The following is a 72,089-nucleotide window of genomic DNA, read 5'->3' as shown; positions in this document are numbered from 1 at the left end:
GCTCATTTGCTTCCACATCAACAATGCTGAATCTTTAAATCTGGAAGATTGTACTATTTTTAGCTGTATGGAGACTATATATATATATATATATATATATATATATATATATATATATATATATACACACACACATTTTTAAACTTATTCTTAATGTGTTATCATATGAGAATCAAAGGCATGTGCTAGTAAAATTGCCAGTCAAAGAAAAAAAGGGCCAGTGGACTCATATCTGACATCAGTATTTGTTTCTACCTGTAGCTCCATCCATCCATATATCCATGTACTAGTGAAGTGGCAAAGAGAAGTCCTTATAATGTGGGAGGTCTATGACTGTCAGGCTAGAAAAAAGGATCAAAACCTTCACTCTAGTACACATAACTGTAGTAGTCTCAGGGCTGAGCATGCTCTGGTGTTTCTCTATTGCATCACTCCATTTTCATGGTAAAAGAGCCACATCCTTCCAGGCGAGCAAACATCTCTGTGTGATTGTTAGTCTGCACTTAAAGATTTTACCGTGAAGTATGTGCTCTGAGCACATCCCCCATCATATCTCCGGAAAAGAGGTGATTCCTCTACATTCTCCCTCCATGCCATCTCCAACAGATGCATGAGCTACTAACTGAATTTAGGTTGCTTGGATCATAGCCAGGACTTATCCCGCTATGTCAACGGAGCTGGCTGTCTTAAACAAAATTCATTTCAGTTTAAAGTAATATTCTTCCAATAAATGATGCCCAATAAAATAGTTTAATATACTCATATCTAAGTTTGTCCCATCATTTCGTTGACTTAGGTCCCCCATAAGCGATCTGGTCTCTTAAGTCTTTTTGAATACATTCAGGCCAAAATGCATCCAGAAAGACTTAAAATGCAAAAAGTAAAATAGTCATAGATGTCCAGAAGCCCTGCAGCTGAAACAATTGATGTCCTTAAGGGGTCATTTGCATATAGCCCATGGGCCTCCATTACAGGAGTTTTAAGGTATCATACAGTGAAAACTCTAGCTTGACTGGGTTTTTCTTGGAGTTTGTACTGAATGGTTCGTCTGTCTAACACCACAGTAAGATATATTTTATGGCACAATATAATATGTTTTTTTTTTGTCCAATAATACATTGACAGTTGAATTGGCATATTTAGTGTGGGGGAATAAGCCTTCATACTAAGAGTGCAGCTGCCCTGCCTTACATGTTCCATTTGTTAAAAAGTTTGATTGCTACTGCAGTATAGTCTATATTGATTTTTTTCTGAGCATTCAACAATTTTAATTCATTTTAAGGTATTTTCTGATATTCTTTATTTCATTGGGTACCCACCATTCTATAAAACTATGGTTTTGTAAGATAATTATTATATTATTGTATTTGAGCATGTCTTCAGATGTCCAAATTAAAGACTGCATGAAAATATTGACTGGTTTCAAAATGCTATACTGAGAGATGTATAACAAATCATTGCATGCACACTTTACCATAGCACAATTAATCTAATAAACCTACCAAACTAACCATTCTTCAGCAAGAAATTTCACAGATTATTAAAACTGATTGGAAGGGCATATCTTATTCTTTTTCAGACTGGAAGCACACACACACACACACACACACACACACACACACACACACACACACACACACACACACACACACATACACACAACAATAAGAAAAAAAATGTTGAAATGTGGTACTGTTAGGGAAAGGTATTTAGTACCATAAATATGTAGTGCTGAGTTAGGGACAGGTGTAGAGTTAATACGTGAGTAAAGTGGTATTGAGGGGGTCTTTGTCACGAGCAGTTAGGGTATGTGTGTGTGTGTTTCTGTGTTTCAACACTATATTTTTCTGTGTGTGCCAGACACACCTTGTTGAGTTGGAAAAATGGGGCTAGGTGGACTGCTAGTGGCTGCTGTGACCTTTGCTGTGCAAGTGTGTAGTGGTGGGAAATGAAATAGTTAGAGAATGTGTGCTGGGATACAGCCCCAGCAGAGATTTTGCAGCATTGAGCAGGTGTCTGATGGAGAGTTTGGGGGCACCCACAGAAGATGTGTGTGTGTGTGTGTGTGTGTGTGTGTGTGTGTGTGTGTGTGTGTGTGTGTGTGTGTGTGTGTGTGTGTGTGTGTGTGTGTGTGTGTGTGTGTGTGTGCGTGTGTGCACGTGTGCGTGTGTGTGTGTGTGTGTGTGTGTGTGTGTGTGTGTGTGTGTGTGTGTGTGTGTGTGTGTGTGTGTGTCTATAGATGATGCACATCCCTACCCATGGTGGCACCTGCTCCTGGGGTGTCTATATTATCCAATCGAATGTTTAGGTTAGCGAATATCTAAACATCGACCTGATAATATCAAAAAATTAAAACAGTGAATAGCTGATTTAACATAGGGAAAAAAAAAATTAAACCAAAACAATGTGGGGGTTGTGGCACCCTCCATAACTAAATAAACCAACTCTGAGATCACTCTACACTGGGGAAAGGGGCAAAATCTGCATAACAGCCAAGGGAATTCTTTCCTTGTGTTAAATCGGCCATTAGAGTTTTTTTGATTTCGCTATTACCAGATCGACGTTTAGGTATTTGCTAACATAAATATTTGATCAGGTAACAGGAACCCCTCGTGGGACAGTAATGGACATTACCCATACACATATCAGCAAATAATAAACATGAAGCTTCATGGAGCTGACATCTGATGACCTTTCACAATATATAATACTGCTGAGGAGCACAAGTGTCACATAGGTCAATGAGAACACATGATCTCAATGCATACATCTGTCAGCCCAAATTGCTGTGTGCATGTATTGTTTGTAACCATCCAGTAAGGTACACCAAACACATATTAAGTACACTCTACAAGGCAACAATATACTCAGTGATATCACAGATGATCGAGCAATATATCAGGAGCATCTTGGTTGGTATGGTAGGAAGTTGGCTGTATATTTGAAACCTACATATGTGCTACATAAATTCCTGCTGTATATACTGTTCTTCTCATACAGTTATGTATATTACCACCACCAGCAAACACATAAGTGACTTTGACATCAACTTGCAAGAACCTATTGATTTGCTGCCAAGGGCATTTTCCAGGTGTTACACTTAATAATATCTCTGTCATGCACGCATGCACACACACACACACACACACACACACACACACACACACACACACACACACACACACACACACACTATACATGTCACTACTGTAGCATTTTTTGTTGACATTTTAAACTGTACACACACTCTCAGGCAACTGTCATATCATTTAACAATGAACAGTCCATATGTGGCCTACAGGTATCCATAGACAATATCAACTCACATAGCAGTCATAAATGCATTGCGAGTTAGTCTGCCACCTTATAGGAGCAAAGGTAGTCACAGATTGTTTTGTTCAACACAAAATCCAGCTGTCTACTTTTGTATTTTAGGGAGGGTAAAAGAAAAGGAAAGAAAAAGAAAACCTTTTGATCTCTTCCTGTGTCAGGTAAGGTGTCACACTGATTTTTTTTTGTTTCGATTTGCCCTTCCTTTACAGTACTAACTGTGGGTGTACTGAAAGTAATAATACTGCAATCCTTTGAGAGATACAAATTTTAAGCTAAAAATGAGATACAATTGATTCTATTCTGAAAAATGGACAGTATTATCAGAATAAATGCAGATCCAGTACTGTGCTCTTCTGTCAGAGTATATGGTTATCTGTAACATACTAACATACTTGAACAATATAATTTTTTTTGTGGATAAGTACCATTTTATTGCACCTTTATATAACTGTCCATAAATTTGATTTAGTTTGTGTAAGGAAAGCAAAGGAGGTGCGCAACTTCACTATAATTATTTTTATGCTGTAGATACTCTATTGAAAATGCAATGAGGTGTAAGAAAAAATAATAAGGTCTATCACTACAGCAGCATAATTTTGTACATTATTTTTAAATTTATGGCATGAAAATGAAGACAGTAATTTATCAAGGAGATGGCAAAGAACCATGTTATTACATTTGCAATATAACACGTTTTCTCAGTCTTTTAAATATATTTTGTTTATGTGACAAGAAAATGAAAGCATGACAAATCAGGGTGAGAATTAAACACAGGATGCTCTTACACTAACACAAATTTCTTTGAAATCATACCAGTGTGTTTATATATATATAAGTCATATAATAAGTTATGACTCATGTTGAAACATAAAGTTTGTCAGTAGGTAATAATCAGCTGGTCTGCTAGTCTGCCAGCTACTGTATCACCAGAGAACCTGCTTTGTTTCTTTTCCAGTAACCCACTATTATCTTTCTCCACATATTTCCATTAATCAATTTAAAGTATTCACAAATGGAAGCACAATTTTGATAGTGATGTTCTCACTGGAGGCATATGCCATGTGTCTGTTAGTCTTTTGTAAAAAAAAAAAAAAAAAAAAAAAAAAAAAAAATCTTCTAATTTCTCATGAAAGTACCCCTATATGCATCTTACATTTTAAAACCTTCTTTTGTTTTCTCAGAAAACTACCCCTGGGATTCACTAAAGCTTACTCTAAGTTTACACCATTCTGAGTTAACAGATAACACAAGCATAACTCATACCTTCTTCCTCCTAATTTTAGTTTTCCACCTCATTTTCTTGCAGCCTTAAATACTGAGGGGGATTCATAAAGGTTACCATAAAGTGTGGCTGTGGACTACATTTACACTTAGTGTAATCTTTCTGAGTGACATAAAAAAACATTAAAAATGTGGTAGGGATGTTCTTGAATATAGATCATGTACACTTAGTGTAGGCGTTAAGGAATCTAGTATGGTTACAGTATTTAGAAAATGCATAAAAATGGCTGCATTAGTTTAAAGTACTACACAGTCTTGGTATCTTAATATTATATGCACACTTTTCATAATGCTTCTGACACAGGCTTTATGTCTGGGGCTCATTTAAGAGTGAAAGTAATGAATAAAGTGCCCTGGAATGCAATGCATATAATGCAATATAATAAAGTTTAAAAAACAGCAGTTTTCTAGATTTATTATCCCTGCTAAGATTCTAGCTCAGAAATGTGAACAGGTAAACTATAAATTTCAAAATATAAATGATAAGCACTTCATGTTTGAAAAGTTAAAATACAAGTGTGTCTTCTATCACAAAAGCTGAAATATCCTGGATCCCCAAAGTCTAGATCAGGTCCTACTCAACAGCAGCATAAATGCCAGCTTGAGAAAACTGGGCATAATGGCTGTGATTCAGAAAAAGGCTCACCACTCACTCACAGTACTCGCCTATCACAGGAAGGTCAATTATTTGTTTTACAATATAATTTTTTATTATATTTTTCGATATACAGAACAAATATAGAAAGATAACTGGCTTTCGACTGAAGTACATTACATACAATCAAAAACAGGAAATTTAAAGTATCAGACATACATACATACAATCAAAAACAGGAAATTTAAAGTATCAGACATATGAATTGCAGTGCTAGTACATCAGTTAGAGATAAACATAGACTAATATAAAACAGTATTTGGTGTTCAGCAAAGAACAAAAGTAATGGCGTAGGTAAACCGTTCCTCCAGTAAACCAAGCATACAAAGGACAAAAATAATGGAGGTAACAGAGCACAGCTTCTAAAATCCAAAGTTCTTTATTTTCAGTAACAGATAGGTGAGCGCTTTCGCAGCCAAAGCCGCTTCATCAGACAAACATGATGTGAAACTGTGTTACTTTTAAAATAGGCAGCAGCCAATCATACATCAAACTCAATAAAGAATAGAAATTTAAAAATGACAGCTCATTTAATACATAAAGCATCCTAGTATTTATCAATAAAAACATTAAATGTTATTAAAAAATTACAAGTGTATAAAAAAACAACAGATAAATATATTATCTTGCTAAAGGTCTATTGACCAAAACTGGTTTAATGGAAATCTTGTCATTCAGACCACTCCCTTTATCTGCTCTCATCCTTATAATCCACTCAAGTTCTTTATTTTCCACCTTGTTCTTATTAGGACCCCCTCTGTTGCCCTTTTTTACCACTTCTATAACCATGAATCTAAAAGTATGTTGATGGTCTAGCTTAATAATATGTTTAGCTAGGGCATTAGTGTCAGCTTGTCTCAATATATCATAGGTGTGCTCTCATTCTATCGCTCAGTCTATGGGTTGTCATCCCAATGTATACATGTTATGTTTTTTATACACTTGTAATTTTTTATAACATTTAATGTTTTTATTGATAAATACTAGGATGCTTTATGTATTAAATGAGCTGTCATTTTTAAATTTATATTCTTAATTGAGTTTGATGTATGATTGGCTGCTGCCTATTTTAAAAGTAACACAGTTTCACATTATGTTTGTCTGATGAAGCGGATTTGAGTCAATAACTGATTTTGATTTTTGTTTCTGGTATGAAGAATTCTTTGTGTCTTAGGGGATTTTGTGGATAAATTATTGATTTGTTTGGATTAATAGCATAATTGAGAATAATGAGAACCTATCAATAGTGCTTAGAATCTTTTCTAAATCTATCGAGGGACACTCAAAGTAAATATTTAAATCATCCGCGAAAGCAGTATATCTCACTAGAACCTTAGAAATATATACAGGATGTTGGAATGTTTTCTGACTTAATTTCAGAAGAAGTACTTCTAAATAAAGGTTGAATAGATATGGTGAAAGCGGGCATCCCTGCCTTGTGCCGTTATTTGAAATGGGTTTGATTTCTTTTTGTTTATATTTAACATGGTAGTCACATTATTATGTAGGGTTCTGACTATATTTATGTATTCATCAGGAAAATCATAATGCTTCAGAATCTTGAAGAGAAAGTGTAAGTTGACTCTGTCAAAGGCTTTTTGGGTGTCTACAGAGAGTGCTTATTTGGGGGATTTGTAATTTTCTAATATGTTTCTTATAGCTTCTGTGGTTAATGTATTATCCCATAAGTGCCTATTATTCATGAACCCTAGTTGTTCGGGTGATATAGGAAGGTCAATTATTGTAATGGAGAGAAACTGCAATTCAGAGACAGCTATGACTGCAATGAGAAAGACCTCATTATCATCTTATTAGCATGTCTCTGGATCATATTCTAGCTAACAACAGCACTGTCAGACGTGATGGCGATAGTGTTTTCCCTAGATGCTTCATGCATTGTGTTGGCAAAGGTGTCCCCCCACAGTCTCATATACACACACACACACACACACACACACACACACACACACACACACACACACACACACACACACATACACACACTTCCAGATTGTTGATAACCTACCAACTCCCCCCAGTGCAACCACCCAGGCAGACACATACACTCACATACATATTTATGCGTGCGTCTACATATATGCACACATGTATTCTCACAACAGCACATATTAGCTCACCACCACCTCTTCACTTACCTGTAGGACTGCTTCCATAGGACTGAATGGGTGACTGTCATCTTTTGATGGTGTTCGATTTTTCCTTCAACAGTGTCATTTTACACTGAATCTGAAACATTTCATTGAATCACTTAACAATGTAAATTGGGAACCAGTGACATTTCTGAGGGAGAGCACATGGTTAATTAAGAATTAGCCTCTCTCCCAGATTCCCATGTTAGCGTGCAGCTCTAATAGTGAGACCAACCTCTGTGCTGAGGCTCCCACTAGCAGGAATCCTCACTGGTAAGGCAGTCTAAGAACTGGTAAGGTTTAGACTATGGGAGTATGGCCAAGTTAAGGCATCGCTGTTACAGTAACGCCTGTCTGAATCCAAACCAGTAATTGAATAAGTTCTAACCAATTACTTGTGAATCAGTAATAAAACCATTATTTCTGCTGGGGATACCTGTCTCTCTACCTGTAAACATTCAAATCCTACTCCATCTGTTAACATCAATGTTGTGCAGCTTGACTTCTTAATGTCCATCAGATATAATTACCCTTTTCAGACTGTTCTGTTTCACCATGGATAATACTTCATAATTAATCCTTCCAAACTTTGTGCATTCTAGATATAGAATCTGTATTGTTTAAAACGGAAATAAGAAGTTGTACCTTCATAACATCACAATTTTTCTTTAGTTTATATTCTTTCTTTGATATCAGGATATCTTATGTGAATTAAAAGCATGCATATTAGTTCTGAGATGTAGGTGTTAAAGCCCTCAGGCTACTGCTGGCAAATCAAGTCAGTCAGATACTGTATTGTACATATTTAAAATTTGAATACATTTTTGTAAAAATTAACTGAGATTATGTGATTTCTTGATATCTATGAACTATTCCAACACCACAATGTACCTCCTTGTAGAGGCAGGAATTTAGGTTTGGTGACATTAGGCCTGCATATGCCTGATGTCAACTGGAATAGTATAAGGTATCAGGGGATTCTTCTGATGGTGGGAGAGATTCTTTGATCTGATTTGGCAGCTACCATCTTCCATTAAGCTGGGCAGACCCCAGCCAAATAGGTGTTGCCTCACCACCATCCACTTTCTACATTGTGTGTCTGGGGCTTAGGAAACCCCCAATAGGTGGATTGTTAACGATACATCTGAAAAAAAAAAAAAAAAGCAACAAAATAAACCAGCCTTTAAGCTAGACACATGCAATGGAACTTAAGGACAATGACTCCAGGCCTTACAGAAGAATTACAGAACATCAGTGATGCTCAGAAGCGAGCAGTCATTAACAACAAGCTGAGAAGATTGCAGAAGGATACTGTGGCTCTCTAGAAAACAAGGCTGTCATCCACTGAATGTCTCACGGAGAAGGATTTTACTTTTTTTCTGGCATGGGAAGCTTCCAGAAGAGACCAGGGAACATGGTGTTTGTTTCACAAGCAGAAACAACCTCATTGGCTCAGTCATACCCAATTCAGCTATAAACACCAGGCACCATGGTCAACATCTTCAGTGTCTATGCTTCTACTTTAACTTCTACCCAGGAAGTCAAGGACGAGTTCTATGATGAACTTAGTGCTGCCATCAGTGAGGTCCCTTCCCATGAACCATTATTAATTCTTGGTGATTTTATCATCAGCATGTTGTATTTTATTACAAGAAACGCATATGACTAATGATCAGTGGGAGTCAGTGAAGGATAAGAAATGGGTTAGGAAGATTGTGACGGTGGAAGGAACAACAAATAGTGCAGGGGTGGCAATTTTAGTTAAGAATCACTTTCAGGGAGATATTAGGGATGTGAAAATGGATCAGGAGGGTAGATGGTGTTTGGTCCTTCTCACATCCAAATGTTATGATAAACCTATAGTACTAATATGTGTATATGCCCCTAATGTTAATCAGCATCATTTCATAGCTTCAGTCTATTCCATTTTACAGTCATACAATAATTGCTATATAGTGTTGGGAGGTGACTGGAACTCTTATCAAGATCCTAAATTAGACAAGTTGGGTGCTTCTTCAGCATTCAATAAACAGGCAATGGTAGCATTGAAAGAATTGAAAATGGATTTCAAACTCTATGACCCTTTTAAACACATACACTCACAAGGGAAAGCAGAGAATTTTACTTATTATTCAACCTGCCATAAAATGTGGTCGAGAATTGACTTTTTTTAATTTCAGAGGTGTTGATCTCAGCTGACCCTAGTGTTTCTAATCAAGTCAGACAACTCTCAGACCATTCAAAGATAACTTTAACCTTAAACAGTAGTAATATGGATACTAAGAGGCTTCGAGGGTATAATTGGTCCTTAAACCCATATTTACTAACCAAGGAAGATATATTAATGGAAGTCAAGGAGATACTTAAACAGTCATTAAATAATATTTCCCAAAATAGACACCCAATAGATATAGAATGGACTACAACTAAAACGCAGCTAAGAGGACTATTTATACAAAAAGCTACATATTATAAAAAATTACAAAAGAAGACTCAATTGGATTTAGAAACTAAAATTCAATTACTGGACCAAGATTTGATGAGGAACTATAATGAACAGACAGAAACTGAGCTATTAAGATGTCAAAAAGAACTATTTTTACTTCATAATAGAAATTTGTCACTTTATGAACAAAGAAATTTAGTTAAATATGCAAATCATATTCAAACCCACTCGAAAGGATTAGCTCGTATTATTAACCAGATGAAATCAACATGATTAATTACTGAAATATGCTATAACAATACTACATATACTGACAAGGCAAATATCATGAAGACCTTTGAAAAAAATTTTAATCAGATTTATGGTGAGAAGCAGACACTCTTGCAAGATAAAGACAGAAAAGATTTTTTACAGAGAATCACTATCCCTAATATTGACAAGGAATTTCATAGAGATTTAATCAAACCGATTACAGTTGAGGAGGTGTCCGAAACAATCAAGAAACTGAAGCCTCACAAAGCCCCAGGCCCAGATGGTTTGACCTCGGAATTCTACAAATCTTTTAGTGAGATTTTGAGCAGTGTATTGTCACAGACTTTTAATTATATCACTCTAAATAGAATTAATGATCCTCATTTTAATGCCTCAAGGACAGTTCTGATATTAAAAGAGAAAGGTGATTCCAAAAATCCTGATAATTACAGGCCTATATCACTTTTGAATATGGACATGAAAATCATGACATCCATTCTGGCGAGTAGGCTGAAAAAGGTAATAAACCCAATAATATCAGAGGAACAGGCGGGGTTTATGGGTGGGAGGCAGACCATGGATAATACCTTAACGCTCCATACCTTAATCTCTTATGCGAAATATAAAAACCTGAATTTGTATGCCCTAATTATTGATGCTCAGAAAGCATTTGATAGGGTTAATTTGGATTATTTATTTGATACATTACCTTATTTTAATATACCGCAGGAGTTTATCTCAATGTTAAGGATACTATATAGAAATGCATACACAAATTTATTTATAAATCACGAATGCTCGAATAGGATAAAAATCATAAATGGTGCCCGACAAGGCTGCCCATTATCTCCCATCTTATTTAATCTTTACTTGGAGCCTTTATTTTTACACCTTAAGCAAAATGTTTTTTATAATTCTCCTGTACTGTATGGAATAAAGGTTAGGATGGCTGCCTATGCAGATGATTTAAACATATATTGTACCACACCTGTTTCCGATACTGAAAAATATTAGCTGCAATAGATATCGTTCAGAGAATTTCCAATTACAAGCTAAATTTTAAAAAATCTAAAATATTCCCATTAAAGACACCCACACCTTTTTCAGTGCTACCATTAATAGGACAAGTATTGACGGAAGAAAAGATAAAATATCTGGGAATTGTCTTCTCAACTGAAAATAGAGATTTTTATTAACAATGTAAAGTCAACTACAGATCAAATAACATTGGATCTTGAAAGATGGAGTAGATTGAAGTTACCGATGATGGCAAGAGCAGCTATCATAAGAATGAATGTTCTTCCTAGAATGTTATATATTTTTAGAGCTGCACAACTCAGAATTACCAAAACATTCTTCAAACAGCTTCATATAAGATTGGGAAGATTTCTTTGGGAACCTAGGAAGACGAGAATTTCATATGAAAAATTGATGGCTCCAAAAAATAAGGGGGGGCTGGAATTACCGGATTTCGAAATGTACTATTTAGTGATTCAGGCCAATAGGATTTTAAAGATGTCTTACTTCGATAGTGATAATAGAAAATGGACACCCAAATGGGTGCTCTTAACGTACAAGCATATAAATGAAGTGGGAGTCAACGCTAAAGCATTACCCTTTTTAAATAATTGGACAATGAGTAAATATAAGCTAATGGAGCACATCAAAAGTTATGTAACGGCAATTCAAACTCTTTTCGCTTCCTTAAATTTACTAAAATATATGATGGTTTCCAACCATTTCATAGGAACCCAAGTTTAACAATTGGTGGTCAATTGATTGATCTAAAGAAATTCCCTTTAATCATGGAGTTAACTGTACTCGATTTATATCCTTTTCTAGGAGTACCAGTACATGATATTTTAAAAGAAATAGAACTCCCTATTTCCTATTTAATTATAGTAAGACAGCTAAAAGACTTGGTTATAAACTATTTTAACAACTTTGAAATGAAAGGGGAAGATTTAATCATTTCCCGTAATCTATGGGAAGCGCTGTTGCAGGATAGAAAATATATAACCGCAGCATATAAATTGATAAAAGAGAGGAAGTATAATAATTATATTCTTTTATCGAGTTACTGGAGAGAGAAATTGATATTGCCAGACGACAATAAGATATTGGAGGCATTTAAATTAACATTAAAGTCCGTATCCCTTCAGAAATTGGTATTTACACAGCTGATGATATTTAACAATGCATACTATACTGCCTCACTTTGCACAAATTTGATGCGAAGAATTCACCCATATGCCCGCATTGCTTTGATCAGACAGCAGATTTGCTTCACATGTTCTGGAGTTGTAAGTGCATTTATAAATTGTGGAATTCATTAAAATTGCAGTTACAAAAAATGGGTTACCAAAATTCAACACTCTCTTGGGAGTTTATGATTCTTCATATTCCCCGGAGAATCTAAATAAATCAAAACGATTGTAATTATGAATATTTGCCTATTAATGAAATTATATATAGCCACAAATTGGTTGAACCCAGCCCAGACATCGTGGGAAAATTTCAGATTGTTGGCAATAAAACACATCTTATTGCATAAACTGTTAATTAGTGATCACAAGAAAAATATCAACAACATAAAAATCTGGGAGCAAATTTTTAATATTATTTTGGCTTAAGAGGTTACTATCCACTTTTTCTCGGGAACCAGAATATAGTCCAAATCAACCTTAGATTAGATAGAAAATGTACAGAAAAGACAGATTGTTGGCTTGGATTTGTTAATGCTGAATTTTTTTTTTTTTTTTTATTAATTTCCTTTTGATTGTTAGTGCTGTACCTTTGATCAATACATGAGGTTGATATATATGTGAAATTAACCAATGGAAGCATTTTGTATATATTGTATATAATGTGTGAATTTGTAATATGGTTGTGAAAAATAATAAAAAATGATTATTGAAAAAAAAATTAATTCTTGGTGATTTTAATGCCAGAGTTGGCAATGGCCATCTCAGCTGGAAATCTTGTCTGGGACAGTTTAGAACAGGAAAGATGAATGAAAATGGACAGTGTCTTCTTGAACTTTCTTCCCAATATTACCTCTGCATAACCAACACTTTCTTCAATGTCAAGTCCCAGCTCAAAGTTTCATGACAACCCAAGATCAAAACATTGGCACCAACTTGACCTTGTCCTCACCAAATGTAGCAGCTTCGGTAGTGTCAGGGAAACACACAGTAACCACAGCACAGACTGTGATACCGACCACTTGTTTATGTGTAGTATAGTGAACATCCAAATGCAAAGAGTCTTTTGCTCTTAAAAGGAAGGGATGTCACACATTGACACAGGCAAGACTCGTGACCCTTCAAAAGTGTGCAAGTTTGCTCGAGCACTTGAAGAGGTCTTGCCCTGCCAGGATGACACTGACACCAGCAAGAGATGGGAAAAACTATGGGATGCTATCAATAACACTGCAATATGTATCTTTGTGAAGAAGATAGTCAAGTGTGCTGATTGATTTGAAGCCTACATTGAAGTGCTGACACCCCTATTTAAGAAGAGACAGGCATTGGCTGCATACAGGTCCACCCCCAATGAGGAGAACTTGCAGGCAGTCCAGTCTGCTCAGAGTCAAGCACAGCAGGTAGCTCAGTGGTGTGCAAATGATTATTGGCTCCAACTTTACTTCAAGGTTCAGCAGATAACAGACATTGCTAACGTGCGAGGAGTGTACAATGGGATCAAGCAAACCATCAGTCCACCACAAAGGAAGATCACTCAACTTAAGTCGGCCAAAGGACAGAACTAAGCAGATGGAATGATGGGTGGAACACTGCTTGCAGCATACATCTCAACCTGGAAGCATCAAAATCTGGACAAAGGCCCATGAAAAGTAAGTACAACTGGCCAAAAATGTGGATGCAGATTAACATAACATTTGCATGCATAATTATGCAATCCCACTCACTCCAGTAGAATTGTGGGATGCCAACATTCAGATACAAATTGAAAAAATATACAAAACTTTAAGTAACAAAATATAACCAGATATATGAAGACAAAGCTGTGTATTTGTGTTTATATACTTAAACTCACCAACTAAAAGCATTATGTAGCTTAGTGTAATGGCATATATTTTTTCTAAGAACTTGAAAATATTTTCAAAGATTTGGTTCTACATTGTCAAGTACTACCAGTAGGCCTAAATAGACCTTGAGTTGCTCTGTTCTCTTTTCAGTTTGGTTAAAAACAAAGTATACATTTCACATCTGTTGTGGCTGACAAAGCTGGTAAATATCAAAATCATATTATTAATGTGTTATTATGACATAATAACTAAATGAATATTTATCAGAAAAAAATTATATACTGAAACTCACCAACTAAGAGCATTATGTAGCTTAGTGTAGTGGCATATATGTTTTCTAAGAACTTGAAAATATTTTCAAAGATTTGGTTCTACATTGGCAAGAACTTCCAGTAGGCCTAAATAGCCATTGAGCTGCTCTGTTTTCTTTCACTTTGGTTAAATACAAGGTATACATTTCATATCTGCTGTGGCTGGCAAAATTGGTAAATATCAGAATCATATTATTAATGTGTTATTATGACATAATAACTAAATGAATATTTATCTGAAAAAATATGTTTTCTACCATTTCAAATATTAAAGCAAACAAAAAAAAGCTTTTTACAAGGACAGCCTGACAACCAAAGGTTTGAGTTGTTACTGCTTTACTTTTAGAGCTGCAAGCTTGTTGTGTATTTTGTTTTATTAGGATTAGTATCTACGTGTTTGTCCTGAAAATTTTAAAAGTAAATTTGTAAGGAATAAAAAGATATTGATATTTGTAAACTGGACCAAAATAAAATTACCATTTAGAGATGGAAGTGCTGCAATATCTGCAATACATTCAGTCTAAAATAAAGTGTAGCTATAATTTCTAGTGTAGCTATCAGTCCACCTTGAAATAACAAACATGAAAGCTATCAAAAATATAAACATACACCCCGGGATTCAGTAAGGTTCCATGCAGAAATAGCTTATTCATGCATGGAAGCATCCATTTAGTAGCAGCATGGCAGCATGCCATGCATAGTAATGAAGGCACGCTGTATGTGCTCCTAAATGGATACTGAGCATGAACAAGTGCAGGGGTGTGTCTGAGAGCAGAGCTCCCACAATACAAATGCCCTGCACTCAGGAAGTGACATTTGGAAATGACAATGAGCAAGAAAGCTCATAGGAGGTTGCATACCTCCCAACTGTACAAATCATAGCATAATGTCCACACATTTGTTGCCCATACAGTTGGCCTGTACCCCAGTTCTACCCTGAAATCAAGGAATGATACCTGAAATGAAGCCATGAAATAATAGCATACATATGACTGTCATACACCAAAACCATCAGAAAACCTATATTAAAACCAATCCTGTTACCCTAGCAACTGTCCCAAGTTCATAAGAGCAATAATTAAAATATGTCTGTAGTTGTACCTCATGTTGTCAAGCTTTGTCCAGATAATGTGCATTAAGAGGTTGAGAGGTATGGGGGGGCGTTGCTAGGATGTCTGCCAAATGTGCAGATGCATGCAAGAATCCACAGCAATAAGTGAAACCTGCCCCTTCCAAGAGAAAATAGCAGTAGAATTTTTTTTTTACCAAACAGAATAAATTTAACGGTAGGTGCGTGGGTTTGCCCATTGCTTAGCTACACATACTGTAGCTTAAATGGCACAAGAAGATAAATATCAAGATACATGCAAATGAAGCAGTACTGCAATAGTGTAGTGGTCAGAGCATTCGCCTTATGAGCAGTCATTTCTGGTTTGATTTTCATGGTAGTAAATTCCATTTTCCATGTCGAATCACTTTATGAACAATTTTTTTCTTGTATAACCTACTAAATAACATATATTTGTGAACTGGAGTACTGCATTAAATGCAGATGTGAGGTGTCATTGTAATAATGTTGTAAAATCCACAGATAAACACAAGTGCCCCATAAAGTAAATGTACACATGAATCAGGGATACTAAATGAAGTTAAAATGTGCAATGAATGCTAAATCCATAGAGTGTCCAACTCTACTACTTTCCCAAGACCCATGTTTCATTTCTTTGTAAATTAGTGTGGAAGTAAGTGGGAGTAAGCACTTGTAAGCAGTAGTAAGTGGGTATACGCCTGTTTGCACAGGTGTAAGCAATGCGCACACAGGTTAAGCAATATTGAAGCTAACTCTCTGTAAGCATATTTAACTTGAAGTTAGCAGTACATACTGTCACACAAACCCATGCAAACCTGCTTAAAATTGCTAAAAAGTGCCTTAATCACTCTGTGTCCAATAGCCACTGTTCTGCCCAACAACAAAATAAACAGCCATTGCAGGTCTTGAACCCAGGACCCTGTAAACCATAGTCATACTAGTTAACCAGTAAGCCATCACAGCAATACATAAGACTGAGGTATCACCAAACATATCCTCACTATAGGAAAATCAAGATTTACATGTGAAAGGAATCTTTATACAGTTTTATGTTGTATAACCTACTACATAACATAACTATGTAAGTCCAGATGTGAGCTGTTATTGTAATAAAATGTTGAAATCCCCCAATAAACACAAGGACCCTATACAGTGTACATACACATGAATGATGGATACCAAACACATATATAACATGTAATGAATGATAAATCAATGCCAAACAGCAAATAGTGTGCAAATTAAAAATTAAGCAACACTAAGCATTGCAAACCCCTGCTTACTAGGTGTAAGCAATGTGTAGGCCAGCTAAATCAGTTTACCCATTGGTATACCCCTTTAAACAATGCCAACCTTAGGTAAGCAGGTTTGCCCATAGCTTAGCATTTTCAAAACTGTCCAATCATGGCAAAGTGTGGGAAATCGAGCCTATTTAAACCCCACAGGTGGGAATACATCTCATAACTGGTTGCAGCTTCCTCCTGTAGGCACTATGACTGGTATGGGTGAAGGATTGTGCTTCCAGGTGCAGTGCTGGGTTATCCAGGAGTTCAAAGTCATGGCAAGACTCCTGGTTAAAGACCATGATCAGAGACTGCTGCAGGTCCAGTACCAGGGTTCCCAACATACATCTCAACCTGGAAACATCAAAAATCTGGACAAGACCCATGAAAAATAGGTACAAATCTGTACGCAGATTAACATAAAATCTGCATACATAATTACATAACCCTGCCCACTCTAATGGAATTGTGGGATACCAACCTTCAAATGCAAACTGAAGAACATACAACCAAAATGAATGCAAACTGAGGAACATACAACCAAAATATGACACCAGAGTCCCCCTGCAGCCATTCCAATGTCCCATTACCTGGCTATTTCACCCCATTTATCATAAACACTAATGTCTGCATGCATACTGCTTTACTTCTACAATGATTATTTGGATTTTATTTTTACATTTTATAGCACAATGCACACACACTAATAGATAGCTGCTAAACAAACCAATACTGTCTCACAATGAAAATAGTCTTGTCATTAAAACTTCTCTGCCCTTGAAACTCTCATTCATTGAAACCCACATCGCATCCAAAGAAAATGTATCTGGCCAGTGGTGGATAAAGATTACCTTTGGGCTGTTTTCAAACCATATGCCCCTTGCACACAAAACAAAAAACATATATGCTTTCTTTGATACACCTTGCTGACATTAATAAATTATATTCCTTGTATAATAATACAGCACACTTGTTAGACTTACGTTAGATCGTATTGTAAATTTATTGTTTGAGCATTTTTCCAGTAGGCAATGAAACAAAATGCATGAACCACTAATGACAAAACTGCCCTATTCAGAACATTTCCATCATAAAAGTCTACTTCCCATATATATATATATATATATATATATATATATATATATATATATATACATATATACATACACACATGCATTGTACACACACACACACACACACACACACACACACACACATTCTATATATATATATATATATATATATATATATATAGAATGACAGTGTAAGCCATAGGCATCTTGCACAGCTTCTCGCACTTATTTTTAATTAGTTTTTTTGGTGCTGGAGGGGGACAAAATGCCAAAAACCAGGGACACATTTTAAACATTGCTTGTATAATTTTGGAAAGTTGCTAGAATAAAATGTTGTGTTATCACCGTGCATTTCACTGCCGAGTACTGAACCCAGAACACTGTGCACTACAGTCAGAGCAACATACCACTATGCCAAATCAGCAGCTTCCTGAAAGATAGGAAGACTGAAACATAAATGGCTATCATTTACTGAATCCATTTCTCACTTCTCACCATAGCTCTCAACCTCTTAGCACAAAAAATCTGGACAAAGCCAGTAATGGTGGAATACAGCCTCAAAATAGGGACAGATTTCAAATACTGATCTAAAATCTGATTGCTAGAATAAAAGGTTTTGTGTTACTATACCAAAATAAAATAGGCTGTAAACTAATTCTGTTGTTGCGTTGTTCAAGCCCATCCATGTTCATTGATATAGTTTGACAGGGAACATAAAATATTAATATTCAATATGATTCCCCTCAATTACTGTGGACTTCTTTGCTATCATGAAAGCCCCATAGTTTGGCATTATTAGCATTAGTCTTTTTCATAATATGCATCTGTTCCTTCATTAGTATTCAGATTTTTAAATAACAGCCCAGAGCACAGATGTCTTAAAGGGCCAAACCATAAAAAAATCAAATAAAGTTGTAACTTATGTTGTACTTTCATGAACATACTGTATCATGCAATCAAAATACATTAACAAGAATTTACTTAATCATACTTCAGGTTGATAATAATATTGTTATCATGAAAAGTTAATATTGGAATTATAAAAGCTAATTCTTCATGAAAGAAGCATGACCATATGCTTATCACCAGTGGCGGCTGGTGACTTCAAATTAAAGGGGGGCTGCAAGAGATAGCTGAATGGGTGAGGCCAATGGGAGGGGGTGTGACCAACTAGAAAGGGGTGGAGCTATGCTCAAAACCACAACAACTGGAACGTTAATTAAATACGCTGCCCTGGGTGCCAAACCATCATTTCTAGAGTCCAATCAAGACAAAATGAAGTGTAGAAGAAAAAAATATTTCAATGCATTGGCTAGATGACAACTTACTTAATATCTAGATGGAAACACAAAGGTTGTGAGGCATGAAAAAATAAATTGCTTTTTAAATACATTACTGGAATGCCAGTCAAAATCAAGTATAAAAAAAAACAAGCAGCACTCAGCTCAAACCACTTCTCCTTGTACTGCAGTTATAATTATAATTTATATTCAGCTTTATAAAATTACCAAGTAACATGCTGAAAGTAGCATCTCTGTGATACCCCCCACTTGTAAAAATGTTTCTTATCCATAAAAAACCTGCTGCCTGACAACAACTATCCACTTGTTTCATGGAGAACACATGATCAAAGTAAAAAATGAACAGTGAACAAGAAACAAGCTCAAGATAAATTGCTTAAAGGATTACTGCACAAGTTATGGACCACACATGACAGATTGGCATTCTGTTTAGTTTACGGGTTAAGCCTGCAAAGATAACTGCAAGTCTCCAACAAATGTAATGAGCTTCTGAAAACACTGTAATCCTGTCCTTTATTACAAATACTGTCATATGCATTTCAATATGTAAGGCTTATTCGTTATCTAGTTATGTAAATATTCTCAGCATGGCAACAATGAAAAGGCTTTCAATGTTGGTAATTCTTTAACAGTATGCTTATTAAGGCTTACTTGCCTCTTACAATCTCTGACAAGCTTACCTGATGGTCATTAAAGCATTGCTACTTTAATACAGAGCAACAGGGCACTGCCACATCATGCATTTTCTGAATAATAAGAAGCATAAATCAACAGTATAAAAATATGACAGAAAACCAGGACATTCTGCAAAATCAAGGACAGATGAAAAGCCAAGGTCATACTTTTGGTCTACCTTGGATGGGGGAATACTCTGCACACTTATACTGCATAACTGCTCCTTGCCATGCTTGGACACATCCAGAGCCACTACAGTGGGGAGTGGAGTGCAACAAGTAGGTCACAGTTTGAAATGTCTCTGGCTGACGGTGATGGCTCTGACACTCATACCTCTCAACCTCAGAGCAAGAAATCTGGACAAAGCCATACACAGAAGTAGGACACAGGCCCAAAAATAAAGACAATTTTTAAATATTGCTCTTATAAACTTAGAAAGATAATATAACAGTAGGTCTTGCATTAGTATGAATTTTTGAAGGTATGAAATCTGAAACGCAAATGTCTGCCATTATTTTCTAACTTCAGTCTTTAATGATTTGCTACTAATTTGCCAGAAAAAACACAATTTTATGAAAAACAGACCAAATATGTTATGCAAAAATATAAAATTGCCACACAATACAGCTGGGAACCTGTCAAAGAAGGCACACCTTTTTAAATTATTACTGTTAACTTGAGCAGCTGACAAAATAAGAGCATCTAAATGCATTTCTGAAATAAAAGTAATCTATAATTCTGATCATTACAGTCATTTATAATTGTAAACCCGCCATGTTTTCTTCCAAAATTGCCATTTTGCAGAGGGATTATTAGGGGGAGAGCAACATTTTGAGCCAAAATTGGAGACAGTTGCATGGTTTGGATATTCCTAATTCTATAAAGTGATTTATTTACATGTACCTCTCAACCTCTTAATGCAGGAAATCTGGATATGGCCAAATATATTGGGGGAACATACAAACAGTGTCATATTCCTTGTACAATACAGTACAGTTCAACTGTCCAATTTAGAACATTTCCATCATAAAAGTCTACTCAAACTTTAACAGTCCACCAGTATCAGTAAATATGCACGATCTCTGAAGAAGTAAAAGCCATCTAAATAATTCCACATTAAAGAAATCTGTTAACTAATGAAGAGGTTATTGCTGGCAAACAACTTTATATCCCATTCTTTCATCTACAAATAAAGTGTCGGTTGCCCTTGAGGAATAAATTGCTTATGTTGCATTAAAAAAATTATAATGCTGGTAATATCACAATAGGGAATGGATGGCAAACTGATAACAGGTTCATAGTTACTAGGCATCTTTGCCAAAGAGGACTGCAGCATCCATCCCCTTTAAAACAGAGTACAATATCAGCAATGGCTCTACCTACTGTGGGAGTAGAACCCACAGCCTTCTGCATCAAAAAGCAAGTACACTACCTGTTGTGCTATTTACAATATAAGCAGACTCTGCATAAGCAGCACTAAACTTTTGTTCCCCTGCAGCTCTCAGCTCCTTATAAAATCTACTCGACACTCAGTTGTATCTCTGAACTTTGCAGCACAAGAAATCTGAACAAAGCCAAAATGTATTTGGGGGGGGGGGACAAAAGCCCAAAAACCAGGGACACATTTTAAACATTGCTTGTATAATATTGGAAAGTTGCTAGAATAAAATGCTGTGTTATCACCATACATTTAATTGCCAAGTATTGAACCAAGGCCCCTGTGCTAAATAGCCAGTGCAGTATACCACTATGCCAAATCATCTATTTTTATGAAAGAAAGGAAGACTGAAACTTAAATGGCTACCATTTAGTGAATTCAATTCTCAGCATAGCTCTCAATATCTTAGCACAAAACACCTGAACAGAGACAATAATGGGGGAATACAGCCCCCAAACATATTCAGTGAGTTCAGTTATCACCATAGCTCTCAACCTTGGCAGAGAAAAACCTGCATGAAGCCAATAATGGGGGAATACAGTCCAAAAAATAGGGACAAATATCCACTGAGGACACCAGAGCAAACCCACAGAGGACATGCAGACTCCACACAGAAAGCACCCCAGCCAAGAATCAAGCCAGACAACCCATAGCTGTCAGGCAACACTGCTACCACTACACCACTGCACTATTGTCTGTTTTAAGTAACAAAAATACAGAAACCACAGATTTTATGAGGAACAGAACAAATATGAGGCAAAAATCTGCAAATGTTTTAGAAATGTTGGTGGGTAGGGAATTCAGGCTCTTGTCACTTGGGCCCAAGGTACAGCGTTCAAGCCTTATTCTCTACCCGCCACCATGAAGCAACTGGGGCATTTTACACACACATACATACCCCTCCTACCTGTCTTATTACCAGGCGATCCTGTACTCTGTCTTCCATGCTGGTGTCATTGGTCATCCTGCAGCTCTTCGGTCAGTCTTCTGTACTGACAAAATCCATCCTGCAGCTCCCCGATCTCAGTCCTCTATGTGGGTTGGAAGGGAGGAGTTTACTCCCTTCCCTATCTGGACTGCCTAACCGAACAGTCTGGAGTACAGGAATGCCTGAGCATGCGTGCTTGGTGTTCTGGTCTGCCTAACACAGCAGCCAGGAACTAAGCACGCGTGCAGTCCAAGATTTTATTTTTTACATGTTCTACAGTTTTTATATGTTCTACGTGGACTGGGGCCTTTATTTCATGCACAGGTGGGAGGGCTGTAGTCCTATAGCACGAGCCACCCCTGCTTATCACTGAGTAGACATTTCATAATTTGAGTTTACTTCAAGAAAGAAATATGCAACAACCTGCTATCAGTCTGTATATGTGTAAATGTCACATTTAGTACATGCCCTGTCCTGTACTAATAGTGATCAACTGAAACACATTAACAACCTTATTTTATAACTGCATGTTACCAATTCTATACTTCCAAATCTGAGTTAATAGACACAGGTCAGACTAACATCTTTGCATCATGGGCTTTAACTGTAAATTAAATATTATGTCTATTTAACCAACTAGCTATTTACATTTAAAGCCTCACTTAATAGTTATTAAGGCTGTTAAACTCAAGAGAACACTTAATTAAAATAATTCTGCCACTAACATCAAGTAATTTTCTCTAAGTTATAACTTGCATCTTGGGTCAATAAATAAATACATACATACACACAAGCACTCACACACACACACACACACACACACACACACACACACACACACACACACACACACACACACACACACACACACACCTTTGTTCATGACCAGTTCAGACAATATAAGCAGTTCAGATACCTGAAAATGTGAATGTCACTCTCTGTATATAAATACGAGTGCCTGTTCATGCCAGCAGCAGAAATAAGTTCAGATACCTAAAAATACGATGAGTGCTGCAGCAGAAATCAAAAATATAAATAGTAGCAATTCAGGAAAATGCGAGCATCACTCTCATTCATGCCAGCAGCAGAAATAAGTTCGGATATCTGAAAATACGATGAGCGCTGCAGCAGAAATCAAAAATGTAAATAGAAGCAGCTCAGGAAAATGCGAGCGTCACTCTCATTCATGCCAGCAGCAGAAATAAGTTCAGATACCTGAAAATGCGATGAGCACAGCAGCAGAAACCAAAAATATACAAGCAGTTCAGATACCTGAAAATATAAGTGTCTTCATGTCCGTTCATGGCTAGCAGAAACCAGTGTTCAGATACCTGAAACTCTGTCTCCCATGAAAGAAATATAAATACAAGTATCCATTCACCAGGAGCATTGCAGATCCTTAAACTAGTTTCCTTCCCACTCGTGGATCCATTTAAATCAAACAGTGATGCATGCCCTTGAGCTCAATTCTGACAGGGTGATGGAGCTGATGTCATCACGCATGTAATGACGTCAGCTCAAAAACAAATGCCAAAAATTTTTAAAAATAAGCTGGGAAATAATGGAAAATAATCGGGAATGAAGGGATGCACTCGGGAATCTTGGCACCCCATTATTTGGACCCCAAAACTTGGTAAAAACTGAGTAATTCAGGACAATTGAGAGGTCTGTCAAATCACTTACCATTCTCCCCGACAACCTAAGTAATCATATCCCAAACTACTCTATGAGGCACTAAAAACTGTCAAACCTCCATCTGTCTACAAGTCAATTCATAACCTTACAGAGTCCACAGAAGTTATTTTAACTGGGTTCATATTATATATATTATATGATCGAATGCTAGAAATAACAAACGATCTATTATCGAACCCAAATGCACAGAACCACAAAAGTTCAAAGGAATGGATCAGTGAATTTTTTCATTTTTTCCCCAGGGAAAACATTTGCTGATCCAAAAAAAAAAAAAAAAAAGAATGTGCAGGCAACATTAAGTGGGGGGCTGTGCCCTCCTCACCCCCCCCCAACCTTAAATATACCAACTCTGAGATCACACCACAGCGAACAAAACAAAACAGCAAAGTCGGGAGAACGTCCCAGCAAATTTTTTCCCTGGGAAAAAAATTTGCTGATCCGTCCCTTTGATATTCTGTGGTTTCGTGCATTTAAGTTCGACAAATCAGTGTTTGTTATTTCTAGCATTCACTCATGTAACAGGAACCCATTTTAACTATATAATTAACTGCTGGAGACTGATTGCCTATACCCAATGCCAGTGGTGCTACTTGGGGTCTAGAAGGTTCTAGAAGGATTGTATGACTGACTTGCTACTATACAAGAAAAAAATATTTGCATTACAGACCAGAAGACTCAGAGGTAAAATAGCATCATGCCTAACTTCAGACTTGGTTGAACAATTATAAAGAAGAGACACAGCCAAGAAGAGAAGAAAAAAGAACTCAATACAGCTTAAGTACAATTTCCATTACTTAAAAAGTCTCACAGCAATCACTATCAAAAAAATCAAAGGTTATCAACTGTAAGGCAACAGAAGTGCTTCTTAGTTTGCCAATCATATTTCTACCAGAAAGCTATCAAATAACTAGGATTACTGGACATTTTCTAGGTTCAAAGGTCCATAGGATGTTGCTAGCCTAATGGCCCTAGGACCTTTACAAAACTAGCCATGTTATACATGTGTTCCCTAATTGACTTTGGATAGATTATTGTTATTCACATAGCGAGTTTATAATCAGCACTGATACCCCTGTACACGAGGGACATAGATGCCATCCCTGTAGTTAATTTGCAGTCTCCCATCCAATTGTCTACGTTTTACAGAATCAAAGAGTACAACCAGATTTTCACTGACGCACTTAAGGAATAATATGCAGCAAATTAAACACCGTAACAAATCAAACTAGATATTTATTAATAACTACGTACTCCACCTGACAAATTCTTAAATTAAATAAATTGATTGCCCACCCTTTAAAAAAAGAAAAAAAAAACAAGTAAAAAAAAGTTCTTGAAAAAACTACAAACAATAATCCTAGCCTTTAGTTTTACCCTTAAACGATTAAGCTAAGTGGTGACATATTATGCAAACCCCTCATCCAAAATTTTACTCCCTCACTTCATAAACTTCACCACAGACATCTAAACATAGTAATAGATCCATACATCCATCTATCATCCCTTTTTCCCATTTTACTTATGAGGTCAGGGTGTCACTTCAGTAGTGATAATCATCTAGAACCAATGTTCAATTTACTTCCAAAAATCTTTTTACCAAGAACAGATCTGAACAGACATAATAAAGGTGGTAGGGGAATCTGGTGCCTAAATGACAGCATGACTTTCAAATTCCTAATCAATGAAAGAATCAACTAGTCCACCCCCTGACAATATGCTCAATGTTCTTTCACTATGGTTCTTTGGTTCTTAGTGTTGCTGAACACAAACTTTCTGTGTATCAAATACATACCACTACTCATTCATTATCTACAAATGTGTTATCTTTGGGATGCTAAAAAAGTGAAAGGCTATGAAAGAATAAACTGTAGCATGGCTTGCACTATTTTAATAACTTCAAAGCTCAGTTACACACTTAGTTACTCACCCTGGGAAGTCTGAGTCCTTGAGTTATTCGCTTTCACTTTCTGTCAACAGCTGTTTTTGTCAAAAATTACAATTTGTTAACATTTTTTCTGCATTTAGTCTGAAAGTGCGATTACTGAATTCTCTACTCTACAAGTTCCACTACTTTTTTGTTTTACAATTGTAGGGAATGAATTGCCAGGGACTAACAGGAAGCTGGATACGTGGGTCACATACACACTGATATTTCATGTCTCAAGGAAGGAGTACATTGCATGCACAACCGTACTACAGTTACCAGCTGGCGGCTTCCTCTTTTTTAGTGTATTTCTGCTGGAATGACTCCTGCTCTTATGTGTCCCTCCCCTAGGGAGAGACTCTGTACCCACAACCAGCAGACAATGACCAAATGGATTGGAATGTTAAAAATCAAAATGGGAAAAATGCATGTAGCAATAGTTGTTTGTGTGGTGTTGGAAAAACTTGCAATACTACTTCAAGTCATAGCCTAGTATCATCCTATGAACCTATTTGTCAAAAAAAGTTTAGTGAAGTACAGTAAAAATCATAAATCTGGACAGTTTGCAAAATTCTGAACTTAATAAGTATGCTGGCAGGACATGAGAGTAAATGGATTACTTGTAGTAATCATCCAGATTTGCAGTCATTAAATAATAAAAAGCATGTGAGTTTTAGTTCAGGGTTGCATGATGTCAGCATTAAATAAAAGTGTAAATAACACTAAAAAAAAAAAAAAAAAATTCGGAATTTGAAGGGGCCACTTGAGAATTTGTGGCACCTGTTTTTTTGCTCCTGAAAATGTGAAATACCACAGAATTCAATACGGTTGAGAGGTATGACTTGCAGTTGTATGCCAGAGACCATAATTACAGAGAGAGCCCTGAAGGCCATTGAGCCTCTGCCAACTATGACTGAGCTCGATGCTGAGCCCACCTTGGAGGAGCTCATTGATGCACTAAAAGCACTATCTTCTGGAAATGCCCCCAGGAAAAATGATATTCCCTTAGAAATCCTTAAATGTGCCAATGGTGCCCTAATCTCAGAGCTGCATGCAATACTTTACCAATGCTAGAGAGAATGTAGTGTATTGCAAGATATGAGGGATGCTAACATAGATACTATCTATATGAATAATGATGACAAAAGTGATTATAACAACTATCATGGCATCTCCCTCTGTACCGTGGGGGAAGCTATTTGCATATGGGAAAAGATTCCATGTTCTTCCAGAGAGAATTTACCCCAAGTCTCTGTGTGGGCTCAGAGCTGGATGGTCTACTATGGACATGGTTTTCTCTGCCAGAGAACAACAAGAAAAGTGCAGGCAGCAGAGCTAACCTCTGTATATTGCCTTTATAGATATGATCAAGGAAAAGTTTGTTTGTGATTCTGGCAACGACTGGCTGCCCACGAATACTGCTTAGCATTATCAGGGCCTTCCATGAAAGCATGAAAGGGACCATCATGTATGACAGATCCATATCTGGACCTTTCGAGATTCTCAGTGGAGTAAAGTAGGGGAGTGTACTGACTCCAACATTGTTTGGCATCTTCTTTTTAGTTCTGTTGAAATTTGCTTTTGGAGCTACTACAGAGGGTATCTTTTTCTGAAACAGAATGGACAGCAGCTTCTTCAAACTGTTGAGGCTTACAACAAAGACCAGGGTGCTCAGGAAGCATCTAAGGGAGTTCCCGTTCACTGACGATGCAGCTATTGTGGCTCACACTCAGCACAAACTTCAATAACTCATGACTCACTTTGTGGATGTATGTATGGAATTTAAGCTGGCAATCAGTTTAAAGAAGACCCAGTTTACAGGCCAAAATATGGGTAATGAGCCATCAATCAGGGTGAGTGACTATCAGCAGGAGGTTGTCCATGAGTTTGTATACCTAGGCTCTACAATTTCTGGCAACATGTTGCTTAATAGCAAGATCAACAAACATATTGGAAAAGCTGCCACAATGTTTACCAGGCTAACAAAGAGAGTATGGGACAATATTAAGCCCACTATGCACATCACAGTGCAGGTTTACACAGCCTGTGTTTTGAGCACATTACTGTATGCCAGTGAACATGGACTCTGTATACAAAACAGGAGCAGCAGCTCAGTGTATTCCATATGCACTTTCTTAGGCACATACTTGGCATCTCATGGCAGCAGAAGATCCCCAACAGCACAGTGCTTTTGAGGAAGGGTGCCATCTCCATGTCCACCCTCCTGAAACAGAGATGTGTGCACTGGATGGACTATATCACATGTATGACAGATAGCTGAATACTGAAAGGCCTCCCTTTTGGAGACCTGGAGTCTGGAAAAAAAGCGAAAGGGTGACCCAAGCTGGACTACAAGAACATATGCAAGTGTGACCTCAGCACCTTCTTCATCAACGTGAACACCTGGTATTCTCTTGCCTCAGACAAGATTGTCTGGAAACAGGAAGTGAAGAAAGCTCTCACTGTGTATAAAAACATCTTGGCAAGGAGATCAAAGGATAAGAAGGCCCTCAAGAAGATCTGTACCCATGATACCAGACCAACATTCGCTTACTGTTGTTCAGAATGTGGAAAGGACTGCCTCTCCCAGATTGGATTGCACAGCCACAGAAGACGCTGCTCAAATCAGTCCATTAGAGGTGCAAACTCATGATCCTTTGTGATCGATGGATGCCTACACTGTGTGTTTGTATTTTTGTCTCTCTCATACATTGTTTAGATTATTCCTTAGTATCTGATTGCAGGGTGAGCCCTTGCTTTGCACAATAATCAGCAGTGCTCTGGGAAATTACAGTTCTTAGTTCAACAGTATCAATGCAAAATTGCCAAAAAAAATCCCTAGACTTTTTTGCTACTGTGCTTTGTGCATAGAGAAACATCTCCGCAACAGTCTTGTACTCTTATAATCACTTAAGCCATGGTTCGGCACTTTCCTTCTGTCTCTGCATACAGCTTGGAGGATACAGGCATCCAGAGATAATGCTGCATTTACCTCACATTCTCAGGCAACTACCAAATTCTTAAACAATTAGATACGGTGTGCAAGAGATATAGCTATAGATTGACACTGGAGGCAACGTTCCTTCAAACAGCTACTACATCTACCAATCAGACTGTCAAAAACACACACCATTTTCCACCCATCATTTATATAGTATATTAAGCACATAGAATCATGTATGCTGAGGCCCTAAAATGTAATCTGTCCAAACCAAAAATGCATCCTAGATACAGCTATAACAATAGGATTTCTCAGCAACCTCTCATCTATCAAAGCAACACCCACCATGATGCACACAGCTTCAGTGCATGATGTATGAACTTGTAAGCCAATAAGGCAAGCCTCCACACAAGCTAATGTTCAAGTCATAGGTGATGCCATTGTGAGACACAAATGTTCTACTCACCATACTGAGCAAAGAGATGGTTATGGTCAGCTGTCAGGATCTGCCAGATCATGCACACACTCTGGTCATTGAACCACAAGTACTAGTACAACTCTGTCACTCTATGTGTGACCACAAATGAGCTAAGGCATACCTCTACAAAGCATATGAAGAGCTGTAATGGAGATCTTGGGCTATGTGTAGGCTGGTATAAGCCTAGCACTGAGCAGCATTCAACCTTTCTCAAGGATAATGTCACAATTTTTACAGAAGATAATTGACTTTGAAAACTGGTATAGTTTTTGGTGTAAATCAAAGTGGGATACAATATCAGTCATCATGGAAGGTTATGGTTGACAGTCCATGCTGCTTCTCCAAGGATGGACTACACCTGTCCCAGTTAACGCTTCAATACTGGGTAAAACTTTGACTACCCACAAAGTGCCTTTTTTAGGCAATACCATCCTGATAAACCTTCCAACATGGCACAATAAACCCAAAGCAATCTGAAGGTCTTACTGCTTAATGCCAGGAGTTCAAATAGAAAACTCCACTCCATTCCCTCCAAGCCCTACTTACCCTGGAGAAAGTAGACATCTATGTAGTTATGAAAACATCTTTAAAGCCATGGAGAGTACCCTGAAAGTGCAATGCTACAATGCCTTTCACACATTTAGATTAGCTACTTCATGGGAGGGGACAAAAGGCAAAGGTGTCTCAGTATTCATAAAAAAAAATCATACCTCAATACTGGTCAAGCAGTATCACCCAAGTGAACTATAACACATACAACTCATTATAAGCAAAGCCCATACCATATCATTGTAAGCTATAGGTCTCTCGTTATGACCTATAAAAGCAATACCACATACTTAAATGTACTGGAGTTGCTGTGCATTGAATCCAATACTACAGTCCTGGATGACTTCAACTATCCCATTATAAACTGGGAAACTTAGAAAGAATCCAGTCTACAAGACCACAGATTCCTTAAATTTGTCAACACAAATGTTGTGGACCAGTAAGTCAATGCACCCAGTAGGAGCACCAACATACCTGAGCTGATCCTCAAAAACATGGTGGAATTTTGCACTCACCCAAGTGTTATGGTCTCATGTGTCAGGTCCACTCATAAAGCTGTCTCTTTTGAAATCAAACTAAAACCTGTCCACACATCAAACCTTAATGTATTTAGAAATTATTAACTACTACTGGGTGACACCCTGGCAAAATTTCAAGCCCGAACAAACCACATGACCACCATTGCATATGTAGAATTGTTCAGAGAAACCCTATACCATCAGGAAAGCAACTGCATTGAGACATCTGTATCCACCCAAATTATGCATAGGACTTACTCAAAGAATAAACCACCCTGGTGGAATCCTAGTATCAATACGTTATATAAAAATTAAAGAAACCCATGTCCATAACTAGGAAGTGCATTGCCCAGCAAGACAAAAAAATCTTCCATTAAACTAAATAAGCAATTCAGGAGTTTTATCAAATCCACCAGGGCCAAAGCCTTCTTCAGCTATGTACACAACCTCATAGGTAACACTCAACAGTCTGCTGAACTAATTATAAATGAAATTACCTATATGGAGTGGGGTATACAGCAAACCTATTAGATGGCAAATTTAGCTACAGTTTTACCCCACTGTCTCTCCCAACATCTCTCAAGAGATACCCTCAATGATAATTCCCTCAGTTATCACTAGTGAGTGGGTCTCTCAGTGTAAAAAATACTTCATCAATGGGCCTTGTTAATATCCCAAGCTACCTCATGACCTTTCTGGCCATTTTGGATCATTGTTCAACTTTTGCCTCCAAACTAGTTTCATGCATACTGAATGGAGAGCTGCAACAATTATTTCTCTACACAATGGAAAGCCAACTACTGACTCTAGTAATTACAGACCTAAAAGTCTGACTAGTCTCATAAGTGAGGTCATGGAAGGAGTTATCATGAACATTATAAATAAAGACAGGAAATCACCATGCACTGTATCCAACACAGTTTGTATTTGTCAAGGGCAGATCTTGACTGCTAAGCCTGGTGGACTTCTTTGAGAAAATCACCAAAATTATGTCCAAAGGCAAAATGGCACACACTGTCTATCTTCACCTGGCCAAGGCAATCAGTGCTATTTCTTATTTGGGTAATGTTGACAAACTCATAAAAATAGGAGGAAGCCCCTATGTCATCCACTGGATAGCAAACTAGCTCACAGATAGGACACAAGAAGTCAGGATATGGTCTCTACCTCCACATGCAGGACAGTCACCAGTGGAGTCCATCAGAGTTCAGTGCTGGGGTTGCTCCTTTTCGGCATATACATTTTAGAAGTTACAATAAAGGCCTCTGGTTGATCAAGTTTGCAGATGACTGTAAGCTCAATGCAATTATGGAGTCCCCCTAAGACAGTAATATCCTTCCTCTAAGAGGGTGTGTTGCATACTAGTAATTAGTACCACAGCCACAACCTAAAACTGAATGCCAAAAAATACATAATAATAATAATAATAATCATAATATATTTGGAAAGTCACCTCCATGGAAATTACCACATAGACAATATACCCCTAAGAGTAGACAGTGACCTCTCATTTGACCACCATATATCTACTGTTGTAAAGAAATCATTCTAAATTGCATAATCCATTGGCAAGGTTTGGCATCAATAATGCTACTTTCGGTATGCACTTTGCCAGGTATATGCAACAGCTGGAATGCCCACATTGTTTCATTACAAAAAGAATACAAGACATAAACCACATGGAATAATCAGACTGTCTCAAAGCCTTATCTTTATTAAACTCAGCTTCCTACAGACTACCGAAAGGTGATCTGCACCTGGCTTACACAGTATCATCTGATCCACTACTGATGGAGTAGCTGCACATCAACCAGTCTAACAACCTTAGAACCCTCTTTATATTTAATACTGCCATGTCAGTTGTGGAATCCTTCAAGTTTTTGGGATCTATAATCTCCCTGGACCTGAAGTGGAAGACCAGTGTAGGGTCCATCATAAAAAAGGCAAAACAGCAAATGTACTTTCTATGACAGCTGAGGAAGTTCAACCTCCCACAGGAACTGTTGATTCAGTTCTATACACAGTCATTGAGTCTGTTTTCAGCTCATCCATAACAGTGTGGTTTGGATCTCTGTCTAATCATGACAAAAATAAGTTACATTCAATAGTCTGGTCTGCTGAAAATATCATTGGTGCTAGTTTGCCCTCCTTACAGGACCTGTACTATTCCAGAGTCATGGAAAGGGCAGGGAAAATTATCACTGACCCTTCAAATCCAGGCCACCACCTTTTTGAACTATTACAATTAGCCAGGCATTATAAATTAATACGCACCAAAACAAGTAGATATAAGAATAGTTTTTTTTCCCCATAGGCCATCAAGTTCATAAACGGTTAAGTCAGCTTATTAGTGTGGGGTGTTCTTTTTCCCAAGCCTCTGAGGATTTTGCTGTATTGTTTGCATAATGTTAATATTTGTTTCTTTTAGCGTTTATTTCAGTATTTCTTGCACTGAGTTGAACTTTGCACCTTGTATGTATATATATATATGTATATATACTTTTTTGTCTTGTTCTTAATAGTTGCATGTATGTCATTTGTCTTGTTCTTAATAGCTGTATGTATGTCATTCATGTAACTCATACTTGGAGAGTCACTGAAACCAGGATCAAATTCCTTGTATGCATACATACTTGGCCAATAAATGTGATTCTGATTCTGAAATGCCTGATCCAAGGACCTAAACCTCATTTGTAGCATAACCAGAACATGTTGAAGGGAAAAATGTGTTTCAAAGACTATCCTACTTTGAAACAAGCTTCTTATCCATGTGAAGCAGAGTTTGTCCCTTACCATATTCAAACATAACCTGGACCATGGGAAATGGATGAAAAATCAATAATTTACCCATGGGCTTGCACCTATAACCCTACTGGACAGAGGCAACTTATAGATGTATCTATATGCCTCTGGGTAATTTATGGTGCCAATTATATGTGAGAATACAGTACATGACTAAGCTTAAAAAGGCCTTTTGGGGTTGTTAACCTAGTAATCACTTAGGAACCTATTAGAGAGGAGAGGCTATGGAAGGTATAGCATTCTGCATCGCAGTTGTAGGGAAAATGACCCATGAAGAAACTTTTTAAACTACACCCTATCCTGTCATGTTTCAGTCAACATGTTGTGAAGCCTTGTAAAGTGTCCTGACACGCTTTTGTATTTCTATTCTGAGTATTTTTATCATGTATTGTGAAGGGGAGGTTGGGATAATGGTTAAGGTGTTTACCTTACAGACACAAGGTATAGAGTTTGATTCTTACATGGGGTAATTAGCTAGGCCTAAAATGGCTGAAAAGAGCAGTTAGCCTAGGACTAATCTATGAAATAAATTGTATATGAAATAGTTAGCATAAGTTTGTGTTGTCACATACACAAGAAATTGGTGATTCAGTCAAGTAAAATGTGTAAATGTTATTTCAAGGAGGCAAAATTAAAAAAAAAATGATTAAACAGAGAAGCAGAGTAGATAGAAAGGAAACCTTATACACAAACTGGTGGTGGAATGTGTAAAATATCAACATTAAGTGGTTGTGCCAAACAAAATCATGCTCAGAACACTAATATTTAAAAATTCCAAAAAACAAAATATAGAAACCTCCCTAAAGGTCAAACTGGTCTGCACAATGATCCACGATTAAAAGAAGAAATTGCAGCAGACCACCACTAAAAAGCATCTGTTTTAATGACACAATAAAACAATAATAATAAAATATCAGCAAAATTGTCAGTAAGAGTGGTGAGCGCTTTCGGGCTTTTGCCCTTCATCAGATAAAGTTCCAAATTCAATACATTCAATTTAAAATAAAATGGCAGCCAATCACTTTTTAGTATTTAACCTGCCGTTTTTTGAAGGCGGGATTCAATGGGATGAAATCATTGAATCCAGGATACCTGTGTGCCATAAGCTCCACAATCCACCTGGTTTCTTCATCCTCAGTGTTATTCCTTATGTCACCTCCCCTAAAGCCTTTTTCAACATTCCATATGACTCTAAATTTAAAATGATGTCCTTCTTGATTGGATATATGTCTGTATAGAGCACTATGTTCATTCTTCATCCTGATGGCCAAGAGATAATGCAGAATCCTAATTTTAAACATACAGTTTGTCTTGCCTACATAATACCAAGCACAGGCTTGACGATTAGCCAAATAAATAACATTAGTGGTCCTACAATTAGCCTTAGCACCAAATTGATAAACCCTACCTGTAATCGGATGTATAAATTCTACCTCTTTATTGATATGCCTACAGGCTTTGCAGGACCCACAGGGTCTAGTCCATTGCTTATTTACAACCTGCTATTGCTCTCCCTTTGCTTCATAGCTCAAAATATCCTTCAGATTTTTATTTCTTCTGAAGCCAAAATTTGGCCAATCCCCCACTATCATTCTGATCCTTTCATCGGTCATCAGAATTCCCCAATTGTGCCTAATAATGTCAAATATCCCATGGATATTGCTACTGTACGTGAACATTAATCTTACTTTATTATTGCTTCCCTTTACTTTATTACTAGTGTCCACATTACCATCACAATTCTGCTTCAACCATGGACACATTTTATCCTTTCTGAAATCTTTCCAAGACCGCTTAACATTATATACATTGTCAATATTGTATCCCCTATCTAAGAAAAATTTTTCTAAATTTTGCACTTCATTCTCAAAGTCACTCTTGTCCATACAGAGCCTGGATACCCTACCCAGTTGTCCCGTGATGATATTCTTAAATGTAAATTGTGAATGCATACTATCAAATGTCAGTATGCTATTCTTCCAATATTCCTTCCTATATAAAGTGGTTTTAAAACCTCTTTCATCTTGAATTATTCTAACATCCAAAAATTCTGTCATGGTCTCTGAAAAATTAACTGAAAACCTAAGAAAGGTAGTAGTTGATTCCAAATAAACAATGAAATCCTTCAAATCATCTGCCTCCCCCACCCATAACAAAAAAATATCATTCACAAAGTGCCTATAACGTGCTATAAAGCACTATAAAGCGATATAACAAATCAGGGAAGCAGAAATCAATTAAGAAGGAACTATAAGACATATTCACAGATATCAATCTGAAAAAACTTGAACTTAGAAAATGTGAAACTGTGACAGATCTGGTGGGACACAGAAAAGTAACAGGATGTGTTTATCTACACTAGTTCTGACATCATGAGTGTTTTATTAGTGTGCCTGTACTACAATGTAGCACCATGAAAAACTCCTATACAAATCTGAGGAGATTTAAGCCATCAACTCCCCCATTACATTATACCCAGCACTTGTTTAGCAAGGTGAGCAATCAAAGCATTCAACCTGAAAGTGTCAGAGAATCCTTTAAAAGGTGCATGTTACACATTTTCAAACTGGAACTAGAAAATACATGCTTCAAGGGATTTGAGTCCATTAACCTCTTTGGTGTTACTTTCAAAAACACTGCATTAACATTCTGAACCATAGAAGCAGTCACACTAATATTGTCAGAGAAACACATAGCAAATTAATCTTATACATTTTCAGACTGGAAAAAGAAAAAAAAAGACAGGTCTCAAAGAACTCACACACTACTACCTTTAGAACAATGGACAACCTGCAGACCTTTAAATTGGTAATAAGACAATTTCCAGCTAACTCACAGTTTTACTCATATACCACTCCAGTTAAAATTTCTACTATATTTCACACACACACTACATAGTCTCCAAACTAACACCTCTCACATATATCGGCATTTATCCATAGTCACTCAATCTTTGTGCCTGACTTTAACTTTGCTCACATTCACAGTCTCAAACAACCCTCTGTCCCCTCCCTATCACTTTTGCTTCAATGAACTATTTCAACCTACACCTCTTAAATAATCACATATCTTATTTATATACACTGTTTCAATATATTGTCCTATCCAGTAATATATTCTTCCTAAAAAACTTACATATTCAACCTCACATCCTGTTCTGTATTCACAAAGGTTTGCTCTTTCTTCACATTGCTGTCCTTCAATCTGTATGTATAATCTGACTGCCTAATATTTATGCTGTTATTTTTCATTTGCACTTAACCTATTTGAATCTACACCCTGCTGCAATGACTGTACCCATTAACAAAGTTCAGGTTCAAAATGTTTATCTACCACATTATTATTTTCTATATATGTATGCAGTACTTGTTTTTAATTGCATATATTAATTCATTTCTCTGTACTATCATTTAACTTTCAAGGAGCCTTGCCTCTTCTGACTACAACTGAATAAAGACAATTCTGCACAGTCAGACTTTTCCAATAAACAGATGTCAACAAATAAATAATCAAGGACCTTATTCGGTAATATTCTAACAAACACTGCATTGATACAATGAGCCATAGAAACAATCTAGTTGAAGATGTCAGGCAAAGACATTATAGGTGAATATTACATAATTGCAGACTGGAAGCAGAAAAAAGAAACAGGCCTCAAGGGATTTTAGGCCATTAATCTCTTTGCTGACATTCTATTAAACACTAATTTAACATGATAAGCCATAGAAAAGGAGCTGGATCCAACACTAGGTGACCTAAGCAGTCATCTAGGGCCTGCTAGCTTTGGGGGGGGGGGCTGCCTCAAAACTTACATTTTCTATTTAAGAACACACAGTGCATGCATTACATGTCTTCTTTAGAGACACACTTGCATTTAAACTTTGGAGAGGAGTGTGATTTTTTTAAGTCATGAGCAAGGAGCTGTTCTCGAATTTTGAGACACTGGCATCAAGCATGGAGTATTGCTGAAAAGCATGGGGTCATTCATAAAACACAGGTGAAGGGTGTGTGTGTGTGTGTGTGTGTGTGTGTGTGTGTGTGTGTGTGTGTGTGTGTGTGTGTGTGTGTGTGTGTGTGTGTGTGTGTGTGTGTGTGTGTGTAATGCCTCAGTTAGGGATGGCTGGTTGGTTAACTTATTCATGATGAAACCCTACAGCCTGAATTATCTACACCATCTGCCAAACTGTCATCTATGAATGTATTTCAAGGACTGTTGAATTTTAATGCATTTTCAAAGAATGCTGAGTTTCTGTGCATTTTCAAACAATGTTGGGTACCAGTGAATTTTCAAAGAATGTTGAGTTTATGTGCATTTTCAAGGACTGTTGAGTTTCTGTACATTTTCAAATAATTTTGAGTTTCTGTGCATTTTCAAGGAATGTTGAGTTTCAGCGGAAGAAAGTTTACTGCTGATCATGCTAAGTCTGCTTTTACTGTGTAAATGTTTTGTTTACAAATTACCATACTCAGTGTTTGTGCTATAAAACGTAAAAGCAGTGTAGTAGCACAATAGGTAAGATACTTGCCACTAGTGCAGAAGGTTCTCAGTTCTACTCCTATACTATGTAAATGGAGTGCTGATATTGCAGTGCCCTCTTTAATGCTGATGGAAGTGCTGCTGTCATGAGTGTGTCCTCCTTTGGATGAGATGCTTAGTAACTATGAATCTGCTGCTGGTTTGACAGCAATTCCCTCTTGCAATATTACCAGCTTATCATTTTTTAAGTGTAATATGGGCATTTGATTCTTCAAGGACAGCAGGCTCTGAATTTGTACATGAAACTCTGAAATATAAAGTTACTTGCCAGCAGCAACCTCGCCAATAATTATAGTTCTCTTTAACATTTATTTTTTCAGATGACTTTTACTTCTGCAGATATTGTGTATATTGACTGATATTGGTAGCATGTAATGATAGAAGCTGTGCGGCCTTTTGTGGTTGAAATGTTCTGTAGTAGGTTGTTTTGTCATTATTGGTTTATACATTTTGTTTCATTGCTTACTGGAAAAATGTACAAAACTACAAATTTAAAACACACTCTAATAAGTGGTGCTGTATTATACAAGATATATAATTTAATATAATCAGGATGGTGCATCAAAAAACACCTTGTGTTACCACAAACCATGTATACATGATCCAAAAATATGTGCAAAGGGCCTATGGTTTGAAAACAGCCCAAAGGTAAGCATAACCCGCCACTGACTAGATGCATTTTCTTTGAATGTGGGTTTCAATGCGGTTTCAAAGAATGTGTGTTTCAAGGGGAGAGAAGCTTACTATTCATGCTAAGTCTGTTTTCACTGTGAGACTGTATTGTTTTATTTAACAAACGGCTGTCAGTGTTTGTGCTATGAAATTTGAATTAATTGTTTTAAATATCTCTAATCATTGTAGAAGTAAAGAAGAGAAGAGTATGTACACTGACAGATTTGAACAGTGCTCATGGTAAATGGGGAGAAATAGCCACATAATCGGACACTGGAATGTCTGGGGGGGATCTTGATCCATTACACTGCCTAGGGCTCCATATGTTTATGATCCGCCTCTACATGGAAGCAATCACAGTAAAAGGTGTCACAGAAACACATATTAGGTGAATGTAACACATTTGCAAACTGGAAGAAGAACAAAAAGATAGAACTCAAAGGATGTGAGCACAGTCATCTCTTGAGTAATATTTTACCACATACTCCATGGTAAGCCATATAAGCAGCCGCTCTGAATGTGCCTGGAAAATACAAATCAGGAGAATGTTACACATTTGCAGACTGGAAGCCGAAAAAAAGAAGCCTCAAGGGTATGAATCCACTCCCATCTTCAGGGAGTATTCTGTCAAAAATTGCATTAACATGGTGAGCCATAGATGCAGTTGCAATAATGGCATCAGGGAACACAAGTCAACTGAATGTTACACATTTTTAGACCTGAAGCAAAAATGACCTTAAAGGATTTGAGCCAGTTGCTTTCTTCAGTGATCTTCCAACAAACATGCATTAACAGGGTGAGCCATGGAAGCAGTCACACTGAAAGTTCAAGGAAATACATATCAGGTGAATTTTACATGTTTGCAGGATGGAAGCAGAAATGTGTAAGCATCCATACAATGCTGAGGGGTTTTGAACCCTTCACTCTGAGTACAAGTATACTACAAATCACTTCATGAACATATGGAACCATGAAAGCTTCAGACTGAATGTGTAAGCTTTACTCTATTCTGTATGTGCATACTACTGCTCATATGGCACTCACTTCATTTGCATAACTGATGGCAACAAAAAACAGTTTATGTAGGACATGACATTTATTGGTCTTTATTGCTGGTATAAAGCAAGTGGTGCCATATCTCATTAGTTGTACATGGGCACTTGTAGTGTTCTCCATGACCCATATATTAGAGTATGACCACAAAAGACAAGAGATTTATAAACCTTCTTTGGCACATGTGTGGATGGTGTGTTTGTTTATTTTTGACCATATTAAAGGGTGCAAATGGGAGTATAAGAAAGGGATGAAAAGGGAAGCAAGCAGAGGGCAGAACAGAATGTGAGCAAATAAGGAATAAGTAGGATGGAGTTGGGACAGGTGCCATTTTTTTAATGAAGAGAAGAGAAAGTCAGGGAAAGAAGTAAGGGAAGTAAGAGGATTAGGTAGGTAGCTGGGAAAGACAGACATAACTGACAGGGTGTGCGGTGACACAATGAGAAATATGTAACACAGTAGTGAAGGGGACATCGGATAAACAGAGAGAAGACAATGTTGAAGGGAGGATTGAAAATTTAATAAATGTGGGCATGGACAGAATGGGAAGGAGAACACTAGGTTGAGGGATAGGCTTAGGTGTTTGCAGCTGCAATCTCTGCCAGCTGAAACCCAATGGAAGATTACTTGTCACCCTGAGTATTGTTATCACTGGGTCTGGTGCTGGGCAGGGATGCAACTCAATGAGTCTCCAGAGTATGGTCTCCATGTCAGCAATGTGGACATCTGACCTGCTGTCAGTGATATCGTCAGCAATGTCTGTCAGCTGCCAATGGGTGACAAAGGTGTCCCTTCTACTCACACTGCTACTAGCAGGTACAACTGGACAAGCTTTATATGCAGTGCTACACAAAGCAAGTGATGTATGTAGGGCAGGAAGTGTGAAGGCAATTATGTCAGGATGGCACCCTGAAGTACTGGGTGCATCTGGTAGTAGTGCTGGTGATGGTGGTGGTGGTGCTACTGCTGCCACCTGGTGGGGGATGACAGGCCTCACTGGTGGGATAGGCGCAGGTTGTTGTGCTGCTGCAGGTCTACTTGATATGGTCGACATTTCAGAATGTCGAAAACCATATGGCCGAGACCAAAAAAACAACAAAATCTTACCTTCATGCTGCAAAAAGGGGGGGGGTATGCTCCCCTGCATCCTCCACACTCCCAGAACTTAAATATACCAACTCTGAGATCGCACTACAGTGCAGAAGATGGAAATCTTTCCATTCTACACTGTTTGCAGATGCCAGTTCCACATGGTCAGCATTTCAAATGTCGATCATATGGTCTCGGCCATATGGTCTTCTACATTCTGAAATGTTGACCATGTGAAGGGGACCCGCTGCTGCATATAATAAAATAAATATATGTAGGAGAAAGGATAGCAATAAAGAAGATTGGGAAGAGAAATACAAATGCAATGAAAAACTGCAGTGATTACTATGCCGATATGAATTTAGATAAAAAAAAAAATTAATTATTTAAGATAAAAGCTACTCATCTGTTTTAGAAGCCTGTTTAGAGCTGAGCCTATAGTCATCATCAGATGTAGTTTGCCAGACAGAGCATTAACATGCTGTGCAATTCAGACAGGACAGGAGGTGCCTGTATTAAGAGATGCAGTACTGATGTCTGAGGCTATAGAGCATATACAAAGGAAACATGCTGCTCAGGCATAGATATTTCACTTGCATGTGAATGGCACAAGAGTGATATCTGTCTTATATTGTAACATGTACACTCAATTAATAATCATAATATTACATTTTCTGACCATGTGATGCTACAGCTATAATAACAAGGCAGAAAAATAAACCAAAACACTTATGAGAATAACACAATTGTGTGTTGGGGAGAAAGAAAATTGAACTGGTGGAAGTGGGTAGAGTCATGCACTATTTGGTATTCAGCTGTCATGCTAATCCAATATCCAGATTTTTTGGCTAGATGTACATACTTTTCTAGGGTATTTGTTCCCAATTTTCAGTGTCTAAGGTGGAGAGGTAATTATCAGCATTCACATGCATATACTTCCCTGTGAAAGACATGCACTCCTGAACTCCATTCTACACCTGTGCAAATTATGATAATTGTTCCCTGATCTTTGTTCATTGTTTTTTTGATTGCCTTTGTCTGATTCTCAGCATGGCCACCCTACACATGGATAAGCATAGCCTGGTGTTTTTGGATGCATCATTTTTACTGTAGTATTTCTGGTTTACTATTGTTTTAGTGATCACTGCAATGTCAAATCCCTAAATAACATGACCAGAAGGTTGGAAGATGAGAATGCCAAGGGCTACTTTTCAAAGAATGACAAACATCTAAATCTCCTCACCTGCGCATGTGCAGGAACAAATACTAACACAGTCTAGGTTTACTGAGCAAGTAGTCATCAGCATTCTCATATTGCAACCTTCCGGTCATGTTATTTAGCAATTCAACATTGTAGCTATCATTAAAATGATAGTAAATCATGTATATGCTTAAGTTCTGTATAGTTACATTGTAAAGCTATGTGCAGTCTGCTGCCTTCTTGTAAGTGCCACAGCATACTGTGGCACATCCTTCTGGCATGATCATCCATTGCTGCTGACTCCTCTTCTGATTCCTTGTCTGTCTCAGCATTGGCTGCCTGCAATACTGGGAACAGTTGGTTCTACAGAAGGCCACCATGTTGTAACTACATCATATATTTAATACTATGCAACGTTGCATACACAGTTAGTATTTTGGTACATGTGGCATGGTCATACTGCAGGGCACGACCAAATTAATCCAGACTGTAAAAGCATGCCTTCAGCAGCCCAAAAAACATACCCTGCATTGTTTAATGTTTGCAATAATACACTGTTGCACCCCAAGTCTGTTTCTGTGGATTTCTGATTTTTGTCATGAGCCAGGTTTTCATGAGATATTAGGAATCAGCAACAAGATGTCCCTGTGGGAGGTTGGTACATGTAACATGTGCCATATGCAGGAGTCATGAAAACTGTCTTGGTGACCTTCACACATATTGTAGATGTACAGTCTATGGCCCCCAGTACCTCAGGAAAGTAGGCTTTATCATAGAGCATATGGTGTTGCCTTCTCCTCTGGGGTACATGGAAACAACATATGCTCTCCCACATGCTGAAGCATGACATTGAGAAACCGATGGAGTATTTTCAAGACAGATGTCCAAGATAGCCCCACTGTGTCCTCTGTAGGTTGCTAAAAGGTCCCTGCAGCTAATATACATAAAGCCTCACATATTTTTGTATCCAATGGGATGGGTGTTCCAAGATTCCCATGGGGCTACAGATAAGGCAGACAGATTTCCATGAATTGCTGTCTATTATCCTTGTCATTATGGTACTATTCCACTATGTTGGTGTTATGGAGGGCATGAAATGTTAAGTGCAGTCAGGTGATACTGCACCTCCAGGGGTGATATTGCATGCCATCGAGCATGGTGGCTGTAATAAGAGTGTCTTGCAGATAAACATTTACTATATGTACAGCATCCCCCAACATAATTGTGCAAAGTAATCTGTATGAACAACAGCATTTGGCTGCGCTCAAACATAAGGCCAGTGCAGCTCCATTGTGCTTCATTTAAATGTTTCTGAATCACTGTACCATCTTTTTTGTCTCAGTATGATATATAATACCTCATTATACAGTCATTAGCATATAGCATGGCCAACCCCATTATTTGGCTTAGCCTCATTATGTAGCTGGATTTTCTGACTTACACACACTCTGTGTGGCCACTTATCAGGCAAATTCACTTAGTGTGGTGCAACAAAGTTTTCTGACTCCAGCAACCAGTGCAAGACACACACCATAAAAATTAAATTCAGAAAATACAGCAAAATAAAATAAAATACTTTGAACACTTTAATAATAAAACTTCAGAGTTCATAAAGAATGAAAGTGCTTACCAGTTGTTATTTTTATCAAAGATTTTATCTGAAGTTTTATTATTTGTGTTCGTGTTTTATTTTATTTTACCATTGTTTTCTGAGTTTATTATTATATTTAATGGCTGCTGAGTTTTATAGCCTTTTTGTATTATAAAAATTAAATTGCCAAAAAGTACAAACAAGGAAATTAGACAATATTTAAAAAAAATACTTATTAAAAACATCCTATAAACCCTGAACAATGCAGCAGTTAATAAGGATGGAAGACAGATTCTAGTTACGCACACAGAAACAATCTTTCAGATCACCTTTTATAAGAAAGAGAATATTTCAATGACATGTTATAATGTCTTAAGTGCTTGATAAAATCTTTAAGAAAAGGGAACTTCTGATCTAATGCAGTTCTTAATCTAATACGTCATTTTAAAGAATCATTCAACCTCCTTCCCCCTGGAGCAAAAAAACAAACAAACCAAAAAAAAAGTGCATTTCCAAAGAACTGAAGAATTTGAAAAATTCCAGTTCTGCTTTCCTGATAAAGGCATTCTATATATATTTTTGGTTTATATATGTATATATGAATATGTATCAGCTGCCACTGATGGAGCCTTTCCATATAAGTTTTGCTTCTAAACTCATATATTCCTTAACTAAAACCTTATGCATTGACCATTACACATCCCAAATATCCTAACCATATTCCTGTGAAAGTTGCCCCCCAAACTAATCCTAAATACATGTATTTAAGGTATTATTATATGAAAAGGTGATGCAATACTAGCCAGAGCATTCCTAACCTCCCATTATTAGGCTTCTTATAGAAGACTGAGCTTCCAGCCTTTCAGGTATCAGAAATATATCTGCTGAATTAGACCTAAGGCCTATGATATAAGTTCTAAAGAGCAAAAAAAACTTTAAGCATCTATTGCAAGACCACCAGTTATTGGAGAGCCCGCATTCTGCCTCTCAGTAGTCATCTTGGGATTAGTGCTTCTGTTTTCTCCTGGTGAGAGAAGGAGTGCAGTTACATTATATCCTGGAGACTGCTGATGACCAGAAAGCTTAATAACTGCTTTATAGGTGACAGCTTGGAATCTGTGCTTATATTCTGATCCTGTTGAGATTAAGAGCAGAGTGCATTGGTTCCTGACTCTTTCTGTTTGGAGAGTGAGTGTCTGTGCCTAATGTACCTGATTGGTCTAGTTGCTATTCCAGATACCTACCAGAAAAAGGCTACAACCCTACAGATCCTTGGATCATCTGGGACAAGACTGTAGATCACCAAACAGGCCATGGCCTGCTTTTCTTCTTGGTATTGGTGCTAACAGTTTGCTTCTGATGAGAGAAGAAGCAAAGGAGTATTGTATCCCAACAGAGTGAAGCTGTGCTGAGACCAGCATTAGTAGTAACCAGGCAGTAGCCATTCATGCGACTCCCCTCTTTTCATCATTCTTGACAAACTAATTCTTTATTTTTCAGTAAGTACTGCTTGATTACTTCCTAACTGCAGAATATCTGCCTAAATACTTTATCCTTAAATTTTCAGGGTCTGTGTATTAGTTTCCATCTCAAGTGTTTGGCAGTGCTCTGTACAGACGCAGACACCTTGAGTGACATTTTTCCTGTTAAAGGAATATATAAGGAAACAGCTCCAGTACTTAGTAATAATGACCATCCTTCCTGCCATGTCTAAAGGTCAGTTTCCTGTGCTTTCTCCTATTAACTTGGTGAACCTGTGCCTTTTGAGGCAGTGTAGCAACTGCCTCATGTACACAGACAACCCTCTCCTCTTACCTCCCAACACTCAGACTTGTGAGAGATGCACTTATATATCCAAATTGGAAGCCATGCACTCTCAAGCCAAAACTAGAATAGCTGGGCAAGAGGAGAAGGTCAACACCTGCACCACACCACATGCAACACATAGCCCTCCAGAACATCCACCATTACAGCTCTCACATAAAAACACAAACCACACACCCACCTTCATGGAGGCTCTCAATAGAAATCTACCCAAACAGAAGACACCTTCAAGGCAGAAATGCACTCGACCACCATAACACAGCACAAACCACAAGACACATAGCTCACCTACACAGTGTGCCCCTCAACATAAGCCCCTAAGGTAAAACAGCTTGCCCAATACACTGATTATAGGTGACTTGATAGTGAGGCAAACTGATGTCCCACTCACTAGGTTGAATAAGGAGAAACTAACAGTCAGCTGTCTATCAGGTGCTAGAATCCAACACATAACAGATGCACTCAGGTCACTCCACAACAAGTACAAGTATGACCCTATCACTGTCCATGTGGGTGTGAATGACCTGAAATGCACATCCCTAGACTACATGAAAAGAGACATGGAGGAGCTCTCAGATTATGTGGCCCAGGCAGGTATGACCCTAGCCCTGACAGCATCCTACCATCACCCAGAATGATACCACAGTACAAGCAGAAAATGATTGACTTCAACAATTGGCTAAGTTTCTGGAGTCATTCTATGAGGATTCAGTATCTGTCTGCTTGGGATGACATGACTGACAGACCTCAATGATTTGTCAGAGATGGCCTGCATCTGTCACCCCTGGGTTTCCAGATACTGGCTAAGGCTTTTGCCAACCCCTAGAGTGCCTTTTTTAGTGGAATATTCCAAAGACCAAATTACCACCGTAACAGCTATAAATAAATACAATCTGAGGGTCATGCTGCTCAGTGCTAGAAGTCTAAATCTCAAGATGCACTTGCTCGAAGCACTCATCAAAATGGAGAACATTGACATTTGTGCTGTAATGGAGACCTGGTTTAAAGCAGCAGAAAGCACCCCTGCATTACCAGACTATAACTCATTCCACAACCTTTGGCTCCAGAACATGGACAGAAGCTCCAAAGGTGGTGGTGTCGCCATATTCATATAGGATATGCACACCTGCAGATTAGTTACCCAGCATAATGCATCTGAGATACATCAGGTATAACTAACACTGGGTAAGAAGGCGATTCAGGTTGTAGCCTGCTATAGGTCCCCGGCCATGGCCCAAGCCTCTCATTCCATGTTCCTAAGCACCCTGGAAACTATTAGGGTCCAACCCAACAGGCTCATACTAGGTGACTTCAACTACCCCTCCATCAACTGGGAAAACTATGCATGCACCAATACACTGGCCCAACGCTTCCTGAAATTCATCATTTCCAATGCCCTGGACCAGCTCATTCTTACCCCCACTAGAGGAAGTAGCATCCTTGAACTGGTTATGACTAACATGGGCAACCGTTGCTCTACACCAGTAGTCAAGTCCTCCTTGGTTAGATCTGCCCACAAACTAATTACCATGGAAATCCACATCTCACCCATACATCCCCCCCCCCAAAGGTAACCACCATGCAAAACTTCTCCAAAGCTGACTTTGGGCTCCTAAAAACAGAGGTGGCTAACTTCATAGCACTAATGTCAATGGAAAATAGATGCATGACTGACGAATCATACACCAATACACTGTACAAACATGTACATAAATGCATGGAACTAACCATACCCAACAGAACCAAGACACTCTCCTCCAAAAAAGGAAGTCAATTTGGTGGTCCCCTGCCATTAATAAACTCTACAAGAGAAGGAAGAAACTGTTGCAGAAAAAGGTGAAGTCCCAAAACTGAAAAAACTCCGTTATTAGCCTCAACAAAAAGTTGAGACCCCTCATCAAAACCTCTAAAGGCAGCTATGAAGGCAGAATTATGGCAGCCACTAAAACAACTATTTAAGGCCTATGAGGCTAAAAATATAACTCCAAGGGGCCTAAGAATCCGGTCGCAACCATGTGTTAGCAATCCAGATGATAGGTTATATGAGGAATGGGCACAAGCACAGCAAGATGCAGCCACGTCATTGGTCAAAATACTGTCCTCCTTCTATGAACGGTCAGTTCAGACCAATATCACAGAATCCCAACATACTTGTGAGGAAATTAGGGCATATGAGGATCAGACATTTTATCAAGAATGTCTCCATAAACTATCTAAATAACTATTAGTGATGGAGAAAAATTTAAGGAGCAAAAAACTACACAAGTTCCAAAGGGACTTGATGGGTTATGAACAAGGCAAACCCTTTGGCACTAAGAAGAATATTACCTTTTCTGATGGGGATCATAGGGTGGCTAGACCTAGGAGGAAGAGACCCAGATCTATATTGAAGAAATCTAAAACTGATTATAGCAGCACTTCAGGGGAGGAATCCTCTGTTACTGAAACTGAGCATGGGCTCACTCAGGGGTCTCCAGCCCACAAAAAACAGAAACATGTAGACCACCCTTTAGATCTAGGACACTAAGGGGTGGGAGAAAATATCGCAAATGTGGAAAATTTGGAAACATTGCTACAGATGATAATTCCCAAGCAGTAGAATGTTCAAATGTATTCAACATTTCCTCTGTAACATTATCTGAAACTGCTATTAAACTACTTAACAAAAGACTAACATATGTTCCTGTTTTTTATGTCCATGAAGATACTGTTGTGAAAGATGTTTTGTCATTTTGTCGGCTGTTGAATTAAAAATGATATTTTGGTCAACAGGGTGACTCTCAAATATCTACTGATTTTCGGTTTCGAAAATCTGTCTTTCAGCCTCCTATGGACAAATATGTCTCAGTATTTCAACAATCAGTTCTCAAAGATCTACATTTTCATGGTTATGAATCTCAGATGCTGGGCCATAATTTGTCTAGGGCAGGGCAACAAGTTCTTACGGAACTTAGAAATAATTGTAATATAGTTATTATTCCTGCTGACAAAGGGGGAGCAGTTGTAGTTATGGACATGGACTATTATTTATCTGAGGCCCATAGACAACTGAAGAATGCCATACATTATATGCCAATGCCTCTAGATCCTACCAGCCATTTTAAAAAAAGAAATTGATTCCTTTTTGGATTTGGCTGTTGAGAAAGATATCATTAGTACTTCAGTCTTACATCATCTTACAGTTGAAGATCCTCAGAGAATGATATTTTATTTATTACCCAAGATTCATAAGAACTTGCAGAAACCACCTGGAAGACCAATAGTATCTGGCATGGGCTCGCTTATGGAACCCTTATCATGATTCCTTACCAAGTATTGACAGCCCCTTCTGACTATGGTCAGATCAAGGATTAAAGATACTACGGAATTCCTCAGGATCTTAAGTGACACACAACTGGAATCAGATTGAATAATGTGTACACTGGATGTCATGGCCTTATATACTAATATTCCACACTGGGCTGGGCTTGAGGCTCTGGAGTATTGGCTTAATAAAGCAAGTCTCTATCCACCAGGCTTTAATACATTGTTAATCTGTATGGCAGCGCATGTCCTTACGAAAAACATTTTTTGTTTTCAAAAGGAATGTTATTGGCAGGTCCGAGGTACTGCTATGGGGGCATCTTTTGCCCCCATTTATGTGGTCCTCTTTATGGGATACTTAGAGGAATTTCTCATATATGATGATTTACATAATATATTTCCAGGTGAGATGGATATCTGGCAGCGGTACCTGGACAACTGTTGGTTGGTTTGGCGGGCAGACACAGTATATCTTTTAGAATTTGTTCAATACCTCAATGAAAACAAGTGGGGCATTGAATTTACTCTTAATATGCATCACCAAGAGATTCATTTTCTTGATGTTAAAATCTGCAGAAATGAGGATAATACCTTGTCGACCCAGGTCTTTCACAAATACCTGGAATATAATAGTCTTTTACAGGCCACTAGTCTACACCCTGATTATATTATAAGGAATATTCCCAAGTCCCAATTCCTTCATATTAAAAGGATATGCTCCTCCCAGGATGACTATGAACATCATAAGAATGATTTGATACAAAGATTCAAAGCTAGGGGCTACAAACCAGGACACATCTTTTCAGCTAGCAACTGGGCCACTGGACAGGATAGGTCAGAGCTACTGCAATATCAGGAAAAAACCCATACCTCAGGGTATACTATTAGATTTGTTTTTACCTATGGTAGAAACATCCATGCCATCAGATATGCAGTTAATAAAAATTGGAACATTCTCATGGCAAATCAGGAACTATCTAGTCTCCTCACGGATAGATGCAAGTTCTCATATCATAGGGGATGTACATTGGGGTCCTATCTTAATCATTATAAATCCAGGAGTGAAAGTTACTCTATGGAACAACTAACTATTACAGGGGACAATTTAGTTGGATCATTTTCCTGTGGACACTGCTCCTTTTGTAAGTACATGCCAAAATCTAAGGAGTTTTCTAGTAAAAATACTAAGATGATCTACAGGATCAAGCATTTTGCCAACTGTGGAACAGACTGGGTGGTCTATTTGGCCACCTGCTCCTGTTCATCCTTCTATGTTGGGAAAATCTCTAGGCCATTTAGAATAAGAATGTCTGAACATTTAAGTGACATCAGAAACAAACGTATGACTAATGCACTCTACAGACATGTATGTAATCATAAATCAGCAATATTTCATTTTTGTATTATTGACAACATTTTGGTGATAGATCAAATAAGTTAGGGTGGCACAGTATTTTGAATGATAAAGAAAAAAGTTGGATAGTAAGGCTAGGGGATCTTTTTTCCCCAGGTCTTAATGACCACCTGTAGTGGGAATAATATAGAATAAATAATATATAATGTTTGGATTACTAGGGATTTTTTCAGCTTTTGTTATTGCTGTACCTTTAAATGTTTGATTGACATGAAGTGCTGGGTGTATATATAGATTGTTTCTTAACCTAGATGGCAATCACTGATGAAGGCAAAGTTGCCGAAACTGGTTTGATTTGTCACTATTTGGAATAAACCGAGTTATCACTCCTGGTGCTGGCCTCCTTTCTTGACTTTTTCAACCGTTGCTCTACACCAGTAGTCAAGTCTTCCTTGGTTAGATCTGCCCACAAACTAATCACCATGGAAATCCACATCTCACCCATACACCCCCCGTAAAGGTAACCACCATGAAAATCTTCTCCAAATCTGATTTTGGGCTCCTAAAATCAGTGGTGGCTAACTTCATAGCACCCATGTCAATGGAAAATAGATGCATGAATGACGAATCATACACCAATGCACTGTACAAACATATACATAAATGCATGGAACTAGCCATACCCAACAGAACCAAGACACACTCCTCCAAAAAAAGGAAGTCAGTCTGGTGGTTCCCTGCCATTAATAAACTCTACAACAGAAGGAAGAAACTGTTGCAGAAAAAGGTGAAGTCCCAAGATGTAAAAAACTCCCTTATTAGCCTCAACAAAAAGTTGAGATCCCTCATCAAAACCTCTAAAGCTAGCTATGAAGGCAGAATTGCAGCAGACACTAAAAACAACCACAAAGCCTTCGATAGTTATATCAAGAATCTCCATGGCAATATCCAGGTTTGCTCTGAGTTACTGCACAATGGTACCTCCTATACTGAGCCAACAGATATTGCCAACATACTGGTCGACATATTCAGTGCCAAATTTACCCCCTCTCTCCCCCCTTAAAGGACCAATCACAATGCCAAAAGAATGCAAGGCACCCTGCATTACTGCAGCACAGGTTAAAGCTGCATTGTCCAAGGCTAAGAATACAGCTGCCATGGGACCTGACAATATCCCTGGATGTGTTCTACATGAACTACAAAGTGAACTGGCACCACATCTGTGTGCCCTGTTCAATCACAACCTCACCTCAGGCATTGTCCTTACCGAATGGCACACTGCTACAGTCATCCCTCTCCATAATAGGGGAGGCACTACAGACCCTGGGAATTATCACCCCATTACCTTGATGAGTCTGATATGTAAGGCTATGGAGCGCATCATCATCATCATGGACCCAATTAACAAGAATATAGGGAATCTCCAAACTCTAGATCCCACGCAATTTGGTTTTGCGAAAGGTATATCATGCCTGCTCAACCTGGTTGACTTCTTTGCCAGTCACCAGAGCTGTGGATGTGGGCAAGACTGTTCATACAGCCTATCTTGATCTGGCCAACACCTTTGATACTATTCCCCACACAGGAATTATTGATAAACTCACCGCACTAGGCATCAAATCCTATATCACTAGGTGGGTTGCAAATTGGCTCACAGATAGAACCCACTGTTTGAAAGTAGCAGACTCCAAGTCAGACTGCTGACCAGTCATGAGTGGAGTCCCACAGGGATTGGTCCTGGGTCCTCTCCTGTTTGGCATCTACTTCTCAGAAGTGACACAGAGGGACACTGGCTGACCAAGTTTGCAGATGACTGCAAGCTGGGAGCCATTATTAACTCCCCAAGTGATGTTGACATCCTACAGAAAGGCCTCACCGAGACCAATGACTGGTGTCTAAACCATGGCCTTAAGATGTGTCATCATTCCCTTTGGGAAAAATCTCAGATCCCACTAATTACCACACTGATGGGAGCCCACTGAACACTGAAGGTGTTATAAGAGATCTGGGGACACAGGTTGACAGCAACCTCTCCTTCGACCACCACATTGTCACTGTGGCCAGAAAGTCCTTCTATGTGGCACATCTGATTACCAAGGGTTTTGCATCCAGGAAGAAATAAGTCATCATTTCTCTCTACTCATCCCTCATTAGGCCAATCATCGAGTATAATGTCCCATTTGGCATGTACCTCACTAGACACATGCAACAGCTGAAAAGGCCACAGAAGTACCTCATGAAGCAGATTCTAGACCTTAAACACATGTCCTACATGGACAGACTCAAAAACTCCAGCTATTCTCTGTCTCATACTGTTTACTAAGAGGTGATCTCTGCTTGACTTAAAAAGCCATGTCTGACTCAGCTCTGCTAGAAATGCTACATCTAAAGAAATCCAAATCCCTTTGCACCACATGCTCCAGAGACCCCATCCTCATTACCACAATCAACAGAACATGATGGAGGGACAGGTTCATAACCTAGAAACTGCCCATGCTCTGGAATAGACTTCCCATACATGTCAAGCAGAGCACCTCATGGCCCTATTCAAGAGAAATATTGATGAGTGGATGGGAAATAGAAAGTTCACCCGGGGATCACTGCAATGTTTCTACTTGATAGAGGCACTGGGAACTAACGTCAGGTGGCATGATGCCAGGGGGACTTCTATGGGCTAGGCTTGTAAAGGCTCCAGGGCCATTAGCCTAGAACACACCTATGAACCTAAGAACATATCAAAGTCACCAGAAAAGATTTTCAAGAGGCAATCTAAATCTTTCACAATACTCCTTACCAAGGTTACTTAGTTACCTATCCAGAAAGCAACTATCTGTTTAATGACAACAAACCTACCCATCCTTTCAACCAGTTACTATGGGTGTCCCTCAGGGCTCTATCCATCTATTGAGAAGAGTTGAATGAGTAGTTTCTGGTGTGAGACTATCAAATGCCTTTGACAAGTCCAAGAACATGGTGGACACAAGCAGACCATTGTTTCTATGTTGGTTTATTATATTGGTAAAAGGTAGCAGAGCAGTAGTGATGTTGTGCTGAGGCCTAAAGCCATTTTGTGTTTCTGAGATCAGGTTATTTGAGTTAAGCATTGCATCATCTTTATATGGATGCATTCCTCTAATATTTTGGAGAGGGGGAGAGAATTGTTATCGGTCTGTAGTTACTAAACTCTGTAGATGTGCCACCTTTGTGCAGTGGTATGATGTAGGATTTTTTCCACAGTGATGGGGCATTTCTTTCTGCTATGGTCCTATTAATCAGTATGGACACAGGTAAGGCTATGACTTCTGCGGCCATTTTTAGGTAGTCTGATGGTAGTTGGTCTACAGTTGCAGAGGTAGTTTTTAGTTTAAGGAGCAACTTCATTATGAGTGAGGTGGGTACTGGACTAAAACTGAAGAGCTGTAGGTGGGTTTGGTTAGACAGGAGTTGAGAGAGGGGGCAGCTGTATCAGTGTCTAAGAGAGATAATCTTGATTGTATAAAGTTGGAAATAAACTGGGTGGGGATAGAGTAAATCATGTTGTCTGTTTTTGGAGAGGGAGTGGTGGTCTTGCCAGGGTGGAGTTATTTTAGTGATGACCAAAAATGTTTTGGGTTACTTTCATGTTTAAAGTAAGAACAAAACCACTGCCAAGGGTAAAGTGCCTCAAATAAAGCACAAAAATATATATCCAACGCAAGACTCTCTGAGGCACACCACGACAATAAAAGCGAACCGTTTATTAAAAGAGAAAAGAACTGACATAAAAAGCAAATAAAATAGATTCAACTCAGTTAGCGTGTTCACATTTATCTAAATGCTTCATCAGACTGTTAACAATAGATAGATTTCCACAGTTAAATAGCAGCTCCTTTACTCACTACCCAATCACTGATACATAGCTGTATTTAAAGTGATCTCCCTTCTAAAGACTAATAGCACGAATGGTGTAGAAAGAAATGCAAGAAAATATTATAGACCACAGTTGGAAATACTCATACTACATGGTGTGAGCAAATTACATGAAAAATGTGTATGAATAAATATCACCGATAATCATAAAAAATCATTGTAGAAATAAGTAAATAAATAAAACAATAAAAAACAAAATTCAACACATATTTAAATGTTGTAAACCAGTTCTAAAAATCCACTTATTTAAAACATTTATATGAGTCTGAAAGAATATAATAAATAAGGAAAGGCTTTAATGAAACCCTATCATTTAAGCCAGAGGATCTATCTGCTTGTAGCCTCATAATCCATCTGGCTTCCCTTTGCTCTGTGTAGTTCCTATGATTATGAGGATACAAGCGGATAGATCTTCTGGCTTGAATGATAAGATTTCATTAAAACCTTTCCTTACAGCTAGGAACCAGAAACATTAATGGCTATAAAATTTACATTCTTTGACATTTGGTTTTTTGGTCTGTCAAGTCAGTACTTACATATTTAGAGTCTGATTGCTGCTATTAGATGGAGTTAGTTATCAGGTATTTCACATGGTTTGAGTATTTCATGAAATGTATTTATTATATTCATTCACACTTATATAAATGTTTTTATATAAGTGGATTTTTAGAATTGGTTTACAACATTTAAATATGTGTTGAATTTTGTTTTTTATGTGAAAGCGCTGAGTTGAATCGATTTTATTTGCTTTTTTACATCAGTTCTTTTCTCTTTTAATAAATGGTTTGCTTTTATAGTCATGGTGTGCCTCAGAGAGTCTTGTGTTGGATATTTTCATGTTTGTATAGTATGTTTGCTTGTCCTGTTTGACTTGGTGTTTTGTGAGGTTTCTAAGATGTCTAAATTGCTGATAGGCATTTTGAGTTCTTATTTATACCAACTTTTCCTGGTTTTATCCCTTTTAATCATGATTTTTTTTGTTTCTTTTGTTTGCCATGGTGTGGTGTTGGATTTTACTCTTTTATTACTTAACGGTGCTAGATTATTTAAGGTATGTAAGAAAATGTTATTAAAGTCTTCTTCAGCAGAATCTTTTGGTATTTTTATAAGTTCATTCCAGTTATACTGTTTTAGTGTTTCATTAAAATATCTTTGTTAAAATTGGTTGTATTTCATATTTGGTTATAGATAATATGTTTATCTACATTATGGAGAGTTCTAATGGCATATGTAGGTATGCGGTCACTTTTGCTATCTGAAAGGCAACCTACTTTTGTTAGTTTCTCTGGTTTGTTTGTAAGGAGCCAGAATAATGTTGAGTGTCTCCTTTAAATTTTATTGATTCTAGTGGAAATGTTTATTAACTGTATGAAGTAATACAAATTTATGGATTCAGCCGGGGGAAGTTGGATTTATATGCCAGTCAATATTTAAGTCTCCAAGTATTACAGTTTCATGGTAAATTTTTTCAGATACACAATACAGGATGTTTTCATCCTTAAATGAAGGGATTTTGATGCCTAAAGTAGTATTTAAATGTTTGATTGAATGAATTAAGATATTCTGAGGAAGTCCACACTATAGTGGATGAAAGCATTAAATCTGAACATTTTATGCATTAAACCAGTGGATTTTTAACCTTGTTGGTGCCTGTTTTTCTTCTAAGGAATCCAGCATTGTTGAGCGTTAATTTACTACATTATTCATGTTTTCATCAGTATCAATGTTATTCCCTGGTGGTATATAAATTGCTGTTAAACATATAGTTTTCCTATTGTTGATCTTTAGGAGTATTATTACAAGTTCAACATTGTTAAATGTGGGTATTTCCTGTGGGAGTAAGGTGATGGTTAGGGAATCTTTATAGATGATTGCTACACCACCTGTACATTTGTTTTATCAGTCATTCCTGCATATATTATAGCCTGGGAGTGTGATCTCATTATCCTTTATTTCTTTTTTTTAACCAGGTATTCGTAACTATGACTACATCAAGAGTGTATGTAACAAAGTATGTATGTACAGCATGGATTTTATTGCACATACTTCTTAGGTTCATATTAAGTAAGGTGAGTTTGGGTTCTGATTTTTGTTAAGAGATATTAGGTTACTGGTTTATTTCAGGGTTGGGAGTGATGTTTTTATTAACAGGGGGACCTGGGTTGTGTGAATATCTCCACTAATTGATTTGAATTGATATTTTGCAGAGGGAAGAGTGTGGCCAGTTAGATTTTGGTCTTGGTTTGTTATTTTATCATAAATGTGGATACTTAGTTTTAAGGTATTTATAAATAAATAAATAAATAAATCAGATGTGGTTTAGGGTGCTATGGAGAAAACAGGCTGGGTAGATGTTGATAATCTTTATGAAGATTGAGTGAAATCCTATTTATTTTGAAGGAGGTGTATTGGATAATTGGTGATAAAGGCTAGTAGAGTTAGTATCAATATTACAATAATCTGAGTTATAGGCATCTTATTTAACTTAGGTTTTATCTTTGCTCTCAGTTAGAATTAGAAAATGTTGGGAGGTAATGGGTTGGTTGTAGTGAAGTAATGTGATAAGAGAAAAAATGCAGGTAGCACTCCCAGTAAATCAACTAATAACGACAAAAAGGGTGCCACTGACGAAAGAAATGGATAGAGTTTAAATACTCATGCTTTATTGTAACAACTGCAGTTAAAATAGCATAAACACCTTAAATTAACAATTCGCATTTTCATCCAAAATAATCAGACTTCTTCAGATATGTGTTCTCCAACTCATTAAAAATTTTTTATAATGCCTCTAAAAAAACAAGAACCAATGAATTCAAAATTCCAATTTAGAACAAACCAATACTCTGTTTAAATATTTAAATAAATTCATGAATATTCAGACATTCCTCCACTCGCATCATGTGAATTTATATTCACTTTCATTCCCATTCTATTTAACCAAAATAAAATGAATGATAAATTATACCACCAATACGTAATATTTCAATTTACAATAAATAAAAATTTCCACTTTAAGTACTATAAAAATATATTTAAAATTACATATTGCATGAATTGGTTATTTAATTCCTTTTACCTTAACGTTATAGGCAACAGTGTCACCTTCTGTCAGAAAATATATATTGCAGTCATTAAACATAAATCAAAGTTTGGCAGCCCTTAGTTTTAAAAGTGGCAAAATAGAGATGTAATCATTTAGCCCTGGACTTTTCCCTAATTTCAGGGTTACTTGCCACCATAATTCTCTATATTCTATTTTTTCCTCCCAAGGGCCACCCCTTATATCATTATTAATTTGTTCAAGTACCATAAAGGAAAATCTACACCCATCGCATTCCTTGGAATGTTTAAATAAGGCATTAGTTTCTTTGCCCCTGGACATATCATAGGTATGTTCATATATTCTTCTTTTTAGGGTCCTTTCCGTTTTCCCGACATAAAAGGAATTGCATTTGTGGCAGACAGCTAAATATACTAACCCCTTCGATTCACAATTATAATACCCATTGCTCTTAATCCACCTTTTTCTACTCTTAAGGTAGAGCTCATTGGTGTTCATAATGTACTCACACTGATTACAATGTCCACACATATATGTGCCTAATGTTTGATTTACCGCCTTTGTAAATTTTCTTTTTATCCTTATTCTCTAAAATATTCTTTATACTACATGAATTTTTATACACCACCTTAGATGGTAGCCTAAAAATACCTTCCAGATCAGTAAGGGAAACAAACCTATCCCATTCTTTCTGAAATACTCTTCTTATATTATTATTTATTACATTATATTCTAAGACTAGTGTCTGTTGGTAATTATTGGTAGCATTCAACTCTTCCTTTTCTATTACAACATTGGCATTATCACTAGTATTTCTATCCCCTTTAATGGGCTTGAATTTCTGTTTAATGACTGCAATATATATTTTCTGACAGAGGGTGACACTGTTGCCTATAATTTTAAGGTAAATGGAATTAAATAACCAATTCATGCAATATGTAATTTTAAATATATTTTTGTAGTATTTAAAGTGGAAATTTTTATTTATTGTAAATTGAAATATTATGTATTGGTGGTATAATTTATCATTCATTTTATTTTGGTTAAATAGAATGGGAATGAAAGTGAATATAAATTCACATGATGTGAGTGGAGGAATGTCTGAATATTCATGAATTTATTTAAATATTTAAACAGAGTATTGGTTTGTTCTAAATTGGAATTTTGAATTCATTGGTTCTTGTTTTTTAGAGGCATTATAAAAATATTTTTAATGAGTTGGAAAACACACATCTGAAGAAGTCTGATTATTTTGGACGAAAACGTGAATTGTTAATTTAAGGCGTTTATGGTATTTTAACTGCAGTTATTATAATAAAGCATGAGTGTTTAAACTTTATCCATTTCTTTCATCAATGGCACCCTTTTTGTCATTATTAGAAGTAGTGTGATAGTTATAGTGAGCAAGGAGTAGGACAGTTTGAGAGAGAGTCTTTGGTGGTAAACTTGAGCATGTGTTACTATTGGGAGTAGTTCTAATAGCTGTTTTTTTTCTGGAGGGAATTGATGGTATTGGTTTGTGGGATATATGGGTGGTGCTATGGAAGTATAGATGTAGATGTAGGGTAAGGGGGATGGGTGGGAATTGGGGTTAGGATAGACCAGCAGAGTCTGCCTGAGCATTAGCAAGGCTGAACAAAGCGTGTTGAAAACTTGACAAAGAGACAGAAATCATCCAGATATTTCAAATACTTATAAAGATGTTTGTTGAAGTCAGATATAAAAACAAGGCTAGTTTTCCATCACCACAGAATAATACTGGTAAACATCAGGGCCACTGCTCTCCCTGTCACTACTCCCTTAATTTGCCTGTAATACTCTCCTTCAAAAAAACAGAGTTGTGGGTCATTACCAGTTCTGTATGTGATGTAAGCATTTTAATGTCATTAAATGGAAGTTGGTAATGTTCACTGCAGGCTTCCAATGGCATCTGTAGTTCCTTATCATGTGGAATTACTAGAAACAGGTTCTTAATACTGATGTAACCAAACAACAAGATGCATTGAGGACTGTCTTGCCCATAGTCCTCAAAAATGCAAAGAATCTATTAGTACATGAGAAATGTCATAAAAAAACTTGAGTCTATGGTTTATGTACTTAGCAACAGCTTCTGTCTTGGATATTCCTGCTGCTACAATAGGTCTCAGCAATGGAACAACCTATGATTTATGCACCTTGAGTATGCCAAAAATAGTTGGCACCACTGGTTTATCTACCTTTAGATAATCCTGGGTGTTCTTAGTAAGGTAGTTCTCACAACATAAATCATTACACCACATGGCTATTCTACAATATGCTATATTCACCTTGTTTTTGGAGACAGGAATAAAAAGTACCATTATTTAAATATTTCAGCAGCTTCTGAGAATATAAAAAAAAAACAGTTCATAATTACCACACCCATGCCCTTGTCTGGACTCACTATTTACATGTTATTATTGTGTTTCAGTTCCTCCAAAAGCTGCTTTTTTACTGTCAAATTGTAAATCACAAGGGAAAAGACATTAGGCAAAACTTCTCCCGTGTTGAAAAAAGAAAATAACTTGTAAAAAGAAAATGTATCCCAGTACTTAAAGAGCTTTGGTAAATGTAGGAAATGAAACCTCCTAGAGGTCAGCCTATAATCAGCAAGTAACTACTTTTATTTATTTTTTATTTATTTTACAGTTTGTTTACTAGGATAGTCCATTAGGCCAAAAGAGCCCATTTTCAATGGAGTCCTGGAGAGAAAAGCTCCAACATGGTTAAAAATTAGACATTGTAACAACAAAATATATTACATAGTTTTAAAACATAATAGTATACAAGAAATGCAAATCTTATTACAAAAATAAAAAAACTTTTTTTCAGACATATAATGGTGTAACATGCACCAACAAGAGAAAAGCAGTAAAGTTCAGGGTGATAGGAGGGGATGGAGGAGTAGAAGGTATGAGGCAGTTGGGAGGGACTTGGCTAGAAGATAGAATAATTAGTAAGTGGGGATCAAGGTTGTAGTATATATGAGTGTGGGAGATAGATGAGAGAGATATACGAAAAAGTGAGGAGAGGGAGAGGGAAATCAGTAGGGGTGAGAGCATGAACATTCCCAATGAGATGAGCAGTGGGAATGGAGTAGGGTCTTAAAGGAAGAGTGATTATTGGTGGTACGAATTTGTGGTGGAAGGGAATTCGAGAGCCTTGCTAGAGAGAAGGATAACTAATGTTTGCCCGGGGTGCATACAGGTTTGTATAGCTCAAGCAGGTTCTGATTGTGGGACCTGAGTAATCTGTCTGGTTGGTACATTTTGAGAGTGGAGGTGAGGCAGGGGCAGAGAAAGGGTTTAAAGATGAATTTATGTGCATAAGTAAGTTGGATATAGGAGAGGTAATTGGGCAATTCAAGCCAATTTAATATGTGGAGATCATTACATTAGTGGGTGGAGGATCTGGTTCCAGAAGCAAACTTTGCAATTTTTTTATAGCAGGAAGCTAGTTTTGTCTTTAGACCGGATTGAAGGTTAGTAAGGAGGGGGGCACCGTACAAGAGGGATGGAAGAAGGAAGGTGGTAGACAGTATTTGTCTAGTTGAGGGGGTGAGATAGCAGTTTTGACGATAAAGCATACCTAGTTTTTGGTGAGTTTTCTTTATGTTTATTTGAAAGTGAATATCAAATTTTAATTGATCATCTATAAGGATGCTGAGTAGCTCTGTGTGGGGTATGATTTCAATAGATGTATTGTTTTGACTAGTTATGAGGAAGTAGTTCTTGTCAATAGTGGTACAGTTTGTGGGGGGTGAATATCATAATTTTAGTTTTGGAGGCATTAAGTTCTAGGTGATTATTTAACATCCAGCACTCGATTGAGGAGAAGGCTTCTTGAGTTAGTTTGGGGAGGGATTCAGCAGAGCAGATTACTGTTGAATTGTAAGCATATTGGACGAGCATTAGGAATGCACTGGTGGAAGTCATTTATGAATATGTTGAATAGTAGAGGGCCTAATATAGAGTTCTGTGGCACACCTGTTGGAGTATTTAGGAAAGAGGATGTACTGTTTTTTCACTTGATGGCTTGGTGCCTGTCTGAGAGGTAACTGATGAACCAGGTGATAGAGGAGGTGGATAGATTAAAATGAGAGAGTTTAGACAAGAGGAAGGTATGGGAGATAATATCAAAACCCTTGGATAAGTCTAGCAGGAGGGTAGATGCTTACAAGTTACAATACCTACATTTTACAGAGGTTTACTTTTTCCTTTCTTAATATCCAACAAATTAGAAGCAAAATCATAGGATCATAGGAGGTTGCTAGGCTATCGACCCAGCGGTCATTTCAAGTCTAGCTGTTTCATCCCAATGTAATACCATAGATACTCTAGTGAATACCCAGGACTGTATTTAGTAATGACTGCTCATGTTCAGGAGGGTTGTGGGAACTATCCCTAGTAAGAATTTACTATGCCCCATCCACTCATCCTAGTTCCTTTTGAACAGTGTCATAGAGGTGCTCTGCTTCACCTCAATTGGCAGCCTATTCCAAAGACATGACAGATGCTGGGAGACAAATCTGTCCTCCATCATGTCCTATTCAAGCTGCAGGTAATCTTTAGGTTCCTGGGACAGGTAGCTCTAGTCCCATTTGGTTTATGGATGTGCAGCAGATTCATTAGGTTTGGGTCGGAGATTGCTCTGTAAGCCAGCCATAAATCTCCCGTAAGAAGTCTATATGATACAGATTATAGTGACAGGGACTCTTGTCAGTCTGTGTAAGGCACATGATGGAGTCCCTTGATCTTCATTGTTAGAAACCTCTGAGGTCTGGCCAATTGCTGCAGGTGCTTTGTACGGTACATGCCAAAAGGGGCATTATACTCAATTATGGGCCTGATTAGTGATGAGTGTAGAGAGGTTAAAACCTCCTTTGGTGCAGAGGCGATGCCTTTGCTAATCAAGAGTGCTATGTAGAAGGCCTTCCTTGCTGCAATAGATACAAGGTCACAGTCTACTTGTGATCCCAGCTCCCTTACCACAGTGTTGGTACATGGGGTATTGTTGTTAATTTGACAGTATGAAGGGACAATGCTTTTATTGAAGGGAATGATGAATCATTTCTTTGCATTCAGTTTGAGACCATGACAAAGACATCAGTCATTGGTCTGCTTAAGACACTCCTGACATATACTGGCATTATTTGTAGATTCAATAATTGCACCCAGTTTTCAGTCATCTGTAAACTTGGTCAGCCACAGCCCATTAGTTTTGGCCTTAACTTCTGAGAAGTATATACTAAGCAGTGTGTGTGTGTGGGGGGGGGTCTAGCACTGACTCATGTGGCACCCCCTGCCGGTGACAGGTTTGCTGGTTGATGTGGAGTCACACACTTTGATATTGTGTGACTGGTTTGTGAGCCAGTTGGCAGCCCATCTTGCAACAAAGGGGTTTACATTCAGTTTGCTAAGTTTATCTGTAATACCTAAGTGTGGGATTGTGTCAAAGGCCTTCGCCATATTGATGTATGCTGTGTGCACAGGTTTGCCCTTGACAATGACTCTGGTCACATTTTTGAAGAAATCCACCAGGTTTAACAGGCAGGATTTTCCCTTGATGAAGCCAAACTGGGTCAGATCCAGGGTATGGAGGTCACCTATTTCTTTATTTATAAAGTATATGATGATACGTTGCATGGCCTTACAGATAGGGCTGGTCACACTTATGCAGCTATAATTTCCTGGGTCTGTTGTTAAGCCACCTTTGTGGAGGGGAATAACTGTTGCTGTTCTGTATTCCCTAGGAACAAAGCTTGTGAATAGGCTATGATTGAATAGGGCACTTAATGCTGATGCTTGTTCATGTTGTAGTTTCTTTAGAAGACAGCCTGGGATGCCATCTGGTCCCATAGAGGCTGTGTTTTTTGCCTTAGACAAGGCTTTAATGACCTGCTCTTTGGATATGTAGAGTGGGGGGGGGGAGCTGAGGGCAAGGTTTGTGATAAGTTTGGAGGGGATAGGAGAATGACATTTTCACCAAATCTGTCCTTGGTTTGCTATCTCTGCAGGATCAGTGTGTGTGTGTGTGTGTGATACCATTGGTCACTAGTTTGTCACATCCTTGTTTCCTACCTTTTAGGCTACTTATGTAGCTGTAAACAGCCTTATCGTTATCCTTGGATGTGATTGCTGGGTTTTTCTCAAAGTTATCCTTAGAAGATTTGACATGTTGTCTTATTATCATATTGATGCTGAGGAGGGTGCTTTTCCAATGGTGGAGCCTCACTTTAGTTTTTTTAGACAGCAACCTTTTGTGTTTGTAGTAAAATTTGTTAATGCTGGATGTCCACCAGGATGGCTTGTTTTTACTTGGGGCTCTGGCTTTGATTCTCTCCAGAACAGCCAAGTCTATAAACATATAAAATTGATTATATAGGGCTTCAGTGTAAGCTTTGCTGTAGTTACCACTTCCAGCTGGTGGTGGGGCTTGGAATGCATTTATGCCTTCCCCTAGGAGGGTATAGTTTGCCTTGGTGCAGTTTTTTAGTCTGACTTTGCTCTTTGTGAGTTCTGGTGTTAGTGCCAGTTTGAAGGCAACTGATTTGTGGTCAAATGTATTTAATGAGGGTCCGACAGTTGCAGTGGTGCATCTGTTTGTCATGTTAGTGAGGACCCGATCTTGTATGTTTGCACCTCTTGTTGGAGGTTGAACAATTTGTTCCAGGGCATTTGAGTTAATAAAGTCAAGGAACTTTTGTGCAAATGAGTTGGGACTAGAGTAGGTTTTCCAGTTGATGGTGGGATAACTGAACTCTCCCATGACTAGAGTGCTTGGCAATATTTGGATTGACTCTAGTTTAGTCAAGTAGGCCTCATGCACATCATGATTCATGGGGGGGAATCTATAACTAGCTATGACTTGAATGAAAGTCTTACCCACAGTAATCTGAACCTGGAGTGATTCCATGGAGTTGTCCAGTCTAACTAGCTGAGAGGTGAATTTATCCCAAATATAGATAGAAATACCACCTCCACATGTTAGTCTTGCAGTCTGAAGGTGTGGAAGGCATTGTAGTCTTGTAAGGCCGGGGTATTCTCTGAAGCCTTGAACCAGATTTCTGTAACTGCACAGACATCTAGATTTTGTAGTGATAGAAGTGCTTCCAGGGTGTGCAATTTTTGGTTTAACTCCTAGCATTTAGCAGCATAACCCTTATTTTGTTATGATTGGCAATTTTTACATCAGCAATTTTGTTTTTGAGACCTTGCCTAAAAAAGGCATTATGGGGTAGGCAAGAGCCTTTGCCAGCAGCCAAAAACCTAGGTGCCAGATGCAAACCTTCTCTGGCAAAGCAGCGAGGTTTGTCGACCATGTCATCCCAGACCAACATAAACTGGATATCCTTTGAACGACACCAAATACAAAGCCAGTTATCAAAATTTATCATGTTTTGTTAATACTGTGGCATAATTGTAGGTGAGAGTAATATGCTGCTCAAGGCTAGGAACATACCTGCCTGGGACACATACTCAGAGAGGTCATCATGTCTCTCTTCATATAATCCAGTGAGGTATGTCTCAGGTGATTCACTCCAACATGAGCTACGATGGAGTCATAATGGTACTTGTTGCCTAGAGATCTGAGTGTCTGTGTGATCTGATAAATTCTGGTACTGGATAGGCAGCTGACCATGACTTTCTCCTTATCTAACCTGGTGAGTGGTACATCCATGTGTCTCAGTATGCAGTCTCCAATGATAAGAAAATGTGTTTTTTGAGTGTTACACCTTAAGGGCTTGGTTGGTGAGACACTGGTGCTGCTATGTTTCTTGGGCTCTGTGGGAACTGTGCTAGTTGGAGCAGTCTTGTGTTTTAGAGGTCTCTGGTGTTTCAGTAAGTTTTTTGAGAGAACCTCTGCATATGTAGATTTATTTGTTGGATGGATACTATGTGTATGAGTAGTGGTACTATGTGCCTGAGTAGTGGTGAGCGAGTTGACAACCCTTTTTTGTGTTACTGCTTCAAGTGCAAGAGAGAAAGGGGATTCAAGATTCTTGGTGTAGCTACATCTCTCACACTCTGTACTAGAGTGAGTCATTAGTAGAGGGCCGTCAGTGTACATCAGGCAGTTGCTACACAGCCTTAGGAGACCAGACCTAAGTCAAACAGGCTGGCAGAAGAAACAGGGGTAGTCTAATTGTCCATAATATAAGGGTTGAAGAACTGTTATTGTGATGTCCCCACTCTGGGCCAGTAATCAAGGAGCCTGAATCCTCACCACTGACACTGGAGAGGGATATTTACTTGGAACAAAAATGGATACACCCAGCATTTCCAGATGCAGTTCTCTGCATCAAGCAAAATTTCCCTTAAGAGCACATGGGGAACACACTCAGTCCAGGGTCCAGGTTTCTCTATCTGTCGCCCTGCAGGTCCCCAGTAAGACTCCTCATTGGTACAGCTATACAGACCTCTGCTGAGTGTCCAAACATAGTCCTCCAGCACCCTCTCTGTTAAACTAGTGCTTTGAGTCTGTGCTCCAAGTAGCTGATACACACACACACACACACACACACACACACACACACACACACACACACACACACACACACACACTTTGAGAATTGATTTACACACACACACACACACACACACACACACACACACACACACACACACACACACACACACACACACACACACACACCTGGGAAAAGCAGGCACAGACTATAAGGTAGTTACACTGCCACCAGACACTCCAGAGCCAGCTACTCTAAGGGTCTTATAAAGGTACCCAATTATACTGAGTGAAATTAATATTAATACAAATGGCAATGCCGACCAAATGGCCAGGATTTCAGGAGTGGCCACAGTGTCACCAATATATATATATATATATATATATATATATATATATATATATATATACAAGTACCATCAAAGGTTAAAATATTCCCTAATGACCAGCCACAATGAAAAGTTCAAATATATTTAATAATAAATAAGAAAATAACATGAAATACTAAATATTTATTTGTAATAAATACCAGAGTTTCAGCCACAGGAAATATTAAAAATAACACCGTTAGATAGGTTCACACACTTACAGAAAAACAATACTTAACTAATCTCACTATATTTTCCTGACTGATCTTAAGAATTATTATTCCCTGGTTACTTACTAGAGAAGGCAAGATGAAGTAGGTGAGGGATCCTTCTTTGTCAGGTTACAAAAACAGAGTGCCACAAGACTTCAGTCTCACCTAAATTTTTAATAATAGATTGCAGAATGACATCACATACATCTGGTCATCTGATATCTGGTTCACATTCTTCCCCTCTTAGCTAGAAGCTGCCAGGATTTAGCAAATACATGTCAATAATACACACACACACACAGCCTTGCTAAGATCTACTGCAGCTCTTGGAAGTCATAAACCAATTTCAAACCTACATCCTTCTAGATAGCAACTAGTTCACCCCAATGACAATGCAGGAAGCTTCCTAGTACTGGCATTTTGTCTCTGGCTGCACGGAGAACTGTAAGATACAATCTTTATAGCCTAAGACTGGTAATTAAATTTCAAACTATTTTCAAAGTTTGAGATTAACCTCTTCTCTTCCAATAACCTCTTTTAAAACATATACATTTAAACAGTTATAATCATTCATGTATATTTTCTTTTTCTCCCCAGCAGGGCACACTGTTGGTAAATTTTTAAAACAAGCATCTTTACAAATACATTTTTCAACACAAACATCTGTACAAATCAGTTTGACATATGAATGACGTATAATTCTTTACAAAATTCCAGCTAGTCGTGCTGGCATATGTTACACATCCACAGCCCTACCTCTGCTGGCAATACCTCATATTGTCATAGTTATTATAAAGGGGGTATTTCAGGACTGATCTAGGAGGTGCTCTGTAGATGGGTATTTCTGAAGGTTTTTTTGACTGGTGGTTTAATAGGTCACAGCTCACTAGGACCAGAAATGAACTAAAGATGAGGACTACACTAATGTATTATGAATGTATCTAAGGGAAAAGTTGTCAAAATTATCTGTTTGGCTAAGGCACACAATTGCGGGGCAGTGCACAGTGCTGCATGACTTGCAAACAAGCAGAAACCTGCTCAAATTCATGGCTTAAATACCAGAAGCTAAAAAATTAAAAAAAAAAAATTGAAAAAAATCAAATGAACCAATGAGGGTGTGTACAACAAGCCCTAGTGCAATCACCCTTCACCAGACAGATTTCAATTAGCATACTTCTCTCACAAGGGTGCAGAAGGGCCCCTTCCAATCAAAGATGGCTTGGAAAATGTGCTCAGAAAGCAACAACCACTACAAACAGATGCAGATGCGGCAAACCTGTATGTGGACTATGCTACAGCTACCACCTACACTAATTTAGGCGGAAAACACTAAAAATGTTTTAAACAGCTAAAAACAGCAAGGCAACACTAAAGAATGCTTTAATCAGCAAACAAATTGGCTATTTAAAACACTGCTGGGTGGGAAAACAGGGCAGACAGAACAGATGCTTTGCAAACAGTGAAAAGTAGCAACACTTGCTTTGCAAAAAAAAAGGTTTGCTAGCAGTGAAAACAGCAACAAAATATGATTTAATGGGCACAGTAAGGCAGACAAATGCAGTACAAGCAGTTCAGTTAAGTTTACAGTATTAAAACTCTTTTAAATAGGCAGAATACAATAGAAAGTGCAGTATGCATTATAATCAAGCAAAAAACAGGCAACTTGGTTTTTGGGAAGCTCAGAAGCCTCTAGTTATCTAGTATCTCAGCTCATTGTTGTGGCTGGTAGCCCACCTCAGTTCAGCTCAGATCAAACAAGAAAAAAACCTGCTCAAATGCATGGCTTAAATACCAGAAGCTACAAACTTAAAACAACTTTAAAAATTTTCAAAACAACCAATGAGGGTGCTTACTCTAAGCACTAGAGCAATCACCCTTCAGCAATCAGCACATTTCTCTCATGGCCATACAGAAGGGCCCCTTCCAATCAAAGATGCCTTAGAAAATGTGCTCAGAATACAACAGACAGTACAAACAGATACAGATCCAGCAAACCTACAGCTACTAGCTACACTAATTAAGGTGGGAAACACCAAAAAATGTTTTAAACAGCAGAATAACACCCTTATAATAATGAAATGAGTGTCTAGACAGGGTCATAGCTTAATCCAAAACTCTTGCCATAACTTTGGGATTGTCGGGCTGGGCTCCCTATTATGCCATCACAGATGCAAGTTGTCAAATGCATCTTTGTCTAACTGAAAAGCGGGAAAAGGCAAAATAGTGAAGCGGCTTTTCAGCAAATTCTTTCTCTGGGAAAGAATTTGTTTGGCCGCTTTCAGTACTTTGCCTTTCGGCACTGTAATGAGATCTCGGAGTTGGTATATTTAAGTAGGGGGTGTGGGGGGCACCCATGTCAGGGGGCATGGGGGTGAAGCTCCCCACATTATGTAATGTTTTACTTTTTTTTTGGTTCGGAACAGCAATTTTTTTCCCTTGGAAAAAAAAAATCACTGTTCTGAAGTTTCAACATTGTAAGCTTTCACTTACATGGGGTTGATTATGTGTCATTCACTCTTCTGAGCATGCAATATCATAATATAGACCCGTCAGGCTGATTTGGGAATCAGTGTTGGCAGATAGCCATATGGCCTTAATGCTGAAACACAACTTAAGAACTTATGAAACCTTCCTTAAATTTGTATCTGACCCAACAAAAATATTCCAGACCCCAAAATATACGGGAACATTACTGTTCTGCTAAAGACAGAACTCTAACATTCTACAGCAAACAATTTATGAGTTTTTAACCAGTCCATGATTCTCCATTGTCTAAAGTAAGATAACATATTGTTAACCTTAAGTATTAGTAACCTCATGTTTTATTTTGTTTTATTATTGTTATTTTTATATGTAAAGACTCCACCAACAGATATCTTCTCATTCCAAGGGATGTTAGAACCAATTACTTATAAATATGTAACTGTGTCTAAAACAGACTGCTTATTGTTAAGTACTGTACACCCTTCAGAAGAGCTCTCTCCTGTCCTAGGTTGAGAGAGATCCACATGGTTAGGCTTAGCTTGCACTTGAAAAGAAGCAGGTTCCATAGCAAAACCTTTATATGCAGAATAGTTGGCATAATGGTTAAGATTTTTGTCTCCCATGAACAAGGTACATGCCTTGCTCCTGACCTCTGGCCAATGCCTGCTTGGAGGATACATGCTCTCCCTGTGTCTCTGTAGGATTTTTCCCACCTAAAAAAATATGCTAAGTGTTTCCACTCCATTTTCCAAGAATTGAGTTTTGGGCAGCAGCAGATGGTGCCCTATAGGGCTTTGGATGTCAACTGTGGTGCACAATTTCTTCAAAATGGGAGAATATGGATCGCAGACTGCATTTCATGTCAGGGCTAGACACTCTTCAGTTTAAAATAGGGCTTTAGGCGATTCTTTTGTGTTGGCTAATGTTGCCACATGGGCATGTGTATTTGTCAGTGATGAGCAGGTTGAGGACCCAGCCTACCTTGATCTATGCTACGGACCCATGCTAATGGTGGAAGGGATGTATGTGCCCCTATTGACAGTGTGAGTGCTCATTATAAAGTTCAGCACCTGGGTCAATAAGCTACTGGTAAGCTGATATCCAGTTGTCTAGCTTTGGTTACCTGAGATAGGTCTTTTGAGTGAAAGCTGGATGTAAAAGTCTGATGAAGCGTTATTATTTAATGTGAAAGCGCTTACTTTGTCCTTGGATTCTATCATTAAAAACCTGAAGTTAAGTGAAGTGAATACTGCTTACTTGGATTATTTCTTCTGCCTGGTGTACCACTTTGGTTTGTTTTGTGATTTCTGGACTTTTATACTTTGTGAGTACTTCATTCAGTGGCTAGTTTGTTTTTTCTGGATGTAAAAACAAATCAACCTGCCAAAAATGCACTAAGGATGGCTACACTTAGTGTAGGTTCAACTTGGAAGTAGATGAAATGATGGAAAGGAGGAGGCTGGACATCCTTTGTATCCAGGAGACTAGATGGAAGGGTAGTACAACAAAGTCACATGGCTTAGGATCTAGAATCTATTACTCAGGAGGAGGACAGACTACAAATGGTGAGGGAGTTGAGGTGAGGGAGAAGCTCCAGAAGACAGTGAAGGATGTCATCAGTATTAATGACAGACTCATGACAATCAGAAACCAGTGTGAGGATAGTGCAGTATTCATAATCTCAGCCTATGCCCCATAGTGCAGAAAAGAGTATATTCAGGCAGCAGTTGCATGACTTACTAGATAAAGCAGGCCAACATGATTTGGCATTGATAATGGGTGACCTGAATACACATATCAGGACAGACAGAACAGGATGTGAGGACTGAATTAGTCCACAGGGGTGAGGCAACAGGAATAAAGATAGAGACACAATTCTAGACTTCTGTCTGGCAAATGGCTTGATGGTGGCCAACATATGGATCAACAACAGAGAGTCACATAATGGTACACAAGAGTGACCAACATGTAATTCAGTTAGACTTCCTGTAAGGACATTGTAGGAGAATCAGTGATTGTAAAGTCATCCCTAAGTCATCCCTAGTGAAACAGTTGACCCGCAACATAAACCATTGGTTGTCATAATCAGAATCAAGCAAATGTCAGAGAAAGCTAGAAGCTGAACAGAGGCCAAGCTGAAGACCTGAACATTGATCGTTAAGTACTGTATACTCTCCAGGAGGGTTTGGTGAATTACTTAGGGCACTTCAGGAAGAAGAGGGAATAGGTGTAGTTGTAGAAGAAAGGCACCACCTCAAAACAGCATGTTTGAGGACTATAGAACAGATATGCAAACCTGGATCTAAGTCACATAAGGAAAGCTGATGGCAGAATGCAGAAGTCCAGGAAGTCATCCAAAGAAAGAAGAAATGCAGGGAAAGTGGGAGATAGAAAAGATGGAACAGGCTAGTAAAGAATACTAGATGGCTAACAAACAGGCTAAGAAAGAAGTTGTAATAGCAAAGAACAAGGCATCAGAGGCACTCTATCAGCTTCTGGAAAGTGGCTCAGTAGATGGCGCATAGAAACTCTATCAAGTTCCAAAGCAAAAACAGAAAGATAAAGATGATAGTCAGGTGCTCTTCATAAGGGATGCCAACAACAACCTGCTTACCAGTCCACAGGACATCAAAGGCAGATGGAAGGAATACTTCCAGCAGCTTCTGAATTAAGAAAACCTTACAGAAGATGTTGTGCCCCAGATACAGCTTACAATGAAAGAAGAGAAGGAGACCACTCTCGAACAAGTAAGAACAGCACAAAGGAAAAAGTAGTCAGGGAAAGCAGTAGGCTCAGATAAGGTCACAGCAGATATGATAAAGATAGTGGGTGAGATAGGGGTGAAATGGCTCCAGACTGTACTCAAAGAAGTATGTTGAGAAAGACATGTCCTAGATGGCTGGAGAATAAACATACTAGTCACAGTGTTCAAGATCAAAGGGGTATTCACAATTATGGCAGTACAAAGGTATCAAACTCCAGTCAAATTACATGAACATTCTGGAGCTGAAGACTGATAAATGAATATGCAGAGATGTGGAAAGTAAGATGGGATATAAATAGTCCAGATTCAGATCAGGATGCAGCACAAATGAACTGATGCTTAGACAGATAGTTGAAAAAAAGCTAGAGATGAGGAAAATGTCCAAATGGGCATTCCTAGGCTTGGAGAAAGGAATGTCCCAAAAAAGCTGATTTGGATGTCAAGTGGTGGTTCAAAGTCCCAGAAACATTGGTAGAATTAGTGCTGGCTATGTACAGGGACCCATTGACTCAAGCATGAACAGTGTTCAGTCTCACAGATGTGTTCCCAGTAGGAGTGGGTGTGCATCAGAGTTGAGCTCTGAGATCACTGCTGCTCATACTAGTGATGGACTACACTGGCTAACAGGTTGGAGGAGAATGATTGACAAAGTTGCTGTATTCAGTCAATGTGGCATTATAGGCAGTCTCTGAGCAAGAACTTCAGGAAAAAGAAAGGGGAATGGAATGCAAAACTCAAGGCACATGGGATGAAACTGAATAAAGATAAGGCAGTTATAATGGCAGCAAATGGAGAAATCAGAAGGTGAGAACTGAGATAGAAGGGAAAATAGTGGAACAGGACAACAGTTTCAAGTATCTGGGAAAGGTGGTTGAGGAGAAGGTAAGTCTGAATGTGGAGTTCAAAGCTAGAATAAAATGGGCTGCAGCCAAGTGGTACAAAGTCCAGGTGTAGTGTATGACAAAAGAACACCAAAGAAGCTGAAGAGTAAGATGTACAAAACAGTGATGCA

This window comes from Protopterus annectens, chromosome 4.part0, assembly GCF_019279795.1.
Source record: "Protopterus annectens isolate FY-2018-M chromosome 4.part0, PAN1.0, whole genome shotgun sequence".
Taxonomy (NCBI): Eukaryota; Metazoa; Chordata; order Ceratodontiformes; family Protopteridae; genus Protopterus; species Protopterus annectens.
Note: the sequence above shows the minus strand (reverse complement) of the source record.